We start from the raw sequence: 72,089 nt of genomic DNA on the forward strand, positions 1-72,089 counted from the left end.
CTGGATGTGGCTAATAAGGAAAACGACCTTCTTGCCAGCAAGAACACCGAGATATTGGCTCGGCTTGAAGAAACCGAAAAAGAAAGAGATATTCTGAAGAAGGAAAACGACTCTCTTCAGGATGAGAAGGATGCCCTCCAGCTTGAGAAGAGTATCTGGCAGACTGAACGTGATTCAATCAGAGATGAAAAGGCAGAGCTCCAGCGCCTTCTGGCTGATGAACAGTCTGCTCGGATGGCTTTTGAGAAAAGAGCTCTGGACGAGCGCAACGCTCTGATTGATACCATCAGCAGAGTGAATGGTGGAATGCTGGCTCTTCATGCTCGGTTCTCAAGAGTTGGAGCTCTTAGATATGCTCAGGAATTCCGAGATGGTTTCTCCGACCGAGTTCCGGCTGAGGGACAGACCAGCTCAACTCCGGATGAGATTGATAAGGATTTAGGGATTGATCATCTAGGGGTCTATGTTGACCCAGAACCCACCGAAACCTAGCACATATTTGATGAATGTCAGGAGATTGCTTCCTCCAGGATCACTACAGCTCCTCCTACCGTTCAGCCTCTAACCGCTCTTCATTCGTCAACTGTGGTATCTCCCATAGTCACTGTTGACGTTGGCCCCCAGTAGAATGACTCTGTTATTCATCTTGATTCCCCACCTCGTGAGGGTGAGATGGCTGACGGGAAAGAGGAGGCGGATCAGCACAACCAGGAGGCTGTCGGTACTGAGGCAGCTAGCTAGGCCTCCTCCAGACTCTTCGATTCCATACTCTTTTGTAACTATGTGACTTGAATACTTCACTTTTTGTAACTCCAATGCTTATTATGAATGAGATGATAAAACTCTTTTTTCTCTTTTTTCTTTGTGCTACGCTCTGTTCAAGCCCATTTTCAATATTTTTTCATATTAACTTTGTCGTGTGCGTGTTTTTTGGCAAGTGTCTGGCGTTCGGCTTATGGTGCCAGCTGCCACTTATCTTGCTTAAGTGCCTGGCGCTCGGCTAGAATGCCACTTGCCACTTGGCTTTTCATTTTTTAGTAAGTACCTGGCGTTCGGCTTATGGTGCCACTTGCCACTTGGCTTTTCATTTTTTAGCAAGTGCCTGACGTTCGGCTTATGGTGCCACTTGCCACTTGGCTTTTCATTTTTTAGCAAGTGCCTTGCGTTCGGCTTATGGTGCCAGCTGCCACTTATCTTGCTTAAGTGCCTGGCGCTCGGCTAGAATGCCACTTGCCATTTGGCTTTTCATTTTTTAGCAAGTGCATGGCGTTCGGCTTATGGTGCCACTTGCCACTTGGCTTTTCATTTTTTAACAAGTGCCTGGCGTTCGGCTTATGGTGCCACTTGCCACTTGGCTTTTCATTTTTTAGCAAGTGCCTGGCGTTCGGCTTATGGTGCCAGCTGCCACTTATCTTGCTTAAGTGCCTGGCGCTCGGCTAGAATGCCACTTGCCACTTGGCTTTTCATTTTTTAGCAAGTGCCTGGCGTTCGGCTTATGGTGCCAGCTGCCACTTATCTTGCTTAAGTGCCTGGCGCTCGGCTAGAATGCCACTTGCCACTTGGCTTTTCATTTTTTAGCAAGTGCCTGGTGTTCGGCTTATGGTGCCAGCTACCACTTATCTTGCTTAAGTGCCTGGGGCTCGGCTAGAATGCCACTTGCCACTTGACTTTTCATTTCTTAAAACCCTTTGAAAAGGAAAGCTATTTTTATAAATTTTAGGAATTTGCACATTCATACGTACTTGATTGAAAACAAACAACACCCAATAAAGCTGAAACTTAGCTTTTATTGGTAGTACCTCTTCAGAGACGTAGCATTCCAGGGCTTGCTGACCAACCTTCCCGCCATGGTCTCTAATGTATATGCTCCCTTCCCTATGACTTCTGCAATTCTGTATGGGCCTTCCCAGGGTGGCATCATTTTTTTGACTATCCCCACCTTTCTTTTCAGAACCAGATCGCCAGGGGCAAAATCTCTGTGTTTCACTCTTTTGTTGTGACTATTCGCCAATACTTGCTAGTATGATGCTAACCTTATTGCTGCAGCGTCCCTCTTTTCGTCTATCATATCGAGGTTCAATCTTAACATTTTGTCGTTCTGATTTTGACTCCATGCTAAGCTTCTGATAGTTGGGACCAAGTGCTCAACCGGTATAACCGCCTCGGTACCATACGCCATTGCAAACAGGCTCTCCCCAGTCGGCCGCCTTGGGGTGGTTCTGTAAGCCCATAGAACGTTCGGGAGCTCATCCAACCACTTCCCTTTATGGTCCTCCAGCTTCTTCTTAATGCAGGCGAAAATTGTTCTATTTGTAATTTCTGCTTGTCCATTGGCCTGGGGATGACTTACTGCTGCCAACTTCTAATTAATTCCATACTCCTCCAGCAGCTCTCTTACTTGCTTGCTGTCGAGGTTCGTGCCATTATCCATGACTATTGACCTTGGAACGCCAAAATGGCAGATAATATTGCTCCAAATAAATCGTCTCACATGAGTCTGAGTCACGCTTGGATATGGTTCTGCTTCCACCCACTTAGTGAAGTAATCCGTGGCCAGTAGCACATACTTGTTCTGAGCTCTTGCCGTTGGCAGAGGACCGACCACATCCATCCTCAATTACGCGAAAGGCCATAACGAGGCCATTACGTGCAATTCCTCCGGTGGTTGGTGGATCAATGGTCCATATCGTTGGCATTTATCGCACCTTCGAGAGAACTCCTCCGCATCTCTTGACATGTTCGGCCAGAAATACCCTTGTGTCATTGCTTTATGCGTTAACGATCTTCCCCCAGAATGATTGCCACATACGCCTTCATGAATAGCTCGCAACACCTGCTGCGACTCTGTGGGGGTGACACACTTCAAGTATGGGCCAGAGTAGGACCTTTTGTACAGCTGGTTATGCACGATGGCGTATTTTGCAGCATTCTTTTTTATTTTCCTAACTTCATCCCTTTGCATAGGCAAAACGCCATCTCGAATATAAGTGATGATGGGGTCAATCCAACTCGGTTCATACGGTATGACATTGACTTGCCAAGGGTCAGAGTCCAAAGGTTCTTCAAAAATAGATGGCTGGGTCAATATTCCTATTGGAATCACCCTCGCCAATGTCTCGCCAGAACTCGAAGCACTACATGCTAACCGGTCCGCATCTGCGTTCTGTTCCCTCGGTAACTGTATGAATTCAATCTTTGCAAAGTCCTTGGCTTTATGCAGAACGGCAGAACGATATGCCTCCATCGTGTCATCCTTGGTCGATTACTCACCATTTACCTGCCGAACAATCAACTGTGAGTCACTATAAACAGTCAAACTTCTGACCTGTAGCTCTCTGGCCAACTTTAACCCATTCAGCAACGCCTCGTATTCCGCTTCATTATTGGTGGCTCCGAACTCAAGTCTGAGTGCTTGACTCAAAGAAGTACCCTTTGGGGTTTGCAGTTTAACCCCAATTCCTGCCCCCATCTGGTTAGAGGAGCCATCCACATAAAGTTTCCAAGAGCCGCATCGAATGCCTTCTTCCGTATCCTCAGAGTCACATTCTAGCAGGAAATCGGCTACCGCTTGTCCTTTGACAGCTGTTCTCGGCTCATACGTTATGTCAAATGAACTTAACTCTATGGCCCACTTTGTCATTCTGCCCGAGAGTTCTGGCTTGTGCATAAGCACTCTGATTGGAAAAGTTGTTAGAACAGCTATAGGGTGGGACTCGAAATAATGCCTCAACTTTCTTTTTGCGTTTACAAGTGAAAGTATCACCCGTTCGGCCTTCGAGTATCTTCGTTCTGCCTCGGTCATTGTTTTACTGACATAAAATACCGGGTGTTGCACCCCTTTCTTGCAACGAATCAGAACGGCACTTGTCGCAACACTAGATACTCCAAGATATAGAAATAATTTTTCTTCTGGATCCGGGGCTAACAGGACTGGTGGATTCTGCATATATTCCTTCCAATGGGTCAATGCTTGTCGTTGTTCATCTCCCCAGACCTGTCTTCCATGACTCCGGATCGTGTCAAAGAACGACTTGCAGCGATCTGACAACTTAGAAATGAATCGACTTAATGCAGCTATTTGTCCTGTGAGGGCTTGCACCTCTCTGATCGTCTTTGGCTCGGCATTCTTAATCAAAGCCTCTGCTTGAGCGGGGCTAACTTCGATACCTCTGCGGTTGACCACGTGTCCCAAAAACTGACCGAAACTCACACCCAACGAGCACTTGGTTGGATTGAGCCTCATCCCATATCGCCTCAGCACATCAAATACATCTTGCAGATGTTTCAGATGATCATCTTTCTTCCTACTCTTTACCACCATATCATCAATATAGGCTTCCACAATCTTTCCTATTTGATCCTTGAAAATTTTGCTAACAAGTCTTTGATAAGTTGCTCCCGCGTTCTTTAGTCCGAAAGTCATAACTTTGTAGCAGTATGTCCCTCGCTCGGTGACAAAAGAAGTTTTTTCTTCATCTGCCGGGTCCATAGGGATCTGATTATAACCTGAATAAGCGTCCAGAAAGGTTAAACGCTCATACCCGGTGGTGGCATCCACCATTTGATCAATCTTTGGCAGCGGGAAGCTATCCTTCGGACAGGCTTTGTTCAAATTGGTGAAATCAATGCATACTCGCCATTTCCCATTCTTCTTCTGCACGACAACGACGTTGGACAACCAATCAGGGTAGTGCACTTCTCTGATGAATCCCACATCAAGCAGCCTATCAACTTCCTCGGCTATGATTTGGTTACGTTCTGGAGCAAATCTTCGTTGCTTATGTTTTACTGGTTTAAAATTGGGATTGACATTCAAGGAATGACAGGATACAGAGGGATTAATTCTAGGCATGTCTAGGTGACTCCATGCAAATACATCGGCATTATGAGACAAGAAATCAATTAGCTCTTGCTGCTCTTCCCTGGTCAGTCTTACTCCTACTCTGGTAGTTCGCTCTGGCCTGGACTGATCGATCTGCACATCCAGAAGGGGCTCTTCGGTCAAGTCAACTGACTCCTCCACCCTATTCTGCTTGGGCGGAGGTTCCTGTAATTGCTATCTGGGGCTCGCCGAACGGACGGGCGCCTTCCCTTTCCCAGCATATTTCAGTGTGACGGAATAACACTCTTTGGCTGCAACCTGATCCCCACGAATGTCTATCACCTTATTTCCATCGGGTCCGAGGCACCTCATGACCTGATGCAGAGTTAAGGGTACACCTTGGACTCTATGAATCCATCCTCTTCCCATCAGGAGATTGTACGAGGGGTGAATCTCCACAACCATAAAAGTTTCCATAAGAGCTCGTTCTGCAGCTTGAACTTCTACTTCCACCATTCCGACGGGCTCCACCCTCTTGCCATCGAATCCTAACAGGGGTTTTCCAGTAGGCTTGAGCCTCTCTGGTTTAATCTCGAGCCTATCAAATGTGTCCCTCGGCATGACATTCGCACTACTTCCGGGATCGATCAGAACTCTGCGCACCAGGCAGTCCGCCACTGTCAAGCTGACTACCAACGGGTCTTCATGGGGGACTTGAACACGCTGCAGGTCTGTCCTGTCGAACTTTATCTGTATCGATGTGATCTGTTGGTGCAGAGTATTCACACTGCTGACCCTTTTCTTCATCTGCGCCTGCCGTAGGCGCGTTCGAAGTAGCTCATCTGAATCTTCACTGGCCTCGGGTCGACCGTGGATAGCATTGATTATACGAACTGGTTGTGAATTGTGGGAGCTTTGTTTATGACTCCTTTTTACTTGCTCCATCGGTCGATTCTGCTCTATCGCCGAGCCTTGAACATAACTCGCGAACTCCCCTCTAGCTATCAACATCTCCACTTGCCTTCTCAAATTCCTACATTCGTTAGTCTGATGACCGAAATCGGAATGGAAAGCACAATGTTTAGTCTGATCCCTCTGTTCGAGGGGTTGCCTAATTGGCAGTGGTGGATGAAACTTATCTTTGTTCTCCTGATATAGTCTCGCCAGAGTGACCTTCAGCGGAGTGATCAGCTCTTCCTCCCTGGACCTCTTTTCTGCCTTCCAGGAGGTCTGACGTTGCGGCTGAGCCTGCTTCTGCCTGATCTTTGCCTTGGACTTTTCCTCGGTCGACACGACCGACACTGTCCGAGCATTGGCTGCCTCCTCTTCTTCTAAGTGCATAAAGCCATCGGCTCTTTCATTGAGTTCATCCATAGTCGTCGGCGTGTTCACTACCAGACTGGTATGGAACGGAGTGCCACGTGTCATGGCTAACTTGAAGGCTTGAACCGCTGTAGAAGGGTGGCATTCGATCACCATACTCTTAGTGAGATTAAACCTGGTGAGAAAAGCCTGGAGACGTTCATCTTTGTGCTGTCTCATTGTGAATAGGCTCGAGATGTCCTTCGGCGGACGCTTGTTCCCATAGTACTGGCTTATGAACCGATCGCACAGGTTTCGAAAGCTATCAATGGAGCTCCTAGGCAAGTTCTTGAACCAGCTGAGCGCCGGTCCAGCTAGGCTTGTAGGGAAACATTTGCACATTAAAGAATCGTTCTCCGTATTCAGGGCCATCTTCAACTGGATATGGTACACATAATCGATCGGATCGGTTGTTCCGTTAAACAAAATAAAGACTGGCATAGCAAACTTCCTTGGATGCGGGGCATTCAGGATCTCGTCAGTGAATGGTGAATCAACCGTCCGAGCCACGGACCGGAGTGCTTCATTCTCTCTCTAGAGCCCAGCGGTAGCTCTGTGAGCTACGGTTCTGCTCTCCGAACCGCGATGAGTGATTGTAGCCATGGAGGGCCGGTAAGACGGATCGAACGACCGTTCCTCAATGAGCTCTCTTTGCTAAGGCGACACAACTCGGCGGCGATCAACCTCTGTCACTTCCTCTCGGTTGAACCTTTCCCGATGCGGATCGAAGGTCATGGTTTCGTTCTGTCTGATCTGCTCATGTCGCGGATCAACGTGAGTCGATCCTTCGTGATCCTCAACTCGACGAACATTTGGCGGCAAATCATCCATCCTCCTTTCATCACGGTGGAGAGCTGGCTGATTGTTCTCGTCCTGCTCGCCTTGATGTGCGATATTAGATTGAACACCTCCTTCACCGGCCGGAAGTGGACGCGAAACCGCGGGTATTTGCTGATGTTGCATTCCAGCTTTCAATTCTGCATTCTCTTTTTTGAGAGCCTCGATCAAGTTCATCAACTCTTCAAGCTTCGTTTGCTGGACGGCCTCCATCGGATTGGAGCTTTCACTTATCATTATTCCTGAACGGAGTAAAGGCATTAATCTCAAGTTCGTGAGTAGATCTGAGCTTCGTGAGTGCGAATTTTTCAGATCTGGTTTCGAATTCTCCGAATTATGCTTACGGTTGACGAGATTTGAATTGTCCGAATTCTAAATCCGTCAGATCCGGCCACAATCGAACAACTCGTTGTTACGTAGATCTGAACCACTTCCGCCAAAGCAACAGGAACTAAAATTCCTCCAGAGTAGGTCACAATCGCTCAGATCTGGATCCAACTCCCAAAGATCGAGTTTCGTTTCCACGAATTGGTCTGAATCCACGCGATATTGATCAATGATCAATCAATCTTCAACGATTCCCACAGACGGCGCCAATTGAAGATGCAAGAAATTCGTTTTTTCTTTCTCTCTCTAGAACTCTTACACTTCAACAGAAAAAATCCCCTTCCTCTATCCATTACTTCTCCTATTTATAGATACTTACAAACATTTATGGACTGCTAGATCTGGGCCTGTTCCTCTGTGAGTTTTGATCATCTTTGATGGGCTATTCGCGTTCGGCCCATATGGCAGTGTCTCTCTATGGGCTTGACCCATCTGTACGGACCGGATGTCGTGTCCGCGGGTCATATCCGGCCCATGTCACTTCGGGCCTCCTCAGTTTCTATTTTTATTAAGCCAGTATTAGAAAGTATTAGTACCTCGGAAGTAACAATCGTATAGTACTCCCGCCAGTAATTATTTTTTTGGTGAAGAAGAAAAATAAAAAATAAGGGTAATTTAAAATTTTACCCTCATCATTATATTTCTTTTCTTTTTCTTTTTCTTTTTTAAAAAAAAGAAACCTACCAAAATTGGAGTTCTTGGTGGACTAAGAAACAACAAACTTTTTGTAACAACCCAAGCTGATGCCAAAATTTAAAAAAATTTCAGCATAACCTCCCCTAAAAATGGTCCTTCAACAACATGACCTAATACATAAAACACATAGTATAATCCAGCATCCCATTCATCCGTTCATTATACCTTAACATAGTTCCTCTCATGGTGGAACATCCACACACCAATTAATCTAACTTATCATAATTACAGTCCCAAAATACATGGTTAAGATCTAAAGTCCCTGTCTTACAACGTTACATGATACAATTGCATGGAAATATATACCACAATTCCATTAGTTTCATTTACATCAAACAAAAGATAAATTCGTTCTTAAGTTACAAGGCCATGAATACTAACTTAGTTACATTTCCACAACTATGAGTATACATAGAATGGTCAAAATACAAAATAGTAAACAACCTTCTAACAACTTTCAAGCTTGAGGTGGATTGTCGTCCACCGGTTCATTTCCAAGACCTAAAAAAATAATATAAATAGTAAGGTGAGCAAATATGCTCAGTAGGTGACGCATAAGAGGCACCTCTTGAAGCCCCGTGAATCCAAACAAAGCATAGACCAATGGGGATAGGGATCATACAACGTAGGGGAAAGATATAACATGGTTACCAATCTTAACACAAATGATAAGATGCAATGGAGATGCAAATGCATACCGATGTCGCTCCCCATTTTCAAATTCAAGATCATTACTTTCAAACTGTTAATACAGCCCGCCCTTTGGTGACCCCGCAGCGACACAAGAGGAGGATTGGCTAGTGTCCCTGACCCTTGGTAACCCCGTGGCGTCATTATGGGGCCCAGCTAGCTCAACCACACTAGGGCGACTCCCGAGTCCCCTCTAGGCTATATTAACCTCCGGCCCGTTGGTAACCCCGCAGCGACCGGGTTTGCATAAAACCATTTTATCAAAAACACATCCCCAAAATTCCACGTTTCGATTTCAAAACATTTTTCCATCATGCAACCCCATGATTCACATGTATAACTCATGCCTTTAATGTTAAATCAATGAGGGATTATAATAAAACACACTAGAGCATGCTTTCTTACATCATTTATAGCATAAGAACAATACAATACGCATAAACTCATGGTACAGCTTGTTTCTCATATAACAACATTAAAACAAGCTTCCACATATTCACATAGGTACTAATCATGGCATTCAAAACAACAACTAACACAATTAAGCATGTTATATCACATATAAAGTAGAAACTCAAAAGGGTGCAAAAAAAATGTGAATTAAGAAACCCCTACCTCAAGATTGCACAAAACCCTTGAAATGGGTCTTGAATTTCGAAATCCAAAGGGTGCACAAAAACTGAAACTGAAACTGAAATTGATGTCGTGGGCTTCGTTTTGCCTCAAATGGCACCTTAATCCGATAAGAGATAAGGGATTAATCAAGACTTGAATTTGTAAACTAAAAAAAAACAAAAAGCCGAGAGAGATACAGACAGAGACAGGAGAAGAGAGAATGAGATTACAGAGCTTTCACAAACGTGGTCTTATGACCACTTAAACATTAGTGGGTCCCACCTTTTTTTTTTTTTTTTTCGCTTTTTCTTTTTCTTTTAAATTACAGACATTACACTTTTATAGATCATCTCTCTATATATACATGCACATACACTCACACACAATGTAGGTGATCCTCCAACAAGCTTTACTTTCTCCAAAGAACTCCAAGTATGTTCCATAACCCTTCAATATGTGTTAAATAGGTTACGTATAGATTAATTAAACGAACTAGAATCACCAAAACCCGAGTGCATGTATATGTGTGTGTGTGTGTGTATATATATATATATATATATATATATATATATATATATATATTTATATACATACCCACATGCACCTTCCACATTATTATGGCCAAAATCTTTTTTTAGTCTTATATTCACCTTGGAATATGTCAGAAATCATTATCCAATTGTTAATTTTCTCAAATACTTGGCAATTTCAAATAGAATAATTCTTTTTGTAACCGGTTCAATCCTAAATAGAGTAATTCTTTTTGTCATCTCTCATTCCTCACAAAGAGATGAACAGTGTGAGTCTCACCACAGCAACCCAACACCCTTTTTTCCTCACATTTAAAATATTTATTTTTTTATTATTATTATTTATTTTATAATTTTTTTTTTTAGAAAGATAGAAACATGTAATACAATGCCCAAGACAATGAATACTCATTATTTCTCTTGATAATAAAAAATAATATACTTACACTCGGGCGGGGTTAATTACTACAAATTAAGTTTCTTCATTTCCCTTGACCTCAACCCTAACTTGAATGCATATATCCTTCTTTGTTTGAATACAGTAGCAAGTTAAAGCGCGCAATGGGCAATGATCCAGTAGCAACATCAGTAACCAAACAATTCCAACAATTTGATGTTGTAGCCGATTACTCAGACAATGAGTTTGCTAAGTTGGAGAATCCACACGTTAGCACTGAAAGCGCAACGTACAAAACAATCATGAAAAAAAGGGAAATACTAGAGAAGAATCTGCCAGAATCAATCTATGTAAGAGCTTACGAAGGAAAGATAGACCTAGTGGCCCCCGGCGGGCTAGCAGTGATGGTGGGGCTTGGGCCTGGCACACAAGAGACCAGTGTTCGAGTCCTCTACCAAGCCTTCTAGTTTCGTCGACTAACTTGGTGTTGTAGCTGTGGGGCCGGCTACAGTATCCCCAGTTTAGTACCCTAGGGGTGGGTCCGAAGGGCCCTGTCTCAGGGAGTTCTGGGTTATCAAAAAAAAAAGAAAAAGGATAGACCTAGTGAAAGCTGTGATTGTGGGAGCCTCTGGCACACCATACCACAACGGCCTCTTCTTCTTTGACTTTGAATTCCCTCAGGACTACCCAAACGTGCCTCCAAAGGCACATTATAGATCATTTGGCCTCTTCGGGTTGAATCTAAACCTTAATAGTAACGGGATTATCCGTTTGAGCCTCTTGAATACATGCGTGCATGGTCCAAAATGGAAACCTTGGAGTTCCAACATATTACAAGTGTTGCTCTCTCTCCGGACACTGGTACTCAATGAGAGGGCTTGCTTGATCAATGAACCTGAATTTGTAGAGTTGGAAGGAATTAAATTGATGGAGGAGCAATCTAGGAAGTGTAACTATTATGCATTTGGCTTGTTATGCAAGACAATGATCTTCCTGCTCCAAAACAAGCCCAACAACTTTGAAGATTTCATTGTTGAACATTTTCGCAACCGTGGACATGTTATTTTGACTGCATGTAAGGCATATGTACAAAGGTTTGTGGGAGTCGGTCACTATCAAGGTGTGGCGTCGTTTTTACCAGAAAGAGTCCATGTATATTGGTGGTTCAAGGCATCAACGAGGAGGATTTATCCAGAACTTGTTGCAGCATTTGCCCAGAATGATCCTTCCCTGATCACGACTTCATTCCACAGTTGGATCTAATGATTGGAAGAACTAAAGAAATGTACAAACAAAAGGAGAAAGAAAAAAGGATGGAAAAATGGATCGGAAGAAAAAACAAGTTTTTTGGAATGCTGAAGAAGACTTTTGGTTTGAGCAAGTGTGATGCAGTCATTTATTTGGACGGGACCAATTCTTCTGATGATAAGAGTAAAGTACTATAGGGATTTACAAACTTAATTTTCAAGCAATATTAGAATGATGCAGTAATTTATTTATAGGGATTAACATCTGATCCACTTAATTACCTTTTCATAAACCATGTTATTGATGCTTAATTTGCTGAATGTTTAAACATATATATTAATTACATAGATGGTTTTCGAAGAATGATTGTCTTTCCCTATTAATCCCAATTAAGTGTTTACTAATAGAAAGATTGATATCCTCGATCATAATTATGCAAAGTGAGTTTTGAACCTGGAATGTTTTAGAGTACGTACTTTTGATTTTGATTTCAGCATAGGCAAGAGACTCTAGTACACTATTAATTCATTAATCTCTTATCTCTCATCGTTCTTTTTTTCTTTTCTTTTTTTTATGAAACTTTATATGAATTTCCTTTATTTTGGTTGCTTAATTATTATAAGAAAAATGATACAACTTCCGACCCAATCTACTGACATATCTTCCAAATCCAACGTGGATAGGCCACGTCGAACCCCAAAAACACATAGCTCTTTCTCTCTCTCATTCTCTCTCCACGATTCTCTTCTCTCTCTCCCTCTGTTTCTTCCATTGTTCTTCATTTCTTCACTCGGTGCCTTCCATCCGAGGGTCCATCCGGTAATGACTAAAGCTCTGGACTGACTTCAATAAAGGAGAAAATTGGACTAACAACTGTGATTGAGTGCCCATAGGCGCCAAAGACAGAGCTCCGATCTAGCGACAGCTTAGCCCGTGATGTCGACGGCAAAGGCAAACGAGGTCACTTGGTTGGATTTGTTGTGGCAGTGTCGTCATCAGGAATGATTTGAAGCGACGAATTTTCTGACAGCGCGCCTCCAAGCAACAGAGAGATGAAATTCTTAATTTGATGATGATTGGAGTACAATATTTATGATCTCTAATCCTTCTTTTTCTCATACCCTCTCTGTGTATTTCGGGTGGGAGGAGATTACTCAAAATATACACATATTTTATTACTACTGATATTTTGGTTGTTTAATTACTGGTGTTCATCTTATTACTGCCCGTCCATCTCCGCCGTCGCCCTCATCTGAGATCCTTGTTCGCTGGCATTACGGTTCAGTCCCGCTGCTTCACCTTCACCGGTGTTTTTTCTATTTCTTCCGTCTTTGTCCACTGGCATCGACTTTTTGTTCCACACCCCTGCACCTTCCTCTGGCTCCCAGTTTGGCGGCGATGCAAGGAACGGCAGCAGTGAATCGCCTATACCTTTCTTCTCTATAAACCCATTTGTCTCGCCTCTCTCTCTCTCTAACCCATTTGTCATCTTCAACCACCACCACCATCAAATTTTCAATCGGATTCCTCACATTTACTATCACTATGTAATACAAACAAACCCAAAAATCTAAAAGACGAAGTTTTTAGATCTAAACTTTGAAGAATAAAGGGTTAAGTGCATTAAACCCCCCTCAATTATGAGCCAATTGCAAGAAACCTCCCTAAACTAAAAAATACCCCCTAAACTAAAAGAATGTTGCATTTAACCCCAAGGTGTTAAACAACCATTAACTAAAAACTAAAATTACCGTTTTGCCCATTATACATATCCAACTTTAGTTGATGTGGCCTTTGTAATCTCCATATCCAATGAAAATTTAACAAGTCATCCTATCATTAATAATTTTACCGTGGACAAAAAAAATGAGAAATGATAAAATACATTTAATCACCGAACTTTAAAATTGACCCACGTGAAAAGCTGAAGTGGCCTGGATGCACAACACTGTTTCTCTTCCTTCTTGGTTCATTCTCTGCCTTCCATCTCTGCATATGGCAGCAGTGTGGGGGAGCTAACATCCGGCACAAGCTTTGTGGGATATCTGGGTCTTTAACATATATAAATCTCCTCTTCACGAACCTCTCCAAATCTCCCAAACACAAGGTGGATCGCTGCCGGAATCTATGGAGGCCATGGTCGCCAGAATCCATGGAGCCCTTGCCGCCGACAAAGCAGCCCTCCTCCTCCTTAGCTCCACCGTTCGCGGCCGCACCCTCTAGTGGAACTGATCCGATCCAAACCCATGTTCATGGTCAGGCGGCTACTGCGAAAGCTTGTGAAGCTTTGTCCTGATAATCCTACAACTTATATACTGCTATCAAATGTGTTGGCAACTTGAGGTTACCGCAAAACCCAATCGTAAAAGCTACAGATTCAGTCACAAAAGCCCCAAAAATCTGTTGTAGCCGATCACCAAACCAATCTAATCGCAACTGCCCAAAAAATACGCGTTATTCTTTCAATCAATTCCCCTCCAAACACTGACCTTTGCAACAAACGATTTTTGTTGAATGATTTTTCACCTTTTCGTCATTCTCGTCAGTGCCGGAGTTCGACGTTAAAGAGAAAAAAGAAGAAGAGAGAAGTGGATTGGAGAGAGATAGGGGTGGTAGTGGGTGTGGATGGTGGATGTGGTTGTCAAGGAAGAAGAATCTTTGTGAGGGCAAGAGAGCGGCGGCAGTGGCGGCGGCGGCAGGTGGTGACGGTGGCAGCCATGGACTGGCGGTGGTGGTGATGGTCATGATGGACAGCGAAGGTGGTTGGAGGGAGAGGGTGGACGCGCGTGTGTATATATTGGATTGGAGAGAGATAGGGGTGGTAGTGGGTGTGGATGGTGGATGTGGTTGTCAAGGAAGAAGAATCTTTGTGAGGGCAAGAGAGCGGCGGCAGTGGCGGCGGCGGTAGGTGGTGACGGTGGCAGCCATGGACTGGCGGTGGTGGTGATGGTCATGATGGACAGCGAAGGTGGTTGGAGGGAGAGGGTGGACGAGCGTGTGTATATATATATATATATATATATATATAATATTCATTTAATTATAAGGTTATTTTTGTCTTTCTGAATATTTGCCAAGTCACGTGACAAACTTGCCTTTCTTTCCGTTAGATTTCAAACGGCCAACTAACATTTTGCAACAAACTGAATAGTTCAGGGGGTTAAGCATCTTTTTAATAGTTCAGGGGGGTTTTTTTAGAAAGAGAAAATTGTTCAGAGGGGTTTAATGCAATTAACCCAAGAATAAATTGAGAAAGAGATGACTTTTTTTTTTTTTTTTTTTTTTTTTTTTTTTTTTTTTTTTTTTCAGTTGGGTCTTCAGAAAGAAAGAGAAAGTAAAGGTGTGTCGTGGCATGATTTATAGAATGTCGTGGCATTCCAAGTCTGATTCGGAGGATTTTTCGGTGATTGGAGTCGGAAGATGTATCACGGCTCTTATTATAATTGTTGATGTATAGAATCTAAATATAGATGAATATATATATATATATACATATATATTAAACCAAACAATGGCCCAATCCCATATAAGTGAAATTTCTTATATGTAGTTGTGGTGGGGTTTTTATTTTATTCCATTTTTCTCTGTATAAGGTTTCGATGTACCAGTTTTTTAGGAGTACTCTTGAATTGCATTATACTTGTGGGCTGGGCTGGTTTTGGTTTTTGATGCTCATGATCTCTTTGGGCCACTAATGTGGACAGTAGACAATTTTCTTTTTCTTTTTCTCTGCCCATCTTCTTTGTCTGGGCCATGGGATGGTGAACAGTAAAAGTGAATAATTAGATTAGTAAAAAATCACGTTAAATCACATTCTCTACAAGCTGACTACCACATCACAATTCAGTGCATGACTTCGGTTTAACAATCATTACTAATGTAGTTCTGGTGGGGTTTTTATTTTGAGAGATTACTGGGCTATCCTATTCAGTTTCTTCCATTTTTCTCTGCGTTTATGCACAAGGTTTTGACTTTTGATGTACCAGTTTATTACTTTTGAATTGCATTATACTTGTGGGCTGGGCTGGTTTTGTTTTTTTGATGCCCAAGATCTGTTTGGGCCACTAATGTGTTCTTTTTCGGTCTGGGCCATGGGGAATGCCCCCATGTTTTTATTGTAATTACCTTTTTAATTACTGGGAAAAAAAAAGAAAAAGAAAAAAGAAAAAAAGGAATAATAATATTTACACACACATACATATTTTATATATATATATATATACACACACACACAGGAAGGCTCTCATGTGGTCCAAAAGAACGGATTTTTCAACGAATCAATAGTCAAATAGTCAATTACACGTTATTACTTCATCAGACCTAACTATAAGAAATATTTGTTACCTTAATAGTCAATTTACCATAGTTAATCAATACGTTTATTCAATCTCTCTCCTCCTTAATCTCTTCCATCTTCCTTACCATTTCCAGCAATCAATTTGTTCATAAATTTGTAATAATTGCTTATAAAAAAATCCCACTAAATTGAAAAGAAAAAAAAAATTAAAAGAGCAAAAAAAATTAAAAAACTTATTCACGAACCCTGAAAAATTAGTATCATTTGAACCCATGAAAAAAACTTATTCAGTAATCATTCCACACTTTGTTCTCAATTTGTTCTTTTAACCTAGCAATGCAATCTTAGTTATTTTCAATTAGAAATTGAGCATCATTCGGAAACTAATTTAAGAATTGTCCCACATGTATATAGAGTACATGGAACTAATTGGCATATTAGAAGCATATGATAAATTAATGGCATGAGAAGGAGTTTCCAATTTACATTGCAAATTGATAAATAAGGTTTAGTTTGATATACCTATGCAAATAGTACCAAGAATTGTTAGATATATAGTATTAAAGTTCTTGTTAATGATGATCAAAATTGGAGAAACTATGAAGTGGTAAATGGGGGGTGTGTATGTTATATGCACTTAACATAACCTCACCAAAATATTTTTGCATGATTATTTTCAAGCATAGAAAAAAGTAAAAAGAAGTTGAGTAATAAAAATAGTTTTTGAGATATTTTAAAATTTTGAACTGATATCATAAACTATCAAGCAATATATCTTTTCTGTTTGAGAATCCATTATTGAATAAAGGTATTGGTTAACTATGATAAATTGACAATTAAGGTAATAAAAATTAACTATGGTTAGGTCTGATAAAGTAATAAAGTGTAATAGACTGTTTGATTATGCTGAAAAATTCGTTCCTTTGGATCACATGAGAGTCTTATTATATATATATATATATATATATATATATATATATATATATAACTCAATCCAACCCATACAATAGACCTTAACCAGGTTAGGGTTAAAAGGTATATAAACCCACTTATTAGGGGATGTAAAGATCAGTGGACAAACCAAATTAGAGTCGCCGCAATGCTTAATTTAGTTACTAGCTTCTTATGGAACCCGATTGTCACGCTTATTAAATAGATCTATGAATGTCTATTTTATTAATTACACCCTTAGTTTCTGTTTTTAATTAAAAATAAATAAATAAATTAATGTCAATTTATGTACCTTTGGAGTTCGGACAGCCTATCCATCCAATAAACACCTGGGATGGGAGCAAGAGAAAAATAGAGAGAGAAGAAAATTAAATCCTTTACCGAATAAACACATAGGAGTAAGAAAAAAAAAATAGAGAAAAGAAGAAGAGGAGAAAATAATAATAAAAATATTTGAATAACATGTTAATATTATATATTCTAATTTTCTTTTTTTTAATAATTAATCATAATATTCAAAGAGAATTTTCTTTATTCATTTTCTACCCTACCGAATTTGCGAATTCTCTCCCGAATTCAACTTCGTCTCATTTAATTTTTCCATTAACAACCGGGCTAAGGGTTGTGGATAGAGAATTTTCGAAACCTCTAAGGCCCCCAAGCATATAAAACTAATACTACTCACAGAGCTCAAAATGGGATTGTTGTTTGAACAGTCAGTAAAAAAAACATGTTAGGTGTTTAATGACACATTATAATAAGTAATAATATAATGACACATAATATTCAAAGAGAATTTGTGTTATTAATTTTCTACCATACTGAATTTGTGAATTCTCTCCCAAATTCAGCTTCGTCTTATTTAATTTTTCCATTGACAACCGAGCTCAAGGTTGTGGATAGAGAAACCGCTAAGGCCCCCAAGCATATAAAACTACTACTACTCACATAACTCAAATTGTGATTGTTGTTGGAACAGTTAGTAAAAAAAACATGTTAGGTGTTTAATGACACATTATAATAAGTAATTTTCATAATTAAATTATTTTTTAATTTATTTTGTAACAATATTTTTTAAAACATTTTTATTGTTAGTTTTAGATTGATGTTACCATATTTGATAATACTAACTTTATTAAGGAATGAGTGTAATTGTCTTTATAAAAAATAAAAAAGACAAAATTAGCTAATAGTTACCTAAAATATTATGTAATGGTCTTTATAAAAAATAAAAAAAGACATAATTAGCTAATGAAAAAGAATTACCTAAAATATTCCACCTTTATTAATTTCAAAAGTTTCAAATTCTAAATTTAGTAACTATTAAAAACGTTATGGTTACCAAACACATCTAAACAAATTATAAAGAGAACCATCAAAGTTGGAGTTCATGGACTACGAAATCAGGCGAAACAACTTTTAGATTTCATGATCTTTTAAGTTAAACACAAAATTGGCGACTATCTCCAAGTATTTCCCGTAATCCTTTAACCTATTGTTTCGACCATTAAACAGATTGAATAGAAGATGCAACTGTTATTTTCCATTAAATCTTCAAGTCATGTGAAATTTTTACGTTCGTTTCAATTTATTTATTTATTTAATTATTATTTGTTTAATGCATAGTAACCATATATTATGATGTGTGTGTTGAATTTTATCTTCAATGTTACAAAGCTTCAAATAAATAAATATATATATTATACACACAAGTATGTATAGGCGTTTTGCACAGGTTTAAACCATTGTAGACCATTGTTGTTAAGTTAAAAGCTTTGTAATGTGTACGGTTTTTTTATTTTTAAAAAATTAGAATGTGACAGGTATTTGAATTGCTTGACATCTAATGCAAATTTGCCGTATCAAACGTAATTAGAAAGCCAAGTTGAAGCAATGACCAAGGAGAAGGCAGAAGCAGTAACCAAACTACAATTCCAGCAATTCGATGCTGCAACCGATTTCTCAGACCATAAGTATGCTAAATCCAAGAATGCACGCCTAATTAGCACAGGAAGCGCAGTGTGCAAAAGTATCATGAAAGAATGGTGGAAAGTGTTAAAGAACAATCTCCCAGAAAATATATATGTTAGAGCTTACGAAGGAAGGATTGACCTGCTGAGAGCTGTGATCGTTGGGTCCTCCGGAACACCATACCACAATGCCCTCTTCTTTTTCGACTTTCACTTCCCTCCAGACTACCCAAACGTACCTCCAAAGGTACATTACACATCACAGCTCCTTTGGCCTCCGCCTCCGTTTGAATCCAAACCTTTATGTCAACGGAAAAGTCTGTTTGAGCATCTTGAATACATGGACTGGTCCTAGTTGGGAACCTCGGCGGTCGAGTATATTACAGGTCTTGGTTTCTCTCCAGGCACTAGTACTCAATGACACCCCTTTTTTCAGTGAAAATTATAACTATAGGGTCTTTGTGATGTCATGCGAGACTATGATTTTCCTCCTCCGAAACAAGCCTAAGAACTTTGAGGGTTTCATTGTTGAACATTTTCGCAGCCATGGACGTGCTATTTTGACTGCGTGTAGGGTTTATAGACAAGGGTTTTTGAGAGTTGGTCACTATGAAGATGACACCACCACCATGTCGTTGTTACCAGAAAGAGTCCGTGTACCTTGGGAGTTCAAGGATTCAATGACGCGGGTGTATCCAGATCTTGTTGCAGCCTTTGCCAAGAATGATCCTTCTCTGAGGAATTTCATTCCACGGTTGGATCTAATGATTGGAAAAACTAAAGAAAAGTATTGCAAAAGGAGAGACAAAAAAAGATGGAAATAAGAATCAGAAGAAAAAAGAAGTTTTTTGGAATGCTGAAGAAAATTGTTTGATTGAACATGTGTGCAAAAAGTAATGTGGCTGCTGGAATTGAAGCAAAGTAGTCAATCAGATGGCAGCGACGACTTTGGGTCTCAAGAAAAGGTGATTATGACGTCTCACATCTCTGGTTCAAATATTTGGTGAGCAATTCCGAAAAGATGAGGGATTTACAAACTTTTCAAGCAGTATTAGAATGATGCAGTAATTTATTTATGATTAACATGTGATCCACTTAATTACCTTTTGATAAACCATGTTACCGATGCTTTGCTGAAAGCTCAAACATAATTACATAGATGGTTTTCGCAGATTAATGTTTGTCTTTCCCCATATATTAGAAAGATATCCTCGTAATTAAGGGTTGAAAATGGAAATCTAAATACTGTGCTTCATATTTTCATTCTGCATCAATTCTCATCTTTGCTCAGCAGCAGCAATTTGAAATTAAAGAAGAATGTTGGGAAATAGAATGCGGATTTAATTTAATTTATGATCAGCTCCAACTCAATTTCAGCACAGGCAAATAATCTCTAGTTCTCATATTTTTTTTTTTTTTTTTGTTCTATAGAATCTAATTATAGATGAATTTGTAAGATGGAAATTAAGGATCAATCTCATGGAATTAGTAGACTTTTGTTTCTTTCACCTGTTGGCCCACATAGGATTTTCAGCTTATACCTAAATAGAAGTTTGGATTTGGAATTAAATTTCAATTTAATTCGATGCTTTCAAAGACAACATATATGTAGTTGTGGTGATGGTTTTATTTTGAGAAATCACTTGGGCTATCCTATTTGGGTTGCTTCCATTTAGCAGACAAGAGTGAGCAAGCGAGTTAAGCACTGTTTGGTATCAGAGAAAATCAATGGCAACAGGTATTATTTCTCCTAATATGAAAGGCGTGAAATTTATAGATATAAATGAACCTTAAGGTTATGTTTGGTGTGAGTGAATGGAATTAAATGAAGAACGGAAGACAAAAGAGGGGTTTTTTTGTATAACTAAGCATGAGAAGAGAATGGTTCCATTCTCATTCCATTCTTACTTCATTTCATTCAACCACACCAAACATGACCTAAATGTTAAAAGTGGCCCGTTAAAGAAAGAATCTACAATATTGGGGCTTAGCAAATTTTCCGCGCCGGCAAACCTAATAGTCAATACCTTCTCCTAAGAAATCACCTAATTCGCCTGGTGGTATCACTTACTCTAATTTTGATGTTGCATTAGATAGGAAGCAGATTTTAATTAAAATCTAAAAAAACTTAATTAACCAATTTTTACATGCATATATATATATATATATATACACACACACACACACACTAGTAAAACAGTTACGTTAGCACTTGAATAAATCTAATTTAAAATTAATACAAATTATTTTCTTAAATAGTAATTAAAATTAATTTCTTAAAATAATCACACTACTATATTAATTAAGATAAACAAATTATAAGATTTTTTTATTTAAAAACTAATAATAGATAGGTAATTTGTGTTATAGTTTTATAAAAATAGTTTTAAAAACTCTTTCTATATTAATTAATAAATATTTTTTATATGAATAAATAAATACTGAAACTCTTTACACTTTTAATAATAATATATATATATATATATAGATAATGGCAAATTACGTTTTAATAATCAAGAGGAGTTTTATAACTTTATTATTTTATTATTTATTTAATGATTAACTTATGTTTGTATTGTTTGAATTTTATTTGGCAACTTACGTTTTAATAATGATGAGGAGTTGTATAATTTTTATTATTTATTTATTTATAATGGTGACTTACGTTTTAATAATCGAGAGGAGTTCTGAGAGTAGTTGTGATGTCTAATTAACTAGAGAGTATTATGCAAAGATGTCTGATTTTTAGTGTTTTTATTTATTATTAGTTTTTATTATATCAGGTTCCATTGTAGCTACTTTGGAGTTTATTAAGGCCTTCGAGTGAAAGTTATTTTCTTTCAATTTACACTATAATTATTTGCATGAAAAGTAAAATTACGATGCATCATTATTATTATTATTATCTTCATGTATACACCCCATGAGGTTGGGGTGTTTGGGATAGATTTAAAATAGGCATTTAAACATATTTTCAGTAAATTGTAGAGTGTGAGAGAGTTTCACATATAGCTTGGACATCATATTGGTAAGTAAACTCTCCTACAGTAACTAAACTCTCCTATGAACAAGAAGTTGATAATTTGTGGACAGTAACAAAGAGTGATCACTCGATTTTTAGTGTCATTGGACCTAATGATAACCAATTTTATGATCTAATTAAAAGTAAGTTTCTTTTATTGTTAGATTGAATTGTATCTATAAGTTTCTATAATTAGGACGGAGCCAATGTGTGCCAAGAGGGGGCACAGGCCCCTCCTAGTCCCGTCCCGCCGACTATAAAATATAGTAAATTTTATTTTAATTTGTACATTTATAAAAAAAAAATTCTATATAATGCCTAAAATTTTAAAATTGTTTTCTAAATTTTTCTTTTCTTTTCTTTTCTTTTCTTTTCTTTTGCTCTTACTATTCTTTGCTTTCCTTAAGAAAAAAAAAAAAAAAAAAGTTAAATTTTCCTTCTTTATTCAAACTCCAATTTTTTTTTCCTTTCAAATTTATCAATTTTCTTCCCTTTTCTTCTTCTTCTTCTTCTTTTTATTTTTTTTTGACCCCTACTTCTTAACATTCTTCTTTTTGCATTTATGAATGATGTATATAGAATGTAATTTTTTTTTTTTTTCTTATTTAAATTATAATTTTTTTTTTTTTAAACTATACCCTGAATTAAAATCCCAACTCTCCCCTAATGGAATCAATCCGTGTCATGACAACTCTTCTCAAACGGTTTCGTATTGGTAAGTAAACTCTTCTATGGACAAGAAGTTGGTAAACGGTAAAAAAGAGTGACCACCCAACTTTTAGTGTCATTGGACCAAGTAAACAATTGTTTGATTTTTTTTTAATAAATTATAAAAAAATATTTTGTGTTTTCTAAAATAAGATTACAATATGATTATAATAAATTCTTGATGATAACCAATTTTATGATCTAATTAAAAGTAAGTTCCTTTTTATTGTTAAATTGTAATTTTTCAACTTTATTTTTAAGATTTAATTGGTATTTATAAGTTTCTATGATGGGATCAGTCCTACTACATGACAACTCTTCTCAAACGGCTTCATATTGGTAAGTAAACTCTCTTATGAACAAGAAGGTGGTAAAAAATAAACGATTTGTTTGGTTTGTTTTAATAAAAAATTTTAGAAATCCGTCCTTTATACAACGTTTTCTAAAATATGATTTCAATATGATAACCAATTTTATGATTTAATTAAAAGTAAATTCCTTTTTATTGTTAGATTATAATTTTTTAACTTTATTCATGAGATTTAATTGGTATCTATAAGTTTCTATGATGGGATCTGTCATACGGCATGGCAACTTTTCTCAAACGGCTTCGTATTGGTGAGTAGACTGTGGGTGGTATAAAAAGAGTGACCACTCGACTTTTAGTGCCATCGGACCAAATAAACGATTTGTTTGATTTTTTTTTTTTTTTTTTTTATAAAAAAATATTTAAAAGGAAATTCTTTTACTGTTAGGTTGTAATTTTTCTACTTTATTTATGAAATTTAATTGGTATCTATAAGTTTACACTACACGCCTCTCACAGACACACACAGTAGGTAATCCTCCAACAAGCTCTACTTCCTTCAAAACAACATCAAAGTTTTCATTATCTTTTGGGCTAAAAGCAAAATTAGCGACTACCTGGTATGTTCCATAACCCTTCAATATGTGGTACATAATTTACCATCAAAGTTTTATGTTATGTTACATAAATACACTGTTTTTACTATTAAATCTTCAATCCACACATCATCGGATTGATCCAAGTCCAATATTTGGCTACAAGATGCTACTTATACTCTTGCGAATTCTATCTTTTAACTTCCAAAAAAGCCATAACTAAGAGAACCATAATCACCCAAACCTGATTATTATACACATATATGTACACACACCCAAACCTTTCCAATATTTCATGCCAACTATGACCAAATCTTTTGTTTTTTTGAATTGTATTCAACTTGGAATATGTCAGGAATCCATTTTTCTCCCCCAAATAGTAATGAAAAGTAATAATAAGTTGGGCTCGTGCTACCTTTTGACCTCGACCCTAACTTCAATTCATCTTTTTGTGAATGCAGAAGCAAAAGAGGCAATGGGTGAGGAGCAAGCAGCATCAGTAACCAAACAATTCCGACAATTTGATGTCGTAACGGATTACTCGGACCATGAGTATGCTGAATTAAAGAATCCACCAATAAATACCGGAAGCGCAACCTACAAAACGATCATGAAAGAATGGAAAGTGCTAAGGGACAGCCTCCCTGAATCAATCTATGTAAGAGTTTATGAGGGAAGGATCGACCTGCTCAGAGCTGTGATTGTTGGGGCCTCTGGAACACCATACCACAACGGCCTCTTCTTTTTCGACTTTCAATTCCCTCCAAGCTACCCGGATGTACCTCCACAGGGACATTATAAATCATTTGGCCTCCATTTGAATCCAAACCTTTATGATTCAGGGTATATCTGTTTGAGCCTCTTGAATACATGGCCTGGTCCAAAGTGGGAACCTTGGAGGTCAACAATGTTACAGGTGTTGGTTTCTCTCCAGGCACTGGTACTCAATGAGAAACCTTACTTCAATGAGCCTCTACTGTTGATATGGTTCGAGAAGCTATCGACGAGGTACAACAATGATGTTTTTGTGATGTCATGCAAGACAATGATGTTTCTGCTCCAAAAAAACCCAAACAACTTTGAGGATTTCATTGTCGAACATTTTCGCAGCCATGGACGTGATATTTTGACAGCATGTAAGGTGTATACAGAAGGGTTCGCGACAGTCGGTCACTATCAAAATGAAGACTCGTTTTTACCAGAAAGAGTCCATGTATCAAGTGAGTTCAAGGATTCAATGACCTGGGTATATCCAAGACTTGTTAAAGCCTTTGAAAAGATTCAAAAGAACGGTCCTAACGATCCTTCTTTGAGGAATTTCATTTCACAGTTGGATCTAATGATTGGAAAAACTAAAGCTGAGTATATACAAAAGTTGGAAGAAAACAAGGAAGAAAACAAGAAGAGAATGATGAAACTGGACTTCTTTGGAAAACTGAAGGAGATTTTTGGATTGAACACGAGTGCAGAAAGCAATGCGGCTGGAATTGAAGCAAGTCTTCTTGAAAAAGGTTCAGTCGGGACAAAAGGAATTGAAGCATGTTACTGATGCTTAGCTGAAAGTTTAAACATATTACATAGATGCTTTTTATTAGAATGTTTTTCCTTGTTAATCCCAATTAAGTGTTTTCTTTTACAAGGAAGAGACAACCCATCTGGAATGTTTTATACCTTTTTTGCACTTTCGATTTTGATTACTCCTACCTTTGGTGGCTAAATGTTTTATACTAGAATGACACAGATTGCATAAAACATTTTTACTATTTTGACCGACTTTGAGAAGGCTTTATATTCTGCTTGGTTAGTTATAGTAATATTTTCTCACTATTAGTCTTATTAGCTATATCAATACTCGTATGATTCTGAGTATCAGACTCAAAAGACTAGTAAGAGTTTCATCTTTTGTTTCAGCTTGGGCAACTAATTAACCTCGTGAGACATATAAAAGACCCCCCAGGGAGAAGTTTCACCAAGTGGGATAAGGATCTTCTCCTGGAAAGAAGAAGTCCTGCACACCCACCAATCATTGATATGGCATCATTATGAGTTGGAGAATTCAATCCAATAATTGGTGGGTGTGCATGACCTCTCCTTTCCTGGAAAGGATCCTTGTCCCACCAAATGATCTCCTCTGTAAAGTAAGCAAGTCCAATACTTGACTCACGTGTGTTTTTTTGTATAATGCTAATTTTGCCCTTCAATATGACCATTTTACCCTTTTGCCTAAAACTTCTTCCATTCATTTGAGCAACTCCTCTTCTTCTTCTTCCTTCTCATATTTCTTCTCCCCTGTTTCCACAAGGTCTGCTATGCACTACTAGTTCATTCATTAAGCTCTCTACATTTCATTTATTGTCCATCTTTTGCACCCCATAATCTTCAAAACACCATTTTCTCTCTCCAATTACAGAACAATAACAAACCCAAAAACATAGCTAAAACTATAACCATTTGCTCCAAAATAGGTCCAAAAACATGGTTATATAATTATTTGCTTCTGTAGTGTTCAATTGAATTGTGAAGTTCATTTCTCTATCAATTTTATTGTAGAATTCAAATTTTGGTTTAGTTATAACTTATTTGGTTCTATTTAGTCTGATTGTCTTCTTTTTTTCTTTACACTCTACAAATTACAAGTATTAATTTTGTTTGGCTCATACTTGAAATTGAGGGATCTACTTGTTATTATTGAATGGATTTACTGTTTTTAGATTCAATTATGCAATTTTTACTATTGTAAGGTTCATGAATTACTTCAATTCAACATTCCTTGAAGCAGGAAAAATTGAAATTGGAGCAGGGGATATACATATATATATACATGTATATATTATAATACCAAATTCATATATAAAAACTCAAAGTGAAAATTTTCAGTTTACTAATGAGGGCATTTATGGTATTTCTCTTTTTTGAGATTTTTATTTAAAAAAAAAAAAATTAATTATACAGGGTAGTTTGGTAATTGTGTAATGACATTGGTTGTAAAGCAATTGGCGGTCAAATTCAAGGGGGCACTATTGAATTAATCTTATTATATGTTATATGAGAAACTATTTATTTATTATTATTATTATTTTTTTTTTTTGGAATTTTAAGCAACTGAATATAAATATAAACGATAGTTACTCACTTTTATAGCACTTGATAAAACCTCATGTTTTTTTTTTTTTTTTTTAACACTTTTGCCAATTGAAAAAAACTTGTTTATTATAACTCCATCTAACTTGTCGTAATTAGAGCCGGTCAAATTATGGAAAATACTGCAGAATGTTAATAGTTTCAAGCTATATTTATGTTGTCCACAGGGAAGAGTCCTAAATTCAATTTAGGGGGGCACGGTATAAAAAAATAATAATAAATTCAATAATTACGACAATAAATAGAGATTATATAAATCAAGAGACAAAGAAGAAAAATTACTCAAAATAATATGTCAATCAATGTGTAATTTAAAAAAAATAAATTGTTAACAAAAAATTTAAAAAAGGAAAAATGATAGAATTTTAAAAGAGAAAAAAATTGGAGTTTGATTCAAAAAGAAAATTTGACTTTTTATAAAGGAAATTAAATGAATTTCAAGAATAAAAAAATGAAAAATACCAAATTTAAGAGAGAATTTTAGAAAATAAAAATTTTAAGAGGAGCATTATATAAATTTTTTTATATATAAATTTAGTATTTGTATTATAGTAAGCGGGCAGGTAGGGGGCACGTGCCCCCCTGGGCATACATTGGCTCCGCCTTTGGTTGTCTGTGTTCCTCTACTTCCTACCCTACTTGTAACTAATAAGTCATCATAACAATCAATACACTAGTCTACAAGTGAACTGTTACGACTGTTTGTACGAAATAAAAGCAAGGATGATGATGATAATCTACAAGTGAACTGTGAACTGAAATTACTAGCGAAAAAATAAAATAAAATTATGTACAACTGTAATAATGTAACAGATCCATCTAATGGCTTGGTTGTAGATACAAAAACTAAATAATACAAAAAACTGTGTCGTTTCTACAGCTTTCAAACAGGTAGTATACCACCTTCAGAATTCTCAAGGTAATCAAAGTAATCCGTCTTTGCTTTCAATTATTGTATTTAAACTCAACAATCTCAATTTAATATTCTGATAATGCCCAATTTCATTCGAATAAGTTAAAAGTTAATGGCACAACTTACCAAAATTGGAGTTGTTAATGGCACAACTTACCAAAATTGCAGTGGTTAATGGCACAAACTTTTATCAGTTATGCCTTCTACACACACACACACACACACACAATGTAGGTGACCTCCAACAAGCTCTACTTCCTCCAAACAACCTCAAGTTTTCATGATTTTTTGAGTTAAACTCAAAATTGGCGACTACCTGGTATGTTCCATAACCCTTCGATATGTGTTCCATAGGTTACCTATTATGTTGTGTTAACCTATTATTGAGACCATTAAACGAATTGAATAGAAGATGCTACTGTTGTTTTCTATTAAATTATTAGATTGATCGAACGCTAAGCCAAGCCCAATCTTTGAGTATAAGATGCTGCTTATAGTCTTGCTTAATTCAATCTTTAACTAAGAGACCCAGAATCACCAAAACCTGATTATCATACATTATTCATACCTAACACACACCCAAACCTTTCCAAATTTTCAAGTTATATTCATGTCAACTATAACCAAATCTTTTGTCAACTTGGAATATGTCAGAAATCCAATTCCCCCCAATATTTGGCAATTCTAAATACAGAGATATAAACACTTCATTAGAAAAGTAATAGAAAGTGGTCGTGAGCATACCCTTGTTTCGGTGGAAAAAACACCCTCTATTTCCCTTGATCATAAGAAATAATTACTTACCCTCGAGGTATCCAATATGTCCCGTGCCACCTCTTCACCTCAACTCTAACTTCAATTCATCTTTCTCTGAATTCAGGAATGACGAGGAGAAAAGGCCAAGTTAAAGCAATGGCAAGGAGCCAGAATTCAAACAATTTGATGTTGTAACCGATTACTCAGACCATGAGTATGTCAAATTGAATCGACAAATAAGTTTCGGAAGCAAAGCGTACAAAACAATCATGAAAGAATGGAATGTGCTAGAGAGCAATCTCCCAGAATCAATTTATGTGAGAGTTTATGAAGGAAGGATCGACCTGCTCAGAGCTGTGATTGTTGGGGCCCCTGGAACACCATACCACAACGGCCTCTTCTTATTCGACTTTGCATTCCCTCCAAGGTACCCGGATGTACCTCCAAAGGGACATTATAAATCATTTGGCCTCCGTTTGAATCCAAACCTTTATGAAAAAGAGTTTATCTGTTTGAGCCTCTTGAATACATGGGAGGGTCCAAGGTGGAAACCTCGCACGTCAACCATGTTACAGGTGCTGGTTTCTCTCCAGGCACTGGTACTGAATGAGAGACCTTACTTCAATGAGTCTGTGCTTGAACCCTACAAAGGAACGATATGGTACGAGAACCAATCGTTGAGGTATAACAATGATGTATTTGTGATGTCATGCAAGACGATGTTCCTGCTCCAAAACAAGCCAAAGAACTTTGAGGATTTCATTGTCAAACATTTTCGCAGCCATGGACGGCTTATTTTGACAGCATGTAAGGCGTAAACAGAAGGGTTTGTGACAGTCGGTCACTATCAAGATGAAGCGCCGTTTTTACCCAAAAGAGTCCATGTATCAAGTGAGTTCAAGGATTCAATGACCGGGTTATATGGAAGACTTGTTACAGCCTTTGAAAAGATTCAAAAGAATGGTCCTAAAGATCCTTCTTTGAGGAATTTCATTTCACAGTTGGATCTAATAATGACTGGAAAAACCAAGGATGAGTATATACAAAAGGAGGAAGAAAACAAGAACAGAATAATGAACTTCTTCTTTTTTTGGGTAAGTAGAATAATGAACTTCTTTGGAAAACTGAAGGAGATTTTTGGATTGAACACGAGTGCAGAAAGCAATGCGGCTGGAATTGAAGCCAAGTCTTCTTGAAAAAGGTTCAGTCAGGGGATAAAAGGAAAGGAAGAACACTCTGACTTAACTTTTGATAAAGCATGTTACTGATGCTTAGCTGAAAGTTTAAACATATTGCATAGATGGTTTTTAGTAGAATGTTTTTCCTCAATTAAGTACCTGTAATGTTTTATACGTTTTTTCTGCACTTTTGATTTTGATTACTCCTACCTTTGGTGGCTAAAAGTTTTACTAGAATGGCACAAATTGCATAAAACATTTTTACTATTTTGACTTACTTTGAGAAAGCTTTATATTCTGCTTGGTTCAGCTATAGTTATATTTTCTCACTATTAGTATTATTAGCCATATCAGTACTCTTAACATATGATTCTGAGTCATACCCAAAAGACAAGTAAGGGTTTCTGGGCATTTGTTTTCAGCTTGAGACCAACTAATTAACTAAGTGAGACATATACAAGACAGCACGACAGATGTGAAGCGATTGATCAGAAAATGAGTAAATATTTAAAAAGATTTACCAAGTGAGCAAAAGTTGCACTAACTACAAACTACAAAGTGATGAAATTTAAAATCTTGTTCATCAGAACTCCATCGAACATGGTTGTAATTAGAGTTGCTCAAATTATGGAAGATACTGCAGAATGAAAATAGTTTCAAGCTATATGCCCTTTGTATAACTGTACCACTTTCGTTGGTTTTGTAAAACCGTGGTAATACTAACAGAACTATATTTTTGTTGTCTGTGCTTGTCTACTACCTACACTTCTTGTAACTAATAAGTCATCATAAGAATCAATAAACTCCTTAAACTTTCAGGGAAAAAAAAATCAATCAATAAACTCTACAACCTATTGTAGAAAAAGAAAAAATTTAAGCAAACATGCAAAATAAAGTCATGAAGGGATGCCTAATGCAGTGCATTCTTTTTCTATAATTAGTCTACAAATGAATTGTTAACTGTAAGGGAATATGACTTATGATAGAAAAGATTGGAAAAAAGAGAAGTCGCGTGGCCAAATTTCCTTTGTACGAGATTAAGGCAAGAATGATGATGATGACGACGATGAGTCTACAAGTGAACAGTGAACTCCATTTGCTACCAAAGGTTGTAGCTTACAGTCTAGTGGTACTTTCTCACCTTCCAATATAGAAGGTCGAGGGTTCAAGACTCCGTAGGGGCAAGTGGGTGTGAAAGTATCCCCAAGTCTCTTTCCGTGATCTACTCTTAAAACCTTCTAGAAAAGGTCAATTTCTGTGTGACACCCACTATATATAAACATATATGAACCATATGAGCCATCAACATACACAATAATTAGACATGAAAAGAACCCAATTTGCTCAGTCTTTGTATGGATAGTAAGAGGTTTTACTAAATTGAGTAGTTGAGTAATTTGATAGAAGTTTCCCATTGATTTTTATTTTGCTTGTAGGAATAAAAAGTTAAAATTCGTGTGTGTGTGCGTGTGTGTGTGTAATAGCCGCACACAAACATATTTTTTGACACAATTTCAAAAAAAATATTTGGGTCATCATAATATTAAAGTTAATGAGCAACAAAAAATTCCTATACTTGAGAAACCCCAACTTACATCTCAAATCCAAATCACTTGTAGCCAATTAATTTGTAATAGTTGCAGTAGAGGTATCGATGACAAGCTGTGCCAAGAATTTACAGAGTCAGGCAAAGATTGTTTTCATCTGCATAGAAGAGAAACCACATCAACGTTGGAATTTAGAGTTCAAATACAAAAATATATATATATATAATATAGAAGTTAAATATATATATATAGCGCATTTATCGGAAATGTAATTATAATTAGGGGATGATGGGGTGAGTTTTAGCAGGACTCTCTTCTTTGGGGAATATCGTCAAACAGATGGGGCATAGAAGGAAATGGAAATCGAGTTGAAGAAGACGATGAAACGGCGTCACACGAGTCTCTGGTGATTAAGAAAACAAAATGTAGATTTAAAAAGGGATGGGAAGATAAAAGAAGATTTTACATGGGAAAAAAAATGTGAAAAGGCAATCAGACTTAAGCTGAGGTGCAGCATGTTAAGGGCCCACTTGTTTTTCTCTTTTTTATTTTCGGAATTTTTTTTTTTTTTTTTGGGAAAGTAGTCTAATTTATATTTGTTAAATGAGTTGAATCTTTCACAAAGAATCGTGTAATTTATACAAATCACTTCATTGCAAAAAATAAATAAATAAATACTTCATTTTTCATATCAATATGATCCATTGGTTTGTAAAGTTATTTATTATTTTTACAAATTAATATTTATTGTCACCCCCAAAAAAAATATTTTAATACATATCATAAATTTTTAAAAAATAAAATAAAATTATGTACAACTGTAATAATGTAACAAATCTATCTAATGGCTTGGTGGTAGATACAAAAACTAAATAATACAAAAAAAAATTGTGTCATTTCTACAGCTTTCAAACAGGTAGTATACCTACTTCAGAATTCTCAAGGTAATCAAAGTAATCCGTCTTTGCTTTCAATTATTGTATTTAAACTCAACAATCTCAAATTTAATATTCTGAGACCCACCAAAATTGGAGTTGTTAATGGCACGAACTTTTATCAGTTATGCCTTCTCGCTCTCTTTATATATACACACACACAATGTAGGTCTCTACTTCCTCCAAACAACCTCAACTTTTCATGATCTTTTGAGTAAACTCAAAATTGGCGACTACCTGGTATGTTCCATAAGCCTTCGATATGTGTTGCATAGGTTACCTATTATGTTGTGTTACATGGGTTACTTTTTATGTTATGTTAACCTAATCTTGAGACCATTAAACGAATTGAATAGAAGATGCTACTGTTCTTTTCTATTAAATCATTAGATTGATCGAAGGCTAATCCAAGTTCAATCTTTGAGCATAAGATGCTGCTTATAGTCTTGCTTAATTCAATCTTAACTAAGAGACCCATAATCACCAAAAGCTGATTATCACACCTACATATATATGTACACACGCCCAAACCTTTCCAAATTTTCATGTCAACTATAACCAAATATTTTGTTTTTTTAATGCATTCAACTTGGAATATATCAGAAATCCAATTCCCCAACCCCCAATATTTGGCAATTCCAAATACAGAGATATAAATACTTCATTAGAAAAGAAATAGAAAGTGGTCGTGAGCATACCCTTGTCTCAGTGGAAAAAACACTCACTATTTCCCTTGATCATAAGAAATAATTACTTACCCTCGAGGTATCCAATGTTTTCTCGTCCCGTGCCACCTCTTGACCTCAACTCTAACTTCAATTCATCTTTCTCTGATTTCAGGAATGACGCAACGAAAAAGCCAAGTTAAAGCATTGGCCAAGGAGCAAGCAGCATCAGTAACCAAACAATTCAAACAATTTGACGTTGCAACTGATTACTCAGACCATGAGTATGTCAAATTGAATCCACAAAAAAGTTTCGGAAGCAAAGTGTGCAAAACGATCATGAAAGAATGGAATGTGCTAAAGAGCAATCTCCCAGAATCAATTTATGTGAGAGTTTATGAAGGAAGGATCGACCTGCTCAGAGCTGTGATTGTTGGGGCCCCTGGAACACCATACCACACTGGCCTCTTCTTATTCAACTTTGCATTCCCTCCAAGCTACCCGGATGTAACTCCAAAGGGACATTATAAATCATTTGGCCTCCGTTTGAATCCAAACCTTTATGAAAAAGGGTTTATCTGTTTAAGCCTCTTGAATACATAGCAGGGTCCAAGTTGGGAACCTTGCAGGTCAACCATGTTACAGGTGTTGGTTTCTCTCCAGGCACTGGTACTCAATGAGAGACCTTACTTCAATGAGCCTGTGCTTGAACCCTACAAAGGAACGATATGGTACAAGAACCAATCGTTGAAGTATAACAATGATGTTTTTGTGATGTCATGCAAGACAATGATGTTCCTGCTCCAAAACAAGCCAAAGAACTTTGAGGATTTCATTGTCGAACATTTTCGCAGCCATGGACGGGTTATTTTGACAGCATGTAAGGTGTATACAGAAGGGTTTGTGACAGTCGGTTACTATCAAGATGAAGGGCTCTTTTTACCCAAAAGAGTCCATGTATCAAGTGAGTTCAAGGATTCAATGACCCGGGTATATCTAAGACTTGTTGCAGCCTTTGAAAAGATTCAAAAGAATGGTCCTAAAGATTCTTCTTTGAGGAATTTCATTTCACAGTTGGATCTAATGATTGGAAAAACTAAAGATGAGTATATACAAACGGAGGAAGAAAACAATAACAGAATAATGAACTTCTTCGTTTTTTCGGTAAGTAGAATAAGGAACTTCTTTGGAAAACTGAAGGAGATTTTGGATTGAACACGAGTGCAGAAAGCAATGCGGCTGGAATTGAAGCAAAGTCTTCTCGAAAAAGGTTCAGTCAGGTGGATGAGGGGGACAAAAGGAAAGGAAGGACACTCTGACTTAACTTTTGATAAAGCATAATTATCGAAAAAAAAAAAACTTTTGATAAAGCATGTTACTGATGCTTAGCTGAAAGTTTAAACATATTACATAGATGGTTTTTATTAGAATGTTTTTCTTTGTTAATCCCAATTAAGTACCTGTAATGTTTTATACATTTTTTTTGCACTTTTGATTTTGATTACTCCTACCTTTGGTGGCTAAAAGTTTTACTAGAATGGCACAATTTGCATAAAACATTTTTACTATTTTGACTTACTTTGAGAAAGCTTTATATTCTGCTTGGTTCAGCTATAGTTATATTTTCTCACTATTAGATTTATTAGCTATATCAGTACTCTTAACATATGATTCTGAGTCATACTCGAAAGACTAGTAAGAGTTTCTGGGCATTTGTTTTCAGCTTGAGACCAACTAATTAACTAAGTGAGACATATAGAAGACAGCACGACAGAAGTGAAGCGATTGATCAGAAAATGAGTAAATATTTTAAAAGATTTACTAAGTGAGAAAAAGTTGCACTAACTACAAAGTGATGAAATTTAAAATCTTGTTCATCAGAACTCCATCTAACAAGGTTGTAATTAGAGTCGTTCAAATTATGGAAGATACTGCAGAATGAAAATAGTTTCAAGCTATATGCCCTTTGTATAACTGTACCACTTTACAATCAATAAACTCCTTAAACTTTCAGGGAAAAAAAAAAAATCAATCAATAAACTCTACAATAGGTTGTAGAAAAAGAAAAAATCTAAGCAAACATGCAAAATGAAGTCATGAAGGGATGCATAATGCAATGCATTCTGTTTCTATAATTATCTACAAGTGAACTGTGAACTGTAAGGGAATGACTTTTGATAGAAAAGATTGGAGAAAAGAGAAGTCGTGTGGCCAAACCCCCTTTGTATTAGATTACGGGATGATGATGGTGATGAGTCTACAAGTGAACCGTATTTGCTACCAAAGTTGTAACTTACACTCTAGTGGTACTTCCTCACCTTCCAATATAGAAGGTGGAGGGTTCAAGACTCTACAGAGGCAAGTGGGCATGTAAGTGTATTTCTTATCAAGCTAAACTGTAATTATCCTCATGTCTCTTTCCGTAATCTACTCTTAAAACCTTCTTGAAAAGGTCAATTTGTGTGTGACACCCACTATTTATAAACATATATGAACCATATGAGCCATCAACATACACAATAATTAGACATGAAAAGAACCCAATTTGCTCAGTCTTTGTATGGATAGTAAGAGGCTACACTAAATTGAGTAGTTGAGTAATTTGATAGAAGTTTCCCAGTGATTTTAATTTTGCTTGTAAGAATAGAAAGTTAAAATTCGTATATATATATATACTCACACACAATCACATTTTTTGACACAATTTCAAAAAATTTATTTGGGTCATAGTAAAATTAATGAGCAACAAAAAATTCCTATAATTGAGAAACCCCAACTTACATTTTAAGTCCAAATCACTGGAAGCCAATTTGTAGTAGTTGCAGTAGAGGTATCAATGACAAGCTGTGCCAAGAATTTACAGAGTCAAACGAAGATTGCTTTCATCTGCATAGAAGAGAAACCACATCAACGTTGGAATTTAGAGTTCAAGTACAAATATATATATATATATATGTATATAGCGCATTTATCGAAAATGTAATTATAATTAGGGGATGATGGAATGGCGGTTGGTGACTTTTAGCAGGACCAACTCTTCTTTGGGTAATATCGTCAAACAGATAGGGTATAGAAGGAAATGGAAATCGAGTTGAAGAAGACGATGAAACGGCGTCGCACGAGTCTCTGGTGATTAAGAAAACAAAATATAGATTTAAGAAGGGATGGGAAGATAAAAGAAGATTCTAGATGGAAAAAAAATGTGCAAGGCGATTAGACTTAAGCTGAGGTGCAGCAAATTAAGGACCCACTTGTTTTCCTCTTTTTAATTTCGGTTTTTTTTTTGGAAAGTGTTGTAATGTTTCAAATATATATATATATATTGTTAGTTAAAGAAAAGAAAAAAAAAGATATTTAAAAAAAAAAACAAATTGGTGGGCCCACAATTGTTTTAAGTGATCGTGAGACTATCTTTTGGTCTTTTGGCCTCTATTTCTTTATTCTCTCGTCTCTCCCCCTGCTTGCTTCCCTGTGGTTTCTTTTTTCCCTTTTCTTTTTTTTCATTTCAAAACTTAAATCCTTGATTCCTCTCTCAATTCTTGGTATTTTGAAATATCGTTTGCGACAAATTAAAGCTCACGGCGAGACCTACAAGCTGATAGGAGCAATTCATTGGTTGATGCATCATGAGAAATTCAAAAATCCTAAGATTTGAGGTGAAATTTGGGGGTTTTGCATATAATTGAAGTAGGGGTTCATAATTCACTTTTTCTTGCTCCTTTATGAATCATCTTATTTGATTTGTCGTCAATCATGTTAAATTGTGTTAGTTTTTCCTTGAAATGATCATATTGTTGTAATGAGATATGTGTCTATGTGTTTTAATTAGTGTTACATGAAATATATGAATTTAATTCCATGTCTTACTTACTTACCATGCTAGAATTTTGTTGAAGGAAGTATGTTATTTTTTTTTAAACTTCTTGTGAAGCATGCTAAGTAATTAAATCTTAAAATTGGTGTGTGATGATAAATGTTGCTATGACCAAAAAGGCATGAAGCATCTATGTACTTCATTTGAAAAGAGATGAGAACATGAATTTGACAAATAAATAAATAAATAAAAATATATACATATATATTTTTGGGAAAGAATTTTGAAAAGAATTTTATGAAAAACCCGGCCGCTTAGGAATTGCCTAGGGATCGCGGCGTTAGTGAGGCCTAGAGGGGACTAGGGAAACCGCCCTAGTGTGGTTGAGTTACCTGGGCCCCAAATGATGCCATGGAGTTGCCATGGGTCAGGGACAGTGGCCAATCCTCCTCTCGTGCCGCCATGGAGTTGCCATGGGACGGGTTCACTGACGATTTGGAAATGATAATGGAAATGGTTTTGGGAAATGGGGAGTGACATTGCATGGCACGGTATCTCAGCGCATGGCATATTTATTTGTGGTATTGGATTAATGATGTGGTATCGTAGTTATACTTTTACTCCCGGCATGGTATGATCCCAATTTCCTTATTCCTATTCATTGTGTGGATTCACGAGGTCTCAAGAGATGTGCCTTAGGCACTACCTACTGAGCAATTTTGCTCACCCTTATTATTTAACATTTTTCAGGGCTCGGAAAAGAAGTGGCGGATGACAATCCCCCGCAAGCTTGAAGAAGATTAGAAGTTGTATTTTGTTATCTTTTGTATCTTAGTCCATTTTTTTTTTTTTTTTGTATTGTCTCAAACTATGTAAAAGATTATTTATTTTTGCAAATCATGGCCCTGTAACATAACTAAGATACTTGATTATTTTTGTTGTAAACTGAGACCATTTAAATGCTTAAGTTGAAGGGGATGATGATGATGGGCTAATTTGGGAAGTTTGTTGATGTTGTGGTATTGGGGAATGCATTATATTTCTTTTGTATTGTGTGTTGGGGCAGGTTGGATAGGTTTTGAAAGGCCGTTGTTTTTTTTCATTTGAACAGGTTGTTGTAGGACTATTTTTAGCGGAGGTCATGCTGAAATTTTTTTAAAATTTTTTATTATTTTCAGTATTCAGTTTAGGGTCGTTACAAATTTGGTATCAAAGTGAAAGTTCGAAAACCATTAGGACGATAGGTAGAGGCCTACCTATGGTTGTCTAAGAAGTCATTTGCATTGTAAATTCCTTATTTGCAAAAGTGTTTTGCTATGTGAAAAAGCATGTTTAACTGTTTACTTGCTTACGTGCTTATGTGATTATATGTTTATATTAATGTGTTCATTGCATAGTATTGCATGCTAAGTGTTACTATAACATCCTTTTATGTTGAGTTGTTCACGGTTGGACCTTAGTGTTATCGTTATTGAACCGTTTTTTTTTTTGTTTTATAAAACGATGTCACGGCGTGAAGAACTAAGGGAAGTTGGCACTAGGCCAACAAAGGGTGATGTTGGCGAAAGCTCTAGCTCCAATCCGGTGGAGCCAATTGATAAGGACATACTTCTTAGGGATTTGATTGCCCCAAGAGTTGTTCCTACAAGGAGGGATAATGTTGAAGCACCCGTTGAGGAAGGTGAAGGTTCGACGTAACTTACATTGAACCGTTTATTGCAGAGAGCCTTAAGGGTTACAATTGCTACACATCCGCAGCCGGTACCTTAACCAGTACCACAACCTATAGCCCAAGTTGAAGAGACACCAGCACAGAAACGTCTCAAGATTATTAAGGGATTTTCTCAGTTGATGCCGGTAATGTTAGAAGGTGGTGTGGATCCAATGGAAGCGGATGACTATATAGATCAAGATGAAACTCAATTGACTTCTATGGATATGACAGATGATCACTTGAAAATCATCCTAGCCACTTACAAGTTTTCAAAGGATGCCAAGTTTTGGTAAAAATTGATCACAAATCAATATAAGATTGAAGAGATGAGTTGGGATAGATTCAAGGAGCTGTTCTATGAGAAGTATTTCCCTGACTCCAAGAGGTGGGAGTTAAAGAATCAGTTTATTGGTCTTATCCAAGGCAATATGTCGGTGACGAAGTACGAGAACAGGTTCACCTCACTCTCTCGCTTTGCTCCAGAGATGGTGAGTAATGAAGTTGATAAAGTTCGGAAGTTTATCTCCAGACTTGACTACAAGATGAGGCCGTTGTTAATAGCACAGGGCATCAAGATTTATTCTGAGGCAGTGGAAAGGGCATTAATGCTAGAGGCGAAGGCCAAAGATAAAGATGCAAGAAGGGAACAGTGGAAGCAAAAGAAAAATGCAGGGTCATTTTCAGAGGGACCTTAATGGAAGAGGAACAGAGGTGGTTCATCTCAGTTTCAGGGGCAACAGTCAGCACGATCTGCTCCTACCACTCGTATGCCAGCAGGGTCTGCCAGGAGTGGTGTCATTTGTCATCGTTGTAATCATCTGGGTCACTACAAGTCAGAGTGTCCACAGACATCGATTAATTCTGGGGCTTGTTTTGGTTGTGGCCAACAAGGCCATAAGGTTAAGAATTGTCCTAATCAGGGAGCAGGCACCGGTAGTGGTAGAGGGTCACAGCAGAGGCCGTCACAGACTGCTACGGTTCAGTCAGGTTTCAGACCACCACCATCACAGTCTGCCATGTCCTCTCAGGGTTCAAGGCCAGTTAGGAAGGATACTCCTACTATGTCAGTACAGCAGTCAGGTGTTCAGGTTGGTAGTTCTCAGGCACAGGCACCACAGGGACGTGTCTTTGCACTTGCACCGACTGATGCATCTCCTGGATCATCAGTTCTCCGAGGTATATTTCCAGTGTTTGGTTCTTGGGCCAGTGTTTTGTTTGACTCTGGTGCATCTTATTCCTTCATATCATCATCATTTGCACTTGCATCGGGGTTAGAGGTCAGTTTCATGGATCGGGCGTTGTATGTTGATATGTCAGTTGGGGTTTTAGTGTCTTTGAGTTGAGTTGTACGGGATTGTTCCATTGTGATAGCCGGACGAACCTTTGTGTTTGACCTTATCCTCTTGGAGATGACTAGTTTTAATGTCATTCTTGGGATGGATCGGTTAGCTTCCTTTTGTGCCACAATCGACTGTTTTAGAGGTAGAGTCACAGTTTGCGCTCCCGAGGGAGACTGTTTCCTTTTCGTGGGAAATTGGAGTGATTCCCACATTTCATCATTTTATGGAGTCGTGGTGATTACTTCTTGGCTAGCCTTATAGTCGAAGAAGATGACGTTGTGGAAGAAGATTATCCTGCAGTTGTTTATGATTTTCTGGATGTGTTTCCGGAAGATTTGACAGAGTTGCCTCCACACCGAAAAGTGGAGTTCACTATTGATTTAATGCTAGGTACCGCGCCGATTTCTATGGCACCGTATCGTATGGCACCAGTTGAATTGGAAAAATTAAAGAGGCAGCTTGATAACTTGAGGATGAAAGATTTCATCTGACCGAGTGTGTCACCGTGGGGCGCACCGGTCTTGTTTGCTAAGAAGAAAGATGGTTCTTTGAGGTTATGCATTGATTACCAGAAGTTGAATCGTGCCACCATCAAGAATAAGTATCATTTGCCAAGGATAGATGATTTGTTTGATCAGTTGAAAGGAGCCAGTTATTTTTCGAAGATTGACTTAAGGTCAGGCTACTATCAGTTACGGGTTACGGATAAGGATATCCCAAAGACAGCGTTTCGTACACGGTATTGACACTATGAGTTCCTTGTTATGCCTTTTGGCTTAACTAATGCGCCAGCGGCATTTATGGACTTGATGAACCGTGTCTTTCATGAATTACTTAGACCAGTTTGTGGTAGTTTTCGTGGATGACATTCTTGTGTATTCATGATCTCGGGAAGAGCACGAGATCCATTTGAGTATTATTTTACAGATTTTGCGGGAGCATCGATTGTATGCCAAATATGATAAATATGAGTTTTAGCTACAGGAGGTGAAATTTTTAGGGCATGTTGTTTCAGAAGGTGGAGTGTTAGTGGATCCATCAAAGGTTGAAGCATTTTTGAATTGGGAGCAACCCAAGAATGTTTTTGAGGAGTTTCCTTAGCCTAGCGGGTTACTATCGGAGATTTGTGAAGGATTTCTCCCGTTTGGCAGCTCTTATGACCCGTTTGACCCGGAAAGGGATCAAGTTTACATGGAATGAAACCTGTGAGTCATCCTTTCAAGAGTTGAAGACAAAATTGACTACAACTCCAGTGTTGGTGATACCTGAGCGTGGCTTGGGTTATGTAATTATTGTGACGCTTCACGTGATGGTTTGGGATGTGTGTTGATGCAGGATGGTAGAGTAATGGCTTATGGATCTCGACAGTTAAAGACTCACGAGCTTAACTACCCTACTCATGATTTAGAGTTAGCGGCAATTGTATTTGCCTTAAAGTGTTGGAGACATTACTTGTATGGTGAGAGATTCGAGATGTACTCGGATCATAAAAGTCTCAAGTACCTTTTCTCCCAAAAGGACTTGAACAACAGACAGAGAAGATGGGTTGAGTTCTTAGAGGACTACAATTTTGAGTTGCAGTATTATCTGGGCAAGGCAAATGTGGTAGCAGATGCCTTAAGCCGAAAATCTCGTGGGACTCTGGCCTGTTTGGCTATTCAGAAGTAGAAGATGATTAAGGATTTGGCAGAGATAGGATTATATTGTTTTGATGACGATGTTGACAGTGAGCTAGCATTCTTGTTTAGTCTTGTGGCTCAGCCTACTCTTGTTGTGCGAGTGATTGAGTTACAGAGACAGGACTCGGATTTAGATGCCATTCGCGTTTTGATCTCCAGTGGTGAGACAGTGAAAGATTGGGCCTTGCATGCAGATGGGGGTCTATGGTTCAGAGGTTTATTGGTGGTTCCCATGGTCTGTCGTGAGGACGTCTTACGGGAGTTTCACACTTCTCGCTTTACAGTTCATCCAAGTAGTACCAAGATGTATCACAATTTGAGATGTCAGTATTGGTGGAACGGGATGAAGAAAGATGTTGCTCAGTTTGTGGCTAAGTGCCTTACCTATCAGCAGGTGAAGGCCGAGCATCAGAGACCAAGTGGTTTGTTGCAACCATTGCCTGTAGCACAGTGGAAATAGGAACATATTGCTATGGATTTTGTGACAGGTCTTCCAAGGTCACGGAGGGGCAATGAAGTCGTATGGGTCATCATTGATAGGTTGACCAAGACGGCTCACTTTTTGCCTATTAAGGCAACAGATGATGCAGAGAAGCTTGGTGTACTTTATGTGAAAGAGATTGTAAGGTTGCATGGAGTTCCAGTAACTATTGTCTCAAATAGGGATGCCAAGCTCACTTTGAAGTTCTGAGAAGGACTTCAAGCAGCGTTTGATTCAGTGTTGCATCTTAGTATGACATTTCATCCACAGACAGAAGGCCAATCGGAGCGTACTATCAAGATTTTGGAGGATATACTTTGGGCATGTGTACTTGATTTGGGAGGTAGTTGGGAGGATTAACTTCCGCTTATTGAGCTTGCTTACAATAACAGTTATCAGCCGAGTATCCAGATGGCTCCATTTGAGGCGTTGTATGGTAGACTTTGTAGGTCTTCTGTTTGTTAGACTGAGATAGGCGAGACAGCCGCCTTAGGACCCAACATTGTACTCAAGACTATTGAGAAAATTAAGCTGATCAGACAGAGGTTACTTACAGCTCAGAGCCGACAGAAGAGTTATGCGGATAAGCGGAGACGGCCGTTATCCTTTGAGGTGGGAGACCATGTTTTTCTTCGGGTTTCTCCATGGAAGAGCTTGATGAGATTCGGGAAAAGTGGCAAGTTGTTGCCACGATTCATTGGACCGTGTGAGATTTTGGACCGTGTAGGAAAGGTTGCCTACAAACTTGTTTTACCACCACAGGTAGACAGAGTCCACAATGTTTTCCATGTGTCGATGTTACGGAAGTATGAGCCGGATCCATCTCACATTTTGAGTTGGGTTGATATGGACATTAATGAGGATGTTTCCTATGAGGAAGGACCAATTCAGATCCTTGACACATGTGATACCCCTCGATTCTAGAGCCACGGGTGATCAAGTCCGAGAACAGATCCGAGGGATACCAAACAATTAATATATAAACAAGCAGAAATAAAACTGAATTAAATACAAATTAATAATACGCTGAAAGAAATCTAACATAAGAATCCTCAAACTTGAAATAAATAAATTAATATGATTTAAAATCGTACAAATCCTTGAACAAATTTACAGAATTAAAAACCAAAATTTAAAATAGAAATGAAATCCTATGTAACCGGAAGAGTGAGTGTCTGTATCTGCATCAACACGATCCAGCTCTAAGACTGGTACTGTCGAACACCTGAAAAATAATAGAGTGGGTCAGGCCCACATGCAAGTCCTGATCTGCTACAATCCAAACAGTAATCCGATACGCAGATACATCCTAGAAAGACTCAACAATATCTAGAGTAGTCCATATATGTATATATAGTACACACTATAAGACGCTCGCTAGTCCAGTAGGTCTGTCTCAGCCTGAATAGAAGGTAACATACAAATACGCACCCTAAGGTAGGCATAAGTACCTAGACCTACCAGGGGACAACACCTATGTCCAGTTATCCATCCTAGGCGATATACGCGCCCTAACCATGGTCCTGAGACTCAAGCTCATACCATGGCATATATAATAAATATATAAAGTCCGTACTCCTCCTAATACAGAATATCATCCATTTGTGTAGTGGTCTGATATCTATATAATAAATCCATTCGGAAACCATAGTAGATCATTCAATTCACAATTGATATGACACATGTAGGTGATGGACTTAACCTTTATGGTTAATCCATTCCTGAATCCAAATTGGGTCGGACTTGGTGTTTTGAACTAATCCATTCCCAATATAAGTAGGTCTTAATGTTTTGAACTAAGCCATCCCTAATATGACATCGTCCCATACCGGTTCATATACATCCATATAAGTGGGACTTAACCTTTTTATGGTTAATCCAACTCATTCCAAATTAGGTAGGATTTAGTGTTTGAACTAATCCATACCTAGTATGTCACCGTCCCATACCGGTATATACAATCCTCCAGTTCACGTAGTTATTAACACAGTACAATTATTTATTAACCACATCCCAGAATAAGCATAAATATAGTTTAGCACGTATACAACCAATTTATGCATCCAATATAACATTTAGATATCTCATTACAATTCTTTACATATATGAAGAGACAGTACAAATAGCCCCTCCAGCTAACCCAGTTGACGGAAACAGTATTAGATACAAATCAACCATAATCCATTATATGCATAATTATCATTTAATACCTATAACAAGTCAATAGGAATTATTACAGAATCCAACCATCACATTTTAATCATTTAAAATGCTAATACACGGCGTAGTAATCCAATCCTCCATAAACTCCTTAAATTGAACAGAATTTATAAAAAATATATATATCAACTAATTCCAAATCAAGAATCGATGGTTACAAGCACTTACTATTCTTATACTTCTATTTAGATATAATTAAACCATAAATTATATATGCCAGAAAAATTCCAAGTTCCAATAAATGGTTTGAATGTTCAAAACAGTTAGCAACTCCCGATTTTTCTTAAATTTAATTTTCTCCAATCCTTAACCCAATCATGGATTAATATTTTCCATAGTATAATGGGTTTATTTCAGACCCAACAATAATTTAAAACAGCCTAAACAAAGTTCCAAGAACCTATACAGACCAAACAGTGCACAGAAACAAAATTTGGTGCGTTCAACTGAGAGCAGGCTCATTCAAAACAAAGAGCCTGCTCTATTTTTTTCAAAAGAGCCTGCTCAACTAATCTAGGAGCCGGCTCCTAGATGCTAGAGCCGGCTCCACCTTCCTTTGGAGCCGGCTCGAAGGTAGAAAGAGCCGGCTCCTCCTCTTCTTGGAGCCTGCTCTTCTCCCCTTAGTTGCCGTCGTCCGTTCTGCTGCTTCTTCTTCGACTGCGGTGTTTTCCAGACCTCTGTAAGGTTCTTAATGGTTGTTCTAGGGTTCAATCTTAGTTCTAGGGTAATCTTAACCCACTGATATGCAACCACGATCTGAACTAGACACAAGTCTTACAGCAACGATTACATAATTTCTGATAGCAACTTTAGACAACTTACAATAGATTTATTTAGTAAAACTCAAAACTGTTTTAAAATCTTATTCTAGGGATTAAACTCATTCTCAGAATAATTGTAAGGCATCCAATCATATTACTAATCTTAATAAAACAGGCTTAAACGTAAAAGACACAGACAGCAGAAAATCAACCAGTATGCAAAATAGTTAACTCACTGAGATCAAATAAATTCATATCTGCATGGAAAACATGTTATTATGTTTGTGTCAATCCGTTTTATCTTTTATTACAACCCTGAAGTCTAACCAGGTATGCACAGAACACGAATTAAGGGGAAAGAATAGAACAGAGACTTGCCTGCAATTTCAGAGTTTGAAACTGTAAACCACCGTCTATGAGTTCTCCGTCAATGTTGTCGATTACTGTTCTACACCTCCGGCGCTCTTGGTTCAATCCAGAAGCAACCCCGTTCTTCCCCTTGAACCTCACTATAAATCCTCAAAGGTCTACTCTCTGTTTTCCTACAATTCCTCACTATTGCACTCTGTATTTTCTCTCTGTTTCTTAGGTACGTGAGAAGAACTTTGTGCACTTTTATAAAACCCTAAACCCACATTAAACTATATATTTATAGAACCCAAAATCTTAACCTAATTCTAATTCGTTTACCAACAGGAAAACAAAACCCTAACATCCATTCCCTAACTATGTCGGCGACATCCGCATAAAATAAAAAAGAAAAACAGTACATTAATTAAATAAAGCAATTAAATAAGTACTAAAAAAAAAAAATCAATCAGGTAATAAATTCAAGTTACATAATACTAAGGCAATTAATTTAAATAAATTCAAATAATATAATTAAAACAATCGCAATTTACATGTAAATTAAATACACACAAATATTAATTAAATCAATTAAGCAACCACAATTAATCAATGAAAAAAAAATTAAATTAAATTTCCAATTCTATTCTTTTGAAAAGTAGGGGTATTACAACACACAACAAAAGGTGTTGAGGAATAAGACGATACCAATGGTGAAAGTTCTTTGGAGACACCACGGAGTCAAGGAGTCTACTTGGGAGCTTGAACAGGATGTTCGCTCCAAGTATCCAGAGTTGTTTTCTTCCCCAAGTATGACTTGATTTCGGGGACGAAATCTTTTTAAGTTGGGGAGAATGTAATGTTTCAAATATTCATATATATTGTTAGTTAAAGAAAAGAAAAAAAAAAAAAAAAAGATATTTAAAAAAAAAAAAAAAAAATTTGGTGGGGCCCACAATTGTTTTAAGTGGTCATGAGACCATCTTTTGGTCTTTGTTTCTTTATTCTCTCATCTCTCCCGCTACCTGTTTTTCTCTGGTTTCTTTTTTCTTTTTTCTTTTTTTCATTTCAAAACTTAAATCCTTGATTCCTCTCTCAATTCTTGGTATTTTGAAGTGCCGTTTGCGGCAAATTGAAGCTCACGGCGAGGCCTACAAGTTGATAGGAGCAATTCCTTGGTTGATGTACCATAGGAAATTCAAAAATCCTAGGGTTTGAGGTGAAATTTGGGGGTTTTGCATATAATTGAGGTAGGGGTTCCTAATTCACTTTTTCTTGCTCCTTTGTGAATCATCTTATTTGATTTGTTGTCAAGCATGTTAAATTGTGTTAGTTTTTCCTTGAAATGATCATATTGTTGTAATGAGATATGTGTCTATGTATTTTAATTAGTGTTACATGAAATATATGAATTTAATTCCATGTCTTACTTACTTACCATGCTAGAATTTTGTTGAAGGAAGTATGTTATTTTTTTTGAAACTTCTTGTGAAGCATGCTAAGTAATTAAATCTTAAAATTGGCGTGTGATGATAAATGTTGCTATGACCAAAAAGGCATGAAGCATCTATGTACTTCATTTGGAAAGAGATGGAAACATGAATTTGACAAATAAATAAATAAATAAAAATATATACATATATATTTTTCGAAAAGAATTTGAAAAGAATTTTATGAAAAACCCGGCTGCCTAGGAGTTGTCTAGGGACCGCGGCGTTAGTGAGGCCTAGAGGGGACTAGGGAGACCGCCCTAGTGTGGTTGAGTTACCTGGGCCCCAAATGACGCCCTGGAGTTGCCATGGGTCAGGAACAATGACCAATCTTCCTCTCGTGTCGCCATGGAGTTGTCATGGGACGGGTTCACTAACGGTTTGGAAATGATAATGGAAATGGTTTTGGAAAATAGGGAGTGACATTACATGGCATGGCATCTCAGTGCATGGCATATTTATTTGTGGTATTGGATTAATGATGTGGTATCGTAGTTATAATTTTACTCCCAACATGGTATGATCCCAATTTCCTTATTCATATTCATTGTGTGGATTCACGAGGTCTCAAGAGGTGTGCCTTAGGCACTACCTGCTGAGCAATTTTGCTCACCCCTATTATTTAACATTTTTCAAGGCTCGGAAAAGAAGTGACGGATGACAATCCCCCGCAAGCTTGAAGAAGATTAGGAGTTGTATTTTGTTATCTTTTGTATCTTAACCCATTTTTTTTGTATTGTCTCAAACTATATATGTAAAAGAGTATTTATTTTTGCAAATCATGACCCTGTAACATAACTAAGATACTTGATTATTTTTGTTGTAAACTGAGACCATGTAAATGCTTAAGTTGAAAGGGATGACGATGATGGGCTAATTTGGGAAGGTTGTTGATGTTGTGGTATTGGTGAATGCATTATATTTCTTTTGTATTGTGTGTTGGGGTAGGTTGGATAGGTCTTGAAAGGCCGTTATTTTTTTTCACTTGAATAGGTTATTGTAGGACCATTTTTAGCGGAGGTCATGCCGAAATTTTTTAAATTTTTTTTATTATTTTCGATATTCAACTTAGAATCGTTACAAATGTCTAATGTATATTTGTTAAATGAGTTGAATCTTTCACAAAGTAGGAATCGTGTAATTTATACAATCACTTCATTGCAAAAAATAAATTAATTAATAAATACTTCATTTTTCATATGAATATGATCCATTGGTTTGGAAAGTTATTTATTTATTTTTTGAAAAATAATATTTATTATTAGTCCCAATAAAAAAATGTTTTAATACATATCATAAATTTTTTTCTATTGATTTACAGTCTTATAAAATTTTTAAAGAGAATTCGTAAAATTTGTGAAAATTTACACATTCTAACCACTTATGGTGCACAATATTGTTATTTTTTATTGACAATAAAAAGGAAATCGAAAAAAGAAAATGGAATGGAAGTTAGATAGGCCGTTTATCTTTGATTGGTGTAGATCATCATAGTAAGTACACAAGTATTGTCCTAATTGAATTACATTGATTTTTACTAGATTGGAATATTCAAAATATAAAATGCAATTTTGAGAAAATTGCAAATTCAATTTTCTTTGAAGATTCAAAGAAAGAAATAGTACCGACGGAAGCCTCATGCTCTGAGATAGTTTATTCAGGAATGAGGAGAAAAACCCTGTAGAGAGAAGGTTAAGGAAGAAGAAGTTTAACTTTCGATCCGAAAGTTTAAGGCAAGTTCTTCTTCTATCTCTTTCCCTTTGATTCGTGTTTCTGTACATGTCTAGGAAATTACAGAATTTATTAAACACATAAAATTAAATAATTATGCATGTTTAATTGGGTTAGAACATAGGTTTTATGAAATTGGTTCATATCTGTTCTTGTGTTATGAATTGATAAAATGCATGATTTTGATTTGATTTCTTATGTGAATTTTTACATGTTTAAATTATGTATTTTTCATATTTGTGGAATGATGGAACGTAGAAACATACCTAAGATTCCTGAACATTAAATAGGGATTAGGTTTGGGTTTTAATAAATTTAAATAGACTCAATCATAATGATGCGTGCTATTTGAATGTTTTAAACAAACGAATGGATTTAATCTTTTAAAATATTTTAGCAATTGAGATTAAATGTGTAGGATGAATTGGATATGGAGAATCCTTATTTAACGGTATAATAAAATACCATCATGTATAAGATTCAGTTTGTGTAGGACATATGATATAGGAAGTTTAAAGAAATAATAAGTCATTCCTATTATGTGATAACTTGATATCATATTTATCATAGTTATTTATGGAATGTTTGATGTATTTCCTTAATTGTTACGTCAATTGTTGGATTGTGTGGTTTAATGCACCGGTATGGGACGGTGGCATTCTAGGGATGGATTAACTTATCAGTTAAGTCCTACCTATTTTATATAAGGGAATGGATTAACAAAAATGTTAAGTTATACTTATATTTAAGTCAGGTCAGCTGAACAAGTTGAATGACTTATGGAGGATTAATTTATTATATAAGGGAATGGATTAACTAAAATGTTAAGTCCTACTTATATTTTATGTGAAAATATGAGTTTATATACATGCTTAATTGAGTGGTATGAGCTTAAATTCTGAAAAATTAATATATTTCCATAAACAAGTATTAGATGCTAGGATTGCTTAAACAAACCAATTATTGTAAGAATATTTATTAATTATGAACAAATAGTTCTTACAATTCAAGTCTGTAAATTAATTAAAACCCAAACAAATAATAATAAATAAATCACTTAAAAAAGAACTAGCTAAAAATTAACAAACCCATGTTAAGGACACCTTTGGACCCCTTAACATTCACCAATTAAAAGAGCTTAGTCTATAAGAATTAGGGCAGAAGATGACTTTCCATCAATCCATGGAACTTCAAACCTCAGTACTCCATTACTACTCCACTCAAACCCCACTTTTGCACCATTCAGAATGAGTTCTTTAGGCTTCTCACTTGAATAAGCCAAGAATGTTCCTCTTCCCTTGATCTTCATCACCACAATACAAATGCTTCCACTTGAACCATAGTCCAAGAACTCAATAGCTCCTCCACTGTTAAACATGGTTTCTAGGCCGATAGGGGCGAATTTAGCGGCTTTCCCATTGAACTTGTGGACTGGTGAGAATGTGAGGATCTCAAATGAAGAAGGTTGGAGGGTGATGTTGATCTCTCCATGGGGTTTCATTAGGTGAAGATTGTCAGCTTTGTAAAGGTGGACAGCAAAGAGCTCCGAGTCTTGGAACTTGGCTGTGAAGGACTTCTGTTCCCATTCCACATTATCTGGAGACACAGAGCCAGCCATTGCCTTGTAAAATTGTGGATAGGCCTTGCACTTGTGCTCTTCTGGATACCATCCAGCTCCTTGGCAGTTGAACACTCCCACCACCCCAACAAACTGCATTACCTAATAGTTGGTGTTTAATTTGACAAATATGGTAAAGAATAAAGAGATGTGAAAAACTCTAAACTTGTCGAGATGCGACAACCGACTAAGAGGCATGAGTATGAGTTATTGTGATGGGTCCATCACCCTGTCTTTTAATCGATTCTTTCCATCAATTGTAGCATGATTAAAGATATATTAATCAATGAAGTAAAATCTAAGCATACATAGTTTTGGCACCATTTATCAAACTAATCTTTTGGCAACCAAAAAAAATGTTTTGTTTTCAAGGGCTGAATAAAATTTCAAAAAAGGCCACAATACCTAGTGTTAGTCTATAGACAGAAATGCTTAAAGGTCTGACAAGGTTTGATACAAGTAGTCTTACCTTTACTAAGGAAAGAGAAGTGAAATGAATTAAAATACCTTGTTTAGGTTCCAAATTTTGAGTAGGGTTTTGCCATCAAAGAGAGGGTTCTCAAAGAGGCAGTCTCTGGTGGGCAGGGCATAATGCTGGCACCTTAAAATGGTTCCATCAGGCAAGACTAGCTTCCTGAGAAGATCAAAATTGTGATGCCCAACTTTGTCACTGACATAGACTGGTCCTCCGCATATGGCTCTTGAACCGGCATGGAACTCAGCGCATAGATGATCCGACTGGAACATGTACCAGTCGGGTTGGATGAACTGCCCCTGCCAAAAGCTGTTATAGCTGCAATGGATCATGTGGACTCCTTGTAACCAGTACACACCCATTGGATCTCCATTTGGGTCTTCAAACCAAAAATCATCACCTGTATAGACATGTTTGCAATGAGAAAAGAGAAACAAATCCCAATAAAATAGTGACAATGTGGATCCCAATTTCCTATTCCCATTAATATTAATCTGAGACATTATTAAATATTTGAACTTTCAAAAATGGTTAAAAAAAAAAAAAAAAAACTCACCAACTCTGCCCATAGAGATCTGTTTTGTGGCTAGGAAGAAAAAATCATTGCACTGTTCCATGCTAGCAATAAGCCCACTTCCACCAAAATTCTTCTTAAGGGACTTGCTCAGGCCATTGTAGTATGCCTTTGCAAGCTCAACTCGACCACCGTGATCCTCGGAGACACACTCCAAAGTCTGATGGAAAAAATTACGAAGTATAAATAAGTATATGTTTAGATATTGGTACGTCTTTTATGTATTCATATATAGAGATATACATGATTATGTGTGTGTAAATCAATAAGAACAAAAAAGAATAGATATATATATATGTGACAAACAGTTAATCATACTTACATGGATGACATCCACTTTAACCCCAGTAATACCAACATGATGAGCTAGATATGAATGCACGGCCTCATACAGCTCTGCAGCTTGACTTGGATCAACAAGACCAACCCACCTTTTATTACCATATCAACTGCCAAATCAAACATGCACTTCTTCAATCCATCTGCCAACTTTGCTTTATTCAACTTAGCATCAAAACCAGTCGTCCCTGGCCTAACCCCTCCCCAACCCCCACACAATGCATGCCACACGTAAACATCATCCAAACTTGGAAACTTAGCCTTCAAATCATCAACCAGTGCCTTCAACCCCCCTCTCTCCACACCCTCTTCTTCCTTCAAGTACTCAATAACCGACGACTCGGGAAAGCTCGAGATGTCCCCTCCGGCTTCCTTTAATTCTTTCTTCTTAACAGCAATAGCATCCGTCTCTTTAAACATCTTGTCATGCCTCTCTTGATCGAAACTCGGCGCGTCGGCTCTCAACATTGTCCCTGCTTGGTACTTTGCAAACTTGTCATTTTCCTTGAACCTGTGGACCTGCGAAGCATTTGAGACCCCAGTCCTGCTAAGTCCTTAGAGTCCTCTAAGGGAGACTCATGGTCCATATGTTGGGATTTATATGCCCTGGCATAGCAAATTCCTATCTGGATTATAGTGACATATGTTCCTGACATATCTGAAATATTTATGATTTATATAATTGGTGAATTCAATGTATTATATTTCAATTCACTATGAAATTGATAGTGTCCATGTAATTACAAGAAATATTTATATATATGTATGTGATGACAATCAATGCATGATATATAAATAGTAATTATAAATTGTTCATAGTCGGTAATTATAGATGGACTCATAATTAATTAAGACTTGAACTGGATCCGCGTTAGGTTGAGATATATTGCGAGAGCCGTCGTATGCAATTACTCCCTATCACCGTCATGGTATTTGACTCTTAAGCATGAGAAAAGTATAGACTCTTTTATTAATTAATAATTACTTTGATTTGTTCGGCGGATTCTTCGGGATCCTTAGACCGACACTTTGGGTAGTTATGTAATTAATAGTTAGAGGGTTATATTTTCAATATTTGCATCATTGCTACTTGTATTTATTTTGTATTGATTGATCACAAAGTAAATTCGAAGGCCTTCGTATGATTTTAGACAAAATGATTTATTATATATTTATTTATTAAATTATTATTTTTGTCAAACAAATATTTATTGTGATCGAGCCAGAAATAATCAAAGGTATCAAAATAAATATATTAATTAAGTAGTCGGATTGATGGCTATATTTATCCGATAACTAATTATGCATAGAGGGGTCAAAGTGCAATATTGACTTAGAGGTTATTTATTATTTAATTGGAGTTCAATTAATTTCTTTTAGTGGAGTAGAAATTAATTTATGAATTAATTGAATTGGGTCCATGGACCGGGTCAATTATTAATTCATTGTAGCCAATAAAATAATAGGCCCAATGGATTCTCACTCATAGCCCAACTTGATATTGGAATCATATTAGATTTGAGACATATGAATTAGAGATGGAAAAGGATTTGTTGTTTCCTTTTCTTTATTTTTATGTTGCCTATAAATATACATGGTCTATGTATATTTTAGGGGGTGATTTTTATGAGAAGGAAAAAGGAAAAAATTTTCTCTCTCTAGAAAATTAGGGTTTATGGTCTCATCTAATAGAGGCTCCCACAAGCCTAGTTTTCCAAGGTAATTCATGGAGGCTTATGAGTGATTCCTAAAGGCAAAATAATTACCAAGAAGATGGAGATCCAAGGAGAAGGCATCTTGCTAAGGGATCTACAATAAGTGAGAACATTCACTTTAGAGGAAAGTTTTAAAGGTTTACTCAGACCTTTGATGTAAGTATTCAATCCATTAATTGAATGATACATCATAGTTTTATTTTTGCATAAAACTTGTCTCTATGTGATGAATCAAGATTTATGAATCAAAATCCCTCGAAAAGTTTTTAAAACTAGCACGTTTTCCAACAGTGGTATCAGAGCATGGATTGATTCATTACTAGAGATCATGATTTTATAAAAATCATCATTCATAGATCTAAAATTATATTCATATATATTTTTTGATGTATGTTGATGTATGATTTAATATGTTGATATATATTGATACATAATGATGTATGAATAATTGTGAATGAATGATGATGTATGGTTGGGCCATGGATGAAGCTTATAGGTTAAATTAATGTAATTTTATCTTTGGATGAATGTAATTAAGGCTTTGATTTAGCCGTTTGAAAGTTCAATGATGTAATTTAATTTTTTCCATTATATATCAAATTGTAAATTTATTTAAAGCCATGTAATCTTCATCAAAGGATGCTATGAGGCCTTTTGGGGTGAAGTCCAAGAGCAAAACCGTGCGGGCTCAAGCTCAAAGCGGACAATATCATACCATATGGTGGTGTGGGTCGTTACAAATGGTATCAGAGCCTGACCCAGCCGGAAGTGTGCCGACGGGGACGTCGGGCCCCCAAGGGGGGTGGATTGTGATGACCTTGTGGACGGGTGTGCCATGGGCGGGTGCAAGAGTCTAGATTATAATGACAAGATATTTAATGTTTTATTTTTCATTAGAGTTTTAATAACGTTATACACTCAATCTAAAATCAATAGTGTTAGCTTCCCAACGAAGTGGTCTATACTAGGTGATTTTAGAAAGGCTAAATTAAATCGGGAATCATTTCATATGATAGACAAGGCGTTGTCTTAAGAGATATGGAAATGATGGGATTTGCCCGCCAATAGCAATAATGAACTTCGCCAACCGAATAAGTTATTGGCGTATTGGTTATTCGATTTTTCATGCAGTGGTGCTCGCTTAATAGCAAATGAATCTCAATAATAGTAATAATGAACTCCTCCAACAGGATAAGTTATTGACATATTGATTAGTTGATTTATTCTGCTACAGAGTTGAGGGACCCGCATTAATTAAAAGGGATTGTTCACCAATAATGATAATGATCTCTTGTTCAATTGAGATTTATTATATTATGTGGTTAACAAACTCATTTTAATTTTAAATATGCATGACAGTATTAATAATTCACCTTGCATATTGTATGAATGCATTTATATTCAGATGAATTATGTCTAATCCATTTATCTGCTTGCTTACATATTCTATGATATTGGACCTCATTTATAATGACTAGAAAAGGAATTTAGATATTTTATTCACAACGTGGTGGTACAAATGTATTTACTACTCCTAAAACCTAATCCTTTTACTTTAAGATACCCAATAGAACATTAATGCTTTGAACAAGTGAAATAAGGCAAATGAGATGAATTGGTGTAATATTCTAGAGTTTACCTCGAATACGCTCCAAAGCTAACATTTACATTATTTTATTTTCTTCAAGTATCATGTTAAAATTTAATAAGATGTTTTGGTGAGATTAGATAGAGAGTATGCCAAAGTACTATGTCAGACTTGAATAGCATCAAGATAGCCTAAGGAACTCCAGTATGAAATCGAATTTTGAAAAATGATTGTTTATTATTTAAAAATTAGCTGGAGATCAATAAGGCTGACTTGGGTGGTAAGTTTCAAGTTAACATGATTATTGCCTTGTTACCAAACTCGTTCGACTCTGTTAGAGTGAACTAAATAAGGAATCAGTTTGAGTTCACACTCGCTGATATTATTTTAGAATTGGTAACAGATGAAGGGATAATCAAGAGTATGGGCGTTCCTATCAATCTAACCTAGTCTATACCATCTTCTTCTAGGCCCAAGTGGAAGGGCAAAGCACAGAAGAAGGATGATAATAGGACTAGACTAGCACAGAACATGGGTATTCAAAAAGGTTAAAGGGAATAAGGCAGTGTATGTTGAGGGCGAAGAAAACTGTTTCTTTTGTCGCTAACTAAAACACTAAAGGACGAACTGTTTAAGCAATGACGTGGCATAGGAAAATATATATTTAATCATTGAGCCATGTTATGTGGTTGTGTCTATTAATTCCTAATGGGTAGATTCTGGAGCCACTAAACATGTTTGCAACTTATTGTAAGGATTTCAGGAATCCAGAAGCCTTGATGATATGGATATATATTTATCTTTTGGCCTGATGCCAAGGTTATAGTTAAGTCAGTGGGAGTATTACATCTGAAATTAGAGAGTATGAGGATATTAGTATTAGAGAACTATCTTTATGCACAGAAGTGAAACGCAATCTCATTCTTATTTCACTTTTGGTTTATAAAAACTGTGTTGTTATTTTGTAAAACTGGTTTTATAAAATTGAATAGATGTGCGATTACTTCTGGTGCATTGAAAGATGGTTAATATACTATAATCACAAACTCTTAAGATTTGCAGGATGTAGAAACTAATGTTGCATCTTCTAGATTGAATGTTAAGAGAAAAATTGTTATTCCTGACTCATTGTATTTTTAATGTCTATTTTTGGGTTGTAATCAATCAAAATGAGATTTAAAGATTGGTTAAAGAAGGTTTATTACCTAGTGAGGCAAAGGAGCCTAAACCAAACTTGTGAATCTTGTTTTGAAGGATAGATAACTCTAAGGGCTTAATCAGCCAAATAAAATAAACATAAAGAACAATTGGAGTCGGTACACACGTACACGTGTAGTCTTATGAACATCCAATCAAGATTACTCACGTTTTGGATAAATTTACCTGTTGCGACACAAGTCTTATACTTTTGGTATATTCCGAGAGGGTCAAGACTGATGTGGAGCACAGATTAGGTAAACTTATCAAGACACTTCGATCTGATCGAGTATTTGAGTATTTCTTGGGATAGTGCAAAGACTATATGGTCAATGAGGGTGTTGTGTACCAGTTTTCCGCAATTGACGCTAAATTAATTTAGGTGTCAAATAGGAATAACAGAATTCCACTTAACATGGTTAGATCTATGATCAGTTATGCCACATTATCTTAAGAGTTTAGCGTTAATGACATCGATGCGTATTATGAACTGCATTCCATCTTAGTCTGTCTCAAGGATACCGTTGAGCTGTGTTTTTGACTAAATCTTAGTTTGAATCACATGCACATATGGGGTAGTCTTGCACATGTGCGCTTGATATGGACAAGTAAGTTGGAATCAGATCATAGGCATGCTAGATTTGATAGCTACTCTAAATGTCACTAGGATGGATTATTTTATGATCTCAAAGATAAAAGTTGATTGTTTTCACTCACTGTTTATCTATAGGAGAATCATATTATGAATCACATACCTAGTAGCATAATGTTAGAGAATTTGGTATGAGTACCAGGTGTACCACATGTGAACACACTTATTATAGAGATTGAGAATAATATATGAATTCCCTATTGATGCGTTAGCATCATCTACAACACAGATTCTTGCATCGGTACATTGATGTAGTGGGAGGATTATCATCCAATTCGATAGAATCATGTTTTTAGGTGAGACCATTATGGACATCCCTGTTAAACATGAGTTGGACCCAGTAAGCTACACGGAAGCGTGAACCGATGTGGATACAGATCGTTTTGGTGAGTTACTATGAAATCAGAGTTGGAATCTATGTATTCTAATAAATTCTGGGATCTTGTAGAACTTTCTAGTAGGGTGATTCCTATGGAAGGTAAGTTAATCTACAAATAGATACCAGAAGATTTCTTAGTGAATAAATCATGAGTGTACAAGGGAATGTCATTATTTTCTAATTCTATATATATTGATGACATCCTACTCATTTAGAATGATGTGGAAGTTTTGTCATTAATTAAAAAGTAGTTGTTCAATTACTTTTAAATGAAGGATTTTCAAGATGTAAGCTATATTCCTAGGATCAAGCTTTTGCAAGATCAGGTTAAAAGGAAAATAGGCTTATCTTAATAATCCTACATTGATAAAGTTTTGACCAGGTTTGGTATGCATAACTCAAAGAATGAGTTCTTACTTTATTGATATGGATGGCTCTCTCTAGTAAGTAGTTTTTCAAGACTATCAAAGGAGATTGAGCAAATGAGACTGGAACAATATGTTTCGGCATATGAGAGTCTCATATATGCCATGGTCTATACCAAACAGGACATCCGCTACATAGTAGGGACAGTCAGTAGAGATCAGTCCAATACTGGACTTGACAACTGGTCTATTGTGAAAAATATCAATAAGTACCTAAGGAGAACCAATGATATCATATTCATTTATGGATGTGATGATATGGTCCTAGTCAGGTATGCTAGTTCTGATTTTCAATCAGAAGTAGATACTATGAGGTTCATGACTCAGTGTATGTTCAGTTGGTAGATTGTTAAGCAGATTTCAACTGCTGACTCAAACCTGTAGGTGGAATATATTGCAGCCTTAAAGGCGGCAAAGGAAGCCTATTAGTTTGATCTCACTGATTTAGAGGTTGTGGAGTATACTAGCCTGCCTATTGAGCTATGTTGTGACAATAGTGCAGAAGTAGTCCAAACCAATGACCCAAGGTTCCATAGAGGAACAAGATACACTGAGAGGAAGTATCATGTTCTACATGATATTGTCCGGCAAGAAAATGCACTTGTAGTTAGAACATTGCATTGGAACACAACTTTGTTGATCCATTATCAAAGGTGTCATTGATTAATAATTTTGATCATCATCTGGATAACATTAGAGTTAGGTGCAATTTGAATTGGCTATGAGGGCAAGTGGGAGCTGTTGGGATTTATATGCCCTGGCATAGCAAATTCCTATCTGGATTATAGTGACATATGTTCCTGACATATCTGAAATATTTATGATTTATATAATTGGTGAATTCAATGTATTATATTTCGATTCACTATGAAATTGATAGTGTCCATGTAATTACAAGAAATATTTATATATATGTATGTGATGGCAATCAATGCATGATATATATATAGTAATTATAAATTGTTCATAGTCGGTAATTATGGATGGACTCATAATTAATTAAGACTTAAACTGGATCCGCGTTAGGTTGAGATATATTGCGAGAGCCGTCGTATGCAATTACTCCCTATCACCGTCATGGTATTTGACTCTTAAGCATGAGAAAAGTATAGACTCTTTTATTAATTAATAATTACTTTGATTTGTTTGGCGGATTCTTCGGGATCCTTAGACCGACACTTTGGGTAGTTATGTAATTAATAGTTAGAGGGTTATATTTTCAATATTTGCATCATTGCTACTTGTATTTATTTTGTATTGATTATGGTTGATCACAAAATAAATTCGAAGGTCTTCGTATGATTTTAGACAAAATGATTTATTATATATTTATTTATTAAATTATTATTTTTGTCAAACAAATATTTTATTGTGATCGAGCCAGAAATAATCAAAGGTATCAAAATAAATATATTAATTAAGTAGTCGGATTGATGGCTATATTTATCCGATAACTAATTATGCATAGAGGGGTCAAAGTGCAATATTGACTTAGAAGTTATTTATTATTTAATTGGAGTTCAATTAATTTCTTTTAGTGGAGTAGAAATTAATTTATGAATTAATTGAATTGGGTCCATGGACCGGGCCAATTATTAATTCATTGTAGCCAATAAAATAATAGGCCCAATGGATTCTCACTCATAGCCCAACTTGATATTGGAATCATATTAGATTTGAGACATATGAATTAGAGATGGAGAAGGATTTGTTGTTTCCTTTTCTTTATTTTTATGTTGCCTATAAATATACATGGTCTATGTATATTTTAGGAGGTGATTTTTATGAGAAGGAAAAAGGAAAAAATTTTCTCTCTCTAGAAAATTAGGGTTTATGGTCTCATCTAATAGAGGCTCCCACAAGCCTAGTTTTCCAAGGTAATTCATGGAGGCTTATGAGTGATTCCTAAAGGCAAAATAATTACCAAGAAGATGGAGATCCAAGGAGAAGGCATCTTGCTAAGGGATCTACAATAAGTGAGAACATTCACTTTAGTGGAAAGTTTTAAAGGTTTACTCAGACCTTTGATGTAAGTATTCAATCCATTAATTGAATGATACATCATAGTTTTATTTTTGCATAAAACTTGTCTCTATGTGATGAATCAAGATTTATGAATCAAAATCTCTCGAAAAGTTTTTAAAACTTGCACGTTTCCCAACACCATATTTATGCTCCGCCATCCATCATCAATGATTAGGAATCTAGGAGGGAACCCATTGTCAGCAAAGCTCTTCACACCATGCCACACACCAACTGGCTCCACCGTCAGATAAAATGCATCCCAAGAGCACCACCCGAACTTGTCGATGATTCCCGGCGGTGTCTTCTCTTCCAACAGCCTGAATGTACCCAAATGGACACGGATTGCGGACATAGCATCCCTCATTAGATCATAAGGGTTGCGGCCGAAATGGACATATGCACATGACGAGAAGGAATTGCCTTTCACCTTCGTGGAGCCGCTCTCCACGCAGAGTATGACTTCTCCGTCCAGGAGGCCGGGATGAATGGCTGACCGGAAACTTCCTTCTATGATCGGAAGGATGAGTACGTATGAGTTATTGATCTCAGGGACTTGTAGAAGGATCAATTGGGTCTCCATTTGTAAGTCAGACCCGCTTGAACCAATCCACATGGTGGACCACCATGTTTTGAATCGGAAAATACTCAAGAACTTCCGACCTGTGAACTTTCCTATGGGGTTGAGGATTCGGTCCACAGGATGGTCCACCGACAAGCCGAGAAAGGCCCCATTTTCGGATTGAGAGTTAACTGATTTTAGCATGTAAGGAGGGGGAGGTGAGTCGGTGTCGGGTGAATGGGGGACTGAAGAGAAGGGAGAGAGTGTTACATTGTTGGGAACATCGGAGAGAATGGTTATTCCATCAACAGAGATTTCTCTGTTTGGGGAGAGAGAAAATCTAAAAGTGGATGAGTTTTCTAGTTCTAGTGGAGAGTAAGTAGAAAGTTTGTCTGCTAACATGCTAGGAGGTGCCATGAATGAACAAGAAAATCAACTAACAGAGGGATATGAAAGAAATAATGGATTTTAATGATGGCAAAGAGGAGGCAACTGGATTTCTAATTTATAGAGAAATGGAAGTTATACAGTGTAATGCTGAGATTTAATTAGTCTTGTTATCTCACTATGGCGACCGTTGATTAAAAGGGTCTCACAAATTATGATGATAAAAAAGAATAGATAATCCACTATCCTTATATATAATTTTTTCCCCCTATGTCCTTATATAAATCAGTAACTATATATGTACACATATTGTTATATATAGCATATAATAGTGTAAGCTTCGAAAACAAAAAGAAAGAAAGAATTAGATAAGGAGTATATGTACACATATTGTTACTATACATGTACACATATTGTTATATATAACATACGTGCATGGATCTTAATTGAAATAAATTAAAAGAATGCATGTATGTATTATATATATAAATACGTAAAGACAAGTAAAAAAAAAAAAAAAAAAAGGGGTACGACAAAAGATGCATATGGAAAGATTTAGTTGTGTGTATATATGTACACAAATTCAAATAAGAAGAGAGAAAATTAAAGAAAGTAATTTTATCGAAAAATATTAAGTTTTCAATGTTTCCTAGAATGAGACAATGAAATGAAAAATAAATAAAATAAAATTAGGTAACGTTATTATATATATATATATATATATATATATATTTCACCCTCTGTCCTTATATAATTCAGTTACTATATATGTACACATATTGTTATATATAGCATATAATAGTGTAAGCTTCGAAAACAAAAAGAAAGAAAGAATTAGATAAGTAGTACACAAGGAGTGACTGTCCTTATCATTTTTTTTTTTTCGCTATCCTTATCTAATTCAGTTACTATGTATGTACACATATTGTTATATATATATATATATATATATATAACATATGTGCATGGATCTTAATTGAAATAAAAATTAAAAGAATGTATGTATTATATATACAAATACGTAAAGACAAACAGAGAAAAAGAAAAAAAGAACTTAAAAAAAAAAAAAAAAGGTACGACAAAAGGATGCATATGGAGAAAATTAAGGGTTAAGCGCAAAAAAACCCCTTCTACTATTACTATGGTGCATATCAGTTCCTGTGTAGTAAAAAAAAAAACCCAATACTATCAATTTGGTGTGATTGGGTTCCTGGTGGTGTAAAATGACGATAATACCCTCACTTCAGTTGAATAAATTAATTATTATAATACCGGCCATGTAAAATGACCATTTTGTCCGAATTTGTATAAAATGGGGTTAGTTTGGCATAAGGATAATATAAACCTGAAATTGTATAAAATTGGGATAACCTAAACCTGAATATAATTAAATCGAAAACCAAGCATGCCCCAACTATATAAAACACACTTAACCATTTTAAACCCTAAGTCTGCATTGTATACGAGAGAGACCGACTCTAAATTCCTTAGTGTTCTGAAACCCTAATCCGTTTTCATGTGTATTTGTTCTCTAAATCGATTAAATCTCTGTATTTGTTTGTTAATCAGTTGAAGATAACTTACAAGAGTTGTAAAGTCGGTGAAAAATCGATTATGGTGTTGAGCTGTGGCACTGTGAAGACTCCTTCGTGTCGTAAGTGTTCTTAAATCAAAATTTTATTCTTAAATCGTGTTATTTGTGTTAGATTTGTGTAAAATTTTGCACTATGAAGAGTTGTAAACTCACTGAATGTTTTGTATGATTATGTGGTTCGATTTTGTTTCAACATTTATTAGGGTTTTCTGATTCGTCTCATAAATTGTTAAATGTTTTCTGATTTTGTTCTTAAATCGTGTATGCATGCATGGTCGATTTTGTTTCAACATTCATTAGGGTTTTTTGATTTTTTTCATATTTATTTCCTAACAGTTATGGTTTTTGTAAGCAATAGTAGGTTTATCATTTTTTCTTATATTCTCTTGCAATTTTTGCCTTTATATATGTTTGTGTCATGTATGTACGATTCAGTGGTGTTAGGGGTTTGTCAGTAGGTTGGTTCATTTGTGCTTTTTGCCTATAGATTCAGTATATATATGTTTGTGTGACCTAATGTATGATTGTGACCCATATATGCCAAATATAATGATCTGGTCTCCATTTAAATTGGGGTTTTATACTATAAAGTTTGGATTTTTATATGCACATACATTTTGTTCAATGCAATATTGTGGATTGATTGACTTTATTAATTTATTGTTAGGGTTTTGTAAATAATAGTGGTCCCTTGCCTTTATGCTTTGTTCAATACATTATTGTGGGTTGATTGACCTTATTTATTGTGAGGGTTTTGTAAACTATAGTGGTTCTATGTGTATAGAAAATGTTAAGCTTTATGTTGGGTCCAAGTGCTACAAACAGTACCTTAGAATAATTGTGTTTTGTTTGTTTATACTTTTGATGGAATGTTTCTATATGTGATGATGGGTCCATGTCTTTATTATTTATATTATTTATACATTAACATTGTTTTTTAGTGCATGACATGCATATTGCATGACGGATCCATAGATCCCGCTCTGATATGCATGCATGCTTGTGACAAAAGCTTATATAATTGTGGTTTGTGATGTCTTTATTATTTATACACTAACATTGTTTTTTAGTGCATGACATGCATATTGCATGACGGATCCAAGATCCCGCTCTGATATGCATGCATGCTTGTGACAAAAGCTTATATGGTTGTAGTTTGTGATGTCTTTATTATTTATATTATTTATACACTAACATTGTTTTTTAGTGCATGACATGCATATTGCATGACGGATCTATAGATCCCGCTCTGATATGCATGTATGCTTGTGACAGAAGCTTATATGGTTGTAGTTTGTGATGTCTTTATTATTTATATTATTTATACACTAACAATGTTTTTTAGTGCATGACATGCATATTGCATGACGGATCCATAGATCCCGCTCTGATATGCATGCATGCTTGTGACAGAAGCTTATATAGTTGTAGTTTGTGACGGCTTATATTTGTATGGTTGTTTAGTAAATGAGAAAGACATACATACTCCAGTTGCATCATTTGGGAAAGTTGAATCAACGCAGCAACTATGTTGGTGGTAGCATAGAGCTAGTTGACAATGTGGACCCTGACATGATGTCTTACTTTGAATTGGAAGATATGGTGGATATGTTGCAGTTGGGTGAGAGTAAAATGTTCTACAGAGATCCTATTAGTAGGCACTTGATGCAGATAATTAATGATGGGAGTGTTATGCAGATGTTTATGGCCTACAACAGCTCATCTTTGATTAAGATTTATGTCACTAATACTGAGAATGAGGATTATAGGTTTAATGCACAAGTTCAGCATCGGTGGACAGAATATTTAACCCAATCAATGGACGACAGTAACCATATGTAGCCTAACAGTGACCATGTGCAGCCTAATAGTGAGCATGTGCAGCCTAACAGTGACCATGTGCAGGCTGCAAGTGTTGAAGAGAATGTGCACAATGATGTCTCAATTGATGAAAAGGATGAAATATATGATGGGGAAGATAGTGAAGAGTTAGATGATGTTTCGATTTATGCACCAAGTGATGAGCTATGGAGTATCCATAGTGACTCAGATGATGAGATACATATTCATTGCAAAAAATCAGAATTCATTGCTAGAAGGGAAATGGGAAAGAAGGAAAAAAATATTAATGGTGGCAATGGAGTTTGCTACATTTGCAGAATTCAAAGATGTGTTGAAAGAGCATGCTATCAAGAACAAATATGACATCAAGTTTGTTAAAAATGATGGAAAAAGGGTCACATGTGTATGTAAAAATGAGTGTGAGAGGAGGATACATGCTTCAAAGAGAAAATCAAATGGTGCCATTGTGATTAGTACATTCAATGATGAACATAAATGCTCTAAAGTTCAAACAAGTAGACTAGCAACATTTTCTTATCTTGCAAAGAAGTATGTGCATAAGTTAATGAGGGACCCTAAGTGGAAAAATTCTGGTTTTATGGGTCAGATTATTGATGATTTGAACCTGCTAGTTAGGAGGTTCAAAATTTATAGGGCAAAGAGGAAATGTCAGCTGATGATTGATGGCACACATGAAGATCAATTCTCAAAAATCAGAGAGTATTGTCAGTTGGTATTGGAGACAAATCCTGGAAGTGTTGCTAAGGTTTATGCATTTTTGGAGCCAGATAGGAAGTCTACAAGGTTTGAGAGACTGTTTTTCTCATTGAATGCAATGTGGAGAGGTTTTAAAGAGGGTTGTAGGCCATTCATTGGCTTAGATGGCTGCTTTCTAAAAACTTATTACAATCAACATTTACTAAGTGTTAGTAGTAGAGATGGGGACAATAGCTTCTATCCCATGCAATTGGTATTGTAGAAGCAGAGACAAAGAAGACTTGGGATTGGTTTCTGGATAACCTCATGGATTTGCTTTGTCCTCACAAAGAAATAACATTCATTTCAGACAGACAAAATGTATGTTAGAAAAGTATTTTAGTTTTTAGATAGTTTAAAATTCTTTTACAGACTTTCAGTTTAAAACTGCATTTACTGATAATATAAATGCATTTATTGATACTTTAAAATACATTTTCAGTAGTTTAAAATTTCATTTAATGATATTATGATTTTATTATAGGGTTTGGTTGACACACTTGAGAAGCTTGGGCCAAATCACAGATTCTGTGTAAGGCACATGTATGACAACTTCAAAAAGAAGTTCCCAGGCTTGGAGTTGAAGCAAGAGTTATGGGATGCAGCAAATTCTTTCACAATGACAGACTTTCAAGGACACATGCAAAGAATCAGGGAAATTAACACAGGTGCATATGATTGGTTGGCCAAGATACCCCCTCACCTGTGAGCTAAGTATAAGTACTCAAAATGGTCAAAGTGTGACCTTAACAGCAATAATATGTGTGAATCATGGAATTCACACATACTAAAGGCCAGAGATAAGCCCATCATCACCATGCTTGAAATGATTAAAAAGTCCTTGTTGAGGAGGTATCTAGAGAAAAAGGAGTACATAGAGGGGAAAATGAGGTTGTTGTGTCCAGCTCCAGCAGCTCAGCTAAAACTGAACAAGAGGAACTCAATGAGTTGTCCTGCTCACCTCCTGGAAAAGCCATTTATGAGGTTAAAGATGGAGGAGTGAATGAGACTATTAACTTACATAAAAAAAAAAAAGTTGTACTTATAGGACATGGGATGTTACAGGTATCCCATGCAAGCATGCATGTGTAACTATACAAAAGAGAAGAGGGGCAGTTCTTGAAGACTTTGTTGACCCAAACTTTTATAAGGAAACATTCTTGAAGTCATATGCAGAGATGATATATCTAATGACATTGAGAAATATGAGAGAAGTAACTGGGGTGGTTTCAATTATTCATCCTATAGCTAGGAAACCCCCAGGCAAACCAAAGAAATTGGGGAAGAAAGCTTATGATGAAGGTACATCAAGTGGAAAATGTGTGTACAAACAAAGGGCTTACCTTATTTGTGGAAAATGTCAATTAACTGGTCACAACTCAAGGACCTGCAAAAATGAACAAGTGCAGAGAGGACCACCTAAAAGCAAAGGAAGTAGACCCAAAAACCCTCAACTTGGAGTATTGCATGTTCAAAAGGTTACTGAAACTATTCTTAATGGCAGTGGTGGTGTTGGGAGTAACAATGTTATGGGCAGTACTTTAGTGAGAGTCAGTACTTCAGTGAGAGTGAAAGGCAGTGTGTGATACCCCTCGGATCCAAGACACGGGTTGATCAGGCCCAGGCCCAAACCCGAGGGATATCAGACAATTAATACTTTAACGAACATATAATACAAAATTAAATTTAAGAAATAAAGTTTAATAGCTGAAAGAAACTAAAATAAATCATTTAACAATAAATACTTAAATTCGGTAATCCAAAACCTCCATAAGTTTACAACTTGGGAATCCATCACAAGTGGACCCCTAATAAAAATCCCAAACCGAACGAAAGTAAATAACTGAAGATAAAAATCTAAATCTAATATCTGGAAAGAAGTCCTACGTCGTCGGTAGAATAGAAGATCGTCTTTACTCGGCTCGAACAAGCCTTAAGACTTCAAACGTCCGATACTTGAAAAATGATAAGTGGGCCAAGCCCACGAGCAAGTTCTATACTACTACTACCCAAGCAGACACCTGATACGCATGCACATCCTAACCAATCCAACAATATCTAAATAGTCCGTGTATATATATATATATATATATATATATATATATATATATATTCACACTACAGGACTCTCACTGGACTACAGACCCGTCTCAACCTGACTAAAAGGCACCATGCAAAATGCACCTGAGGTGGGCATAACTACCTAGGCCTAGCAGGGTACACATCTAATCATCATAGCCAGCTATGCATCCCAATACATATACGCTTCCTAGCCAACAACTCTGAGACTCAGGCTCATATCGTGGCACCACAAAAATATATTTAAAATCCGTTCCAAATCAAAAGTGTCACTCAACTATTTAGTGATCTGACACAAAATACAGGTAGGACTTAACTTTTGTAGTTAATCCATCCCTTAATCCAAAGTAGGTAGGACTTAGCGTTTTTGAGCTAATCCCCCTGGTATGTCACCGTCCCATACCGGTGCATACAAACCATCCATCCAGTATTGATAATATATATATAACAGCATAACATATCAATATCAACATATCCAATCATAAGCATAACAAGAATGTTTAACTAGCATACTTGTTCAATACACCCAGTACCTGATTCTCTAACAAATTTTAAATGCAGAGAATAAATATAACCATCCTATAACTCACAATAAGCATAATAATAATATTAACAGTAATTACATGCTTACTTGTAATTACTCCACAACATCCCACAAGTTGACATAAACAATTTTTGGTAAACATCAACTAGTTTCTTATTAAGCATTAACTGAATTTATATTAGTTAACAGGCTTAATCTTATACCACTGTTATATGATTTACATATCAAACTCCTAATTCAATTGCTAATTTAGAAAATTAAACAACTTGAATCGTCCGCAACAAAGTTTAAACTGAAAACTTCCCTAAGGGTTAGACTGTGACCCTATTTCAGCTTCCTATGGTATCTTATGAATTACCGTACCTTCTGCCCATTTAACAAGAGTTCTTACTTTACTAAACAACCCTAGAATAGCTCTTGAATCAGCCTAGGACCTTAAAAATTCAACAATAGCAGCCTAGGTTCGCAGAAAAATCGAAAAACTGCAAACCGTTGAAGGAACCGGCTCCACACAAGGTGGAACCGCCTCCACCACTTAGTAGAGCCGGCTCCACACATGGTGGAGCCGCCTCTAGAGCCCAAAGAGCTGGCTCTACCTAAGGTAGAGCCTGCTCTACCATTTTGTTGAGCCTGCTCTACTCAAATTAGAGCAGGCTCTTCCCCTGTAAGTCTTCTTCTCCATTCCCGGCAGTGCCGGCAACTGTGTTCCTCCAACCCAAGCTTATTACTGATTAAAATTAGGTCCTAGGGTGTTCCAAAGTTAATTAAATTCATTACTTATTAACCAACTTCAATCGGAACAAGAATTTAGCAAAAATAGTTTCCGTAAGCCAAAACCAAAACTATGAATACATACGGTATAGAATTTGTTTAATCCTTCAAACCAACTTTCTTTCTAGTTAAAACTAAATCTCGAGGTGCTCCAGAGTAATTTAAATTCATTATTCATTAATTCAATTCAATTGGAACAAGAATTACACAAAACAGAATAAAAACAAGCAAAATACTTAATCGAAAACACAAACTGTTTTGAACAAATTCCATACAACCAAGCAATTTAATTTAGCTTTTACTCATCCTGGGATTGTGTTAGAGATGCAAAGAATACAGGCCAAAGAGATAAAGTTAGTATAAAACTTGCCTGTGAGACTCGGTTCAGAAATCTCAACGTCTTTCTCCTAAGTTGTTCCGGTAATCCTTCAGTTTTCCGTCTCTGTTCTCTCTCAGACTTCTCTGCATCTCTTTGCTTTAGTATGCTGTGAATAGGGTTTTAAACCCTAAGCAAACCCCTAATGATGTATTTAAAGGTTTCCTCCCAACCCTAATTCTAAGTGTAATATGAGACGGATACTAAGTCGGCTACAACAAGGACATTAAAACAAAATCCTAATTAATCCCACTAACGTAATAACCCAATTATAGAAAATCAATTAATACTTAATTAAATTATTTAACAATTAATTCAATTTCAAGAAAACAATAATTTTTATTAAAAACAATTAATTCTATTTAAAGAAAACAATTACATCAAATAATGAAAACCCAATTAATAAACAATTAAATAAAACAATTAAAATAAAACAACCAAACAAAACAAGTAATTTAAATAATTCACAATTAAATCAACAAATTCACAACTAAATAAATAAAAACACAATTTAAATAATTAAATAAATTTCAAAACTATCCTTGTTAAATTAGGGGTATTACACAGTGGTGTTGGGAGTAGGAATGGAATTCGTAGAAGTCTTAGGAGTAACAATGTGTTGGGAAGTACTTCACTGAGAGGTGTTGGTAGCACTACTATGGGGATGCATGGGACTGGCAATGGTGGTGTTGGGACTAAAAAATGCTATGGGAAGTAGAGGTGCTGTGAGAGGCATGGGTGGTAGAGGTGTTGTAAGAGGCAGGGGTGGGGGCAGTCATAGGGCTGTAAATGTTGAAATTGGTGCAGGCAACTTGACTGATGTCCCAGTGATGGCTAGTAGGATCAACAGTAAGGTTTATGCATTGATTTATATATTTTTTTTATTATTATTTTACAAATGTTGTCAACTCAACTTTAACTTTACCATCTTTATAAGTTATCAATGTTTCGCAGTCTCAGATTATTGACATGCCACATATACTAGGGAATGGTACCCAAGAAAGCCAAGATTGGTGGTTCTAGGTAAATGAATTTTTAATTTTACTTCTTTTCCATTCAAAACACATACTTGCTTAGGGCATTTTTAATTATCTTGTTCCATTTATTTGTTACAGATTCCACTGTCTAAAACTATTGCCTTTGTTTCATCCAAGTTTCAATTTACTTCAGTCCAAGGTGTTGCCTTTTGCTAGCGGACAGTTAGTGGACAATATGCGACTTGTATGGTAAATCTGAAGTAATCTTTTGTGTATTTGATTCATGGATTAACAAATGGACAACTATTGTTTTTGTTTTAATATCTGTTTGACTGGCTGCAATATTTACGTATGTATGGAGTTGCAATATGTAATACCCCAAATTTAAAAAGGGATATAATTGGAATTTTACTATTTATTTTATTATTTTCATTATTATTTTTTATTATTATTATTTTTGGGAGCTTACGTGGTTATGTGTTGATGTGTTTATTTAATTTAATTAATTATTGATTTGCATTTATTATTTGCGATTTGAATTAGTTAGATGGATTTAATTGCTTTATGTGAATTATTTGAATTATTTAAATTATTTAAATTGTTAATTGTATTGTTCTATTTCTTTTTCCACTGTGGTAAGATTAGGTTAGGGTTTTAGTGTTATTATCACCCTCAATTATGCAACCGACGTTGGTATAACATAGGTTGGTCTATGGGCCGGATAAATCATTTAGGGTTTAATGGAACCTAGAATTGGTGGTCTATAAATATATCAGTGATGTTCTGCCTAGGGTTAAGGGTTATATTCGTGATATAGAAAAGGCAGAAGTAATTTGGGAGAAGTCTGGGAAGCAACAGAGAGGGAAGAAACAAAGAGGATTGGTCGGAGACTTTAGGACGATGTCGGTGTAAGACAAGTTTTAATCCTATCTCTATTCCTTAGACTTGTGTTCTTTGCATGTCTAATTCAACTCCATGATTAAATAAGAATCAAACTTAAACTGGATTACATGTCTCTGTTATATTTCACTGAAGGTAGCCATGAGTTATACTACTTGTTTTATGGTTTTACGTATTTCAACACATAAAATAATTCACGAAACGGGATGTATGATGCATGTGAATTAATATACAAGGAATTAAATTAGCTTGTAACACTGGAAAGTATTAATTTTAAATTGTTTGCATGTTTAGGATCGTTTGCAACTGTATACATTTTTCATGTTTCGTATTGGCTTGTTTTACTTCGTTCTTGAATTTTTCTGTCCTAATTAGGATGGATTTAAGATTAAATATTTTAAAATATCTGGGGCATTGGAACTTAATTTAAATCAGTAGAAATCATTAGAGTTAAGGACTGATCAAACAAGACGTCACCAGAGAAGATATAGTTGACGAGATGAAGTAGAGAGGAGGGGAGAAGTTGGAGGCAGCTCCAAAAGGTTTTAGAGCCAGCTCAAAGTAACTTGGAAGTGGCTCCAAGTGGTTTTGGAGCCGGCTCCATCTAGGTTGGAGGCGGCTCCAACTTGTTTGGAGTAGCCTCTTTTCAGTTCTTCAGTTTCCTGAGTTTTTGGGCGACTGTTTGGGCTGTGGTGCTCAGATTTTGGGATTTTTAAGTTCTGGCAGGAGCTATATTAAGGTGTTTTGAGATGATCTAAGTTCATATTATAACTTTCAAGAGTTGATTACTGAGTTTTAAAACACCATTGTTCAGGGTGATACAGAACATAAGTCGGAATATGAAAATCCGGATACTGTAATTGGAGATGAAGAGTTTAATCGCTTAAAAAACTAATTTAGTAGATTACTATGGATGGTTACAATATGTTAATCATGGAACAGTGGTAAGAACAAGTATGTTTAAGTTTTAAATTACTGCTAGCTACGGATTAATTAACATATAGAATTTAACTCGTTTCAGTTTTTGAGCATAAAGACATGTTAAGTCGATTGTTGTTTTGATGTCGTATTTAATTCCAATTGTTGTTTTTAAACCATTGGGATGCTATTTGGTATTAATAAGACCCTTAGGATCAGTTTTAGAAACCAACTGAAGGGTAGAAAGTGGCCGGGGTCGAAGCAGATCATCAGAAACTAAGAAGGAAGCGGACTAGTGGGCTTCCCCTGAGATACCCCTCGGATCCGAGACACGGGTTGATCAGGCCCAGGCTCAAACCCGAGAGAATATCAAATAATTAATATTTTATAATGAACACGGAATACAAAATAAATTAAGAAATGAAATTAAAGCTGGAAGGAACTAAAAATAAAATCCGCAAAATATTATAATTATTAAAATCCATCAAACCCAAACTCCAAAACCCCATCAGTTTACAACTTGGGAATCCATCTGTAGTGGACCCCTATTAAACATCCAAACGGAAGATTGAACAACTGTAATAAACGTCCAAAAATAAAACTATAGAGAGAGTCCTACATCGTCGGAAGAGTGAATAAAGACCTCTGCTCAGCACGAACACGTCTAAGCCTGGAACTGTCGTATACCTGAAAAATAAAAGTGGGTCAGGCCCACGCGCAAGTTCTATACTACTACAATCCAAACAGAGGCCCGATACGCATGTACATCCTAGACAATTCAACAATAGCTGATAGTCCGTAAATATATATATAGTCACACTAAAGGACTCTCACTGGACTACAGGCCGGTCTCAACCTGAATAGAGGTAACATGCTAAAACGCACACGAAGTGGGCATATGTACCTATACCTAAACAGGGTACACCTCCAACCATCGTAGCCAGCTACACATCCCGATGCATATACACTCCCTAGCCATCGGTCCTGAGGCTCAAGCTCATACCGAGGCACCATAACAGTACATATATAAAATCCATCCAAAATCCCTGGTATTGCCGCTCAACAAGTAGTTGCCATGACAATACAAATCCACGGGACTTAACTTTTAGTTAATCCCATCCTTATTCCAAGTAGGTGGGTAATGGTATTGTTTTAAAAACCAAACCCATCCTTAGTATGCCACCGTCCCATACCGGTGCCTACTTTCCAATCCTCCAGTAGTCAATAATACCAATAAATCAAGTATATATC

The 72,089-nt window shown here is 36.4% G+C and overlaps 4 protein-coding genes, 1 long non-coding RNA gene and 3 pseudogenes across 5 annotated transcripts; 7 read left to right on the top strand and 1 right to left on the bottom strand.

The window, feature by feature from the left end:
- The first annotated feature begins 10,500 nt into the window (after positions 1-10,500).
- Positions 10,501-11,599, top strand: LOC132273188 (putative ubiquitin-conjugating enzyme E2 38). Its single transcript, XM_059774207.1, has 2 exons — positions 10,501-10,700; positions 10,924-11,599. The coding sequence occupies exons 1-2, from the start codon at positions 10,501-10,503 to the stop codon at positions 11,597-11,599; spliced, it is 876 nt and encodes a 291-aa protein (XP_059630190.1).
- Positions 11,600-18,725: 7,126 nt separating this feature from the next.
- Positions 18,726-19,626, top strand: LOC132273189 (putative ubiquitin-conjugating enzyme E2 38; annotated as a pseudogene).
- A 4,284-nt stretch (positions 19,627-23,910) lies between these two features.
- Positions 23,911-24,984, top strand: LOC132273190 (putative ubiquitin-conjugating enzyme E2 38). Its single transcript, XM_059774208.1, has one exon. It carries the CDS (start codon positions 23,911-23,913, stop codon positions 24,982-24,984), a length of 1,074 nt encoding a protein of 357 aa, XP_059630191.1.
- A 1,335-nt stretch (positions 24,985-26,319) lies between these two features.
- On the top strand, positions 26,320-29,063 carry LOC132273192 (putative ubiquitin-conjugating enzyme E2 38). Its single transcript, XM_059774209.1, has 2 exons — positions 26,320-26,334; positions 28,410-29,063. The coding sequence occupies exons 1-2, from the start codon at positions 26,320-26,322 to the stop codon at positions 29,061-29,063; spliced, it is 669 nt and encodes a 222-aa protein (XP_059630192.1).
- Positions 29,064-32,747: 3,684 nt separating this feature from the next.
- LOC132273193 (putative ubiquitin-conjugating enzyme E2 38) lies at positions 32,748-33,785 on the top strand (annotated as a pseudogene).
- Positions 33,786-35,845: 2,060 nt separating this feature from the next.
- On the top strand, positions 35,846-37,239 carry LOC132275362 (uncharacterized). The gene is made up of 2 exons (XR_009470608.1): positions 35,846-36,226; positions 37,135-37,239. It is a non-coding gene; the product is annotated as an uncharacterized LOC132275362 (long non-coding RNA).
- A 1,626-nt stretch (positions 37,240-38,865) lies between these two features.
- Positions 38,866-41,106, top strand: LOC132273194 (uncharacterized). Its single transcript, XM_059774210.1, has 2 exons — positions 38,866-39,165; positions 41,020-41,106. The coding sequence occupies exons 1-2, from the start codon at positions 38,866-38,868 to the stop codon at positions 41,104-41,106; spliced, it is 387 nt and encodes a 128-aa protein (XP_059630193.1).
- Positions 41,107-47,859: 6,753 nt separating this feature from the next.
- On the bottom strand, positions 47,860-60,111 carry LOC132273514 (stachyose synthase-like; annotated as a pseudogene).
- Between the last annotated feature and the right edge of the window lie 11,978 nt (positions 60,112-72,089).

The sequence above is a fragment of the Cornus florida genome, unplaced genomic scaffold, assembly GCF_030987335.1.
Source record: "Cornus florida cultivar Cherokee Brave unplaced genomic scaffold, ASM3098733v1 CherokeeBrave_3.0.0_Hap2_Chr09, whole genome shotgun sequence".
NCBI classification, from domain to species: Eukaryota; Viridiplantae; Streptophyta; class Magnoliopsida; order Cornales; family Cornaceae; genus Cornus; species Cornus florida.

Excerpts from the sequence above, each read along its gene's own strand:
- LOC132273194 (XM_059774210.1), top strand. The coding sequence starts at position 38,866 with ATGCCAGCAGGGTCTGCCAGGAGTGGTGTCATTTGTCATCGTTGTAAT. Across the intron at positions 39,166-41,019 it reads AGGATACTCCTACTATGTCA|TATTATCTGGGCAAGGCAAA; the intron begins GTACAGCAGTCA and ends TTTGAGTTGCAG.
- LOC132273190 (XM_059774208.1), top strand. The coding sequence starts at position 23,911 with ATGGGTGAGGAGCAAGCAGCATCAGTAACCAAACAATTCCGACAATTT.
- LOC132273188 (XM_059774207.1), top strand. The coding sequence starts at position 10,501 with ATGGGCAATGATCCAGTAGCAACATCAGTAACCAAACAATTCCAACAA. Across the intron at positions 10,701-10,923 it reads ATCTATGTAAGAGCTTACGA|AAAAAGGATAGACCTAGTGA; the intron begins AGGAAAGATAGA and ends CAAAAAAAAAAG.